The following is a 72,089-nucleotide window of genomic DNA, read 5'->3' on the forward strand; positions in this document are numbered from 1 at the left end:
TTCAGGTTATGTTAATATAGGACTCATTTTACTGTGGATATAGATACTTTTGTACCCGTTTCCTCCAGCATCATCACAAGGTCCTTTGCTGTTGTTCTGGGATTGATTTGCACTTTTCGCACCAAAGTACATTCAGCTCTAGGAGACAGAATGCGTCTCCTTCCTGAGCGGTATGACGGCTGCGTGGTCCCATGGTGTTTATACTTGCGTAATATTGTTTGTACAATAGTGGTACCTTCAAGCATTTGGAAATTGCTCCCAAGGATGAACCAGACTTGTGGAGGTCTACAGTTTTTTTTCTGGGGTCTTGGCTGATTTCTTTGGACTTTTCTATGATGTCAAGCAAAAAGGCACTGAGTTTGAAGGTAGGCCTTGAAACACATCCAAAGGTACACCTCCAATTAACTCAAATGTAATTTAGCCTATCAGAAGCTTCTAAAGCCATGACATCCTTTTCTGGAATTTTCCAAGCTGTTTAAAAGGCACAGTCAACTTAGTGTATGTAAACTTCTGACCCACTGGAATTGTAATACAGTGAATTATAAGTTAAATAATTTGTCTGTAAACAATTGTTGGAAAAATGACTTGTGTCATGCACAAAGTAGATGTCCTAACCGACTTGCCAAAACTATAGTTTGTTTACAATAAATTTGTGGACTGGTTGAAAAACGAGTTTTAATTACTCCAGCCTAAGTGTATGTAAACTTCCAACTTCAACTGTATATTGTCGGAAGTTTACATACACTTACGTTGAAGTCATTAAAACTCGTGTGTGTGTGTGTGTGTGTGTATATATATATATATATATATATATATCTCACTACAGGGTGCATTTGCTGGGTTATATCCAAGTGTCACAAATAAATACACAGTTGGAAAATCTTAGTTCATAGTCAATCAAATACGCCAATGTTGAGATGGGTTTAAATAATTAGCATTATTAGTTGTAAACCCAATCTTATGTAAGAACTCTGTAGAGGGCAGGTTTTATACTGTACTCCCAGCTATAAATACATGTTTTTCTCTCTTTGTGCAACAGTCATCTACTAACTAACCCACCAGCAGTATCTAGGCTACAGCCCTAAAATAAAAGGACTCCATGTGAGGGTCCTCTGAGGCAGGTAACATATGGACCCGCCCTAGATCTGTGCTTATCCCTCACATGACCCAAATTAAGAGCAATGCCTCCTGATTTATCAAAACACATAAAAAAAAATGTTATCTTCAAGTGCAAACATGTCAAGAGCCATTTTGGTCAGGCGGTAACCCACCCCACACACCAGAAAGTCTGTGAAACTACAAACACGGGACATTAATAATGATTATCACAACTTCACTAGTTCATTATACTCTTGTGCCTGACAGGAAACTCAATGAGGAGCCACACTATGACACAGTCCGTGGTGTCTCCCTCAGACCGTGGACCTCCACAACAATGATGAGGTTCGAGGGAGTGGCTACATCTTTGTGACATTTACATTTTTAAATCTAGTTTATTATTTACCATGTCTAAATTCTCTCTTAACATTGGTTTTAAAGTGGCCATATGTCAGTCACTGTGTATTCCATTCATGCAGTACACACACAGAGGACAGGGTTCCACTACCATTATGAACAGCCTTGGATGTCTTCAAAACCCAATGGCAGGAAACCAAGAGAAAACAACAAACGAAGTCATGACTTCAGAGGCATGTGGCTCTCCCTCCCTCCCCCCCTCTCTCCCTCCCTCTCTCTCCCCCCCCTCTCTCCCTCCCTCTCTCTCCCTCCCTCCCCCTCTCTCCCTCCCTCTCTCTCCCCCTCCCTCCCTCTCTCTCCCTCCCCTCCCTCCCTCCCTCTCTCTCTCCCTCCCTCTCTCCCTCCCTCCCTCCCTCGCCTCTCTCTATCCTCCCAGAAAAATCTATGTCTATTTTCTTTATCAGACAGAACAGAATACAAGGCAAAGTCAGCTATGTCTGCTACAAGTTGTTTTTTTTTAAGTAAAAGAAAGAAAGATGAAAGACAAGTGGTCCATTGTTTCTCTGTGGAATTAGACCAGATGTTTGTTTGGATGATAGTCCAGGGACAGTCTCTCTTCCACCCACACACACACACAGACTTGGAAGCCAAGGCCAGTTCTTGGGAGGAAACTGTTGTCTTACATACGCGTCTGTCAGATTGAGGTTATGGGTTGGAGCTAGCGCCACAATCATTATCATGCTGGAGCTGGATGGTAGGAAGGGGTCCTTCTGTTCTGACCCCCAATAAGAGCTATATGGGGACGTCCTGAGCCCGTAACATTGAACTTTGCTAAGAGCTGGCATGAGGTACAAGTAGAGGTCTTTCGCAAAGGGGGTTGAGGTGAATCCCCCCAGAAAAAAAACATGATTTCACAGGGGTTAGAAGAGAGGACACCCACTAAATCACATCCTTACAGCTCACACCCATCCTCCTCTGTTCCTCCTCCATGCCCACAGCAGAGTAGAGAGCGATGCACCATGCCACAATGTCAGCTCACTAAGAGGCAACATGCCACTGCCGGCTCACACAATGCACTTTGACCCCACAGTGAGGGATTCTGGGGGTTGAAGTTCCTTCAGGTAACCAGCCTTTGAAGAGAAGACTAGAGGCGCTGTCACGTCCTGCTTCAGAGAGCTACCAGCTTTAGGGTAGGTCCTATGACCCCACCCCAACCTGATTGGCTGGAGGGTAGATGAGGGGGCTTGGAGTCGAGGTGAGCGCTGCAGAGAAAGGAGAATGGGAGGAGTGTTCGGATACAGAGTAGGGTTGTGGTGGAGGAGGCTAGGGGTCTGCAATGCACCCCTGGGATCACTGGCTGGGGTAGGTGGGGTAGCGGACGGGGGAGTGTTGGCTGTGTGCCAGGGGCATGGTAGAGTGGCGTGGCTCTGAGGGCAGTCGGGTGGAGAGCAGGTCTGCATCAGCGCCAGTCTGAGAACCACCAAACATGTCACCTACAGGACAGGACAGGACACAAGAGACAGACGAGAAAAAGTCATGTCTACAGGTGCAGCCTACTCTATAAGCTTCTGTATGATTCGTTAAACTCCAGACCCCATGTTCATATTCAGACCAATGTTCCCACTCTAGCCCCAGTGCTGTGTGGTTGAGATTGTAGTCTAGGCTGTGGTTTACCATGGGCTGGGTCCATGCCCCCCTGAGTGCCAGTGATATGGTGCCAAAAGGCACTGCGGGGCAGGATGGCCGTGGGTGTACAGGGGTAGGAGCCCGTCTCAGAACCTTTAGACAACTGAGAGAGAAAAAATGATAAAAAAACACAGTATTATATAACCACCAGAGAGAATACTTTGTGTGTGTGTGTGTGTGTGTGTGTGTGTGTGTGTGTGTGTGTAAAACTGTGCCTTACTCTGCTGTTCTTCTCCATCTCCATCAGAACTCTCTTGTGCTGCTCAGCGATGGCCAGGGTGGAGGAGTGGACTCTCTGGTAGATCTGTTCTCCCTCCCGCGTCTGGAATGTGTACAGGCCTTCTCCACTGTCACACATCCTGGAACACACCAACACACACTGCTCAGTACAACATGCATGTGTATACAGGCCATAATATAGGTAATATCGACAATTCACCATATGTAGATATGTTTTTTAAACAGTCCTTTTGCAGGCACACTGTATTTACCACAAATTGTTCTCAAGCGATTGACAGCCAATCGTACTGCATTCTAACTACCACCAGGGTGCAGTGTGGGACTACGTTCTCCCTACTGGCAGTACACTCTTATCTTTGTCCTTTGGGGGGCACCCTGCAAGTGGACCGAATCCTTTCTTTTCAAGTTTATCAAAGCACAGGAGGAGATAAGAACGCCTCGCTCACCATTGATTTTCCTCTAATCTATTCAATCAATCTCTTTATGAGGCTCTCCTGGGCAGGGCACCTGTCTGTCTGACTGTGTGTGTGTGTGTGTGTGTGTGTGTGTGTGTGTGTGTGTGTGTGTGTGTGTGTGTGCACGCATGTGCGAGCATGAGTGTGTGTGGTCCGTATGCGTGTTTCATCAAGCGATCTATGGGCTAGGCACAGACAACTGGTTACACAGTCCTGCTTTTCTGCAGCTTTTGCATTCTTCTCCCCATTCCTCACTCTCCATACCCCTCCCTCCCTCCCTCCCTCAATGGGTGTCTCCCTCACCGTCCAGCCTCGAAGGTGAAGCGCGTGGCATCTCGTCCGTAGCGGCGCAGGGAGCAGAGAGGCCAGGTGACCAGTTTGGTGCGAGGGTTGTGGATGTCCCACAGGTAGATATTCTCATGGGTGATCTGCATCATACACTCCCCATAGATGTCCAGGTTAGGGCAGGGCAGTAGGAACACATTGAAACGCTCTGACAGGGAGACAGGAAGGGATATTAATAGTTAGTTCAGCTTAGTTCAGCATGACATACCACATATTATAAAGTGACTTGTAGAAAGCCAGGACCCGTATCCACATAGCATCTCAGAGAGGAGGAGAGATGATCCATTTAGCAATAATAATAAGAGACTGGTAGCAGCAGCTGTGTTGTGTGTGTGTAAAAAGTCAGTGCAGGTGGTCAGTCCAGTTTAAGTGTTCAGCATTCTGATGGTTTGTAGATAGAAACCGTTGGTATCAGACCCCATGTTCCAACGGTAAAGAAGTGAACGGGGTGTGTTTGAAAAATATAAACTCAGCAAAAAAAGAAACGTCCACTGACTGTCAACTGCTTTTATTTTTCAGCAAACTTAACATGTGTAAATATTTGTATGAACATAACAAGATTCAACAAATGAGACATAAACTGAACAAGACATGTGACTAACAGAAATGGAATAATGTGTCCCTGAACAAAAGGGTTGTCAAAATCAAAAGTAACAGTCAGTATCTGGTGTGGCCACCAGCTGTATTAAGTACTGCAGTGCATCTGCTCCTCATGGACTGCACCAGATGTGCCAGTTCTTGCTGTGAGATGTTACCCCACTCTTCCACCAAGGCACCTGCAAGTTCCCAGACATTTCTGGGGAGAATAGCCCTAGCCCTCACCCTCCGATCCAACAGGTCCCAGACGTGCTCAATGGGATTGAGATCTGGGCTCTTCGCTGGCCATGGCAGAACACTGACATTCCTGTCTTGCAGGAAATCATGCACAGAACGAGCAGTATGGCTGGTGGCATTGTCATGCTAGAGGGTCATGTTAGGATGAGCCTGCAGGAAGGGTACCACATGAGGGAGGAGGATGTCTTTCCTGTAACTCACAGCGCTGAGATTGTCTGCAATGACAACAAGCTCAGTCCGATGATGGTGTGACACACCGCCCCAGACCATGAGGGACCCTCCACCTTCAAATCCCGCTCCAGAGTGCAGACCTCGGTGTATCGCTCATTCCTTCGACGATAAAAGCAAATTCGACCACCACCTCCTGGTGAGACAAAACTACGACTCGTCAGTGAAGAGCACTTTTTGCCAGTCCTGTCTGGTCCAGCGACGGTGGGTTTGTGCCCATAGGCGACATTGTTGCCGGTGATGTCTGGTGAGGACCTGCAGGCCTACAAGCCCTCAGTCCAGCCTCTCTCAGCCTATTGCAGACAGTGAGCACTGATGGGCAGATGTTGTTGCCATCTTGTACCTGTCCCACAGATGTGATGCTCGGATGTACCGATCCTGTGCAGGTGTTGTTACACGTGGTCTGCCACTGCGAGGATGATCAGCTGTTTTTCAGAGTCAGTAGAAAGGCCTCTTTAGTGTCCTAAGTTTTCATAACTGTGACCTTAATTACCTACCGTCTGTAAGCTATTAGTGTCTTGAACGACCGTTCCACAGGTGCATGTTAATTCATTGTTTATGGTTCATTGAACAAGCATGGGAAACAGTGTTTAAACTCTTTACAATGAAGATCTGTGAAGTTATTTGGATTTTTACGAAATATCTTTGAAAGACAGGGTCGTTTCTTTTTTTGCTGAATTTATATATACAGTATACAGTGCCTTCGCAAAGTATTCAGACCCCTTGACTTTTTCCACATTTTGTTAGGTTACAGAGATTACTCATCAATCTACCCACAATACCCCATAATGACAAAGAGAAAACAGGTTTTTAGAAATGTTTGCAAATGTTTTCAAACTAAAGAACTGCAATACCTTATTTACATAAGTATTCAGACCCTTTGCTATGAGACTTGAAATTTAGCTCAAGTGCATCCTGTTTCCATTGATCATGCATGAGATGTTTCTACAACTTGATTGGAGTCCACCTGTGGTAAATTCAATTGGCTGGACATGATTTGGAAAGGCACACATCTGTCAATATAAGGTCCCACAGTTTACAGTGCATGTCAGAGCAAAAACCAAGCCATGAGGTCGAATGAATTGTCTGTCGAGCTCTGAGACAGGATTATGTTGAGGCACAGATCTGGAAAAATGTCCTCTGGTATGATGAAACAAAAATAGAACTGTTTGGCCATAATGACCATTGTTATGTTTGGAGGAAAAGGGGGATGCTTGCAAGCCGAAGAACACCATGCCAACCGTGAAGCACGGGGGTGGCAGCATCATGTTGTGGGGATGCTTTGCTGCAGGAGGGACTGGTGCACTTCACAAAATAGATGGCGTCATGAGGAAGGAAAATTATGTGGATATATTGAAGCAACATCTCAAGACATCAGGCAAGAAATTAAAGCTTGGTCGCAAATGGGTCAAACCTGACTCAGTTACACCAGCTCTGTCAGGTGGAATGGGCCAAAATTCAGACAACTTATTGTGGGAAGCTTGTGGAAAGCTAACCGAAACGTTTGCCCCAGGTTAAACAATTTAAAGGCAATTCTACCAAATACTAATTGAGTGCATGTAAACTTCTGACCCAATGGGAATGTGATGAAAGAAATAAAAGCTGAAATAAATCACTCTACTATTATTGTGACATTTCACATTCTTAAAATAAAAGTGGTGATCCTAACTGACCTGAAACGGGGATTTTTTTTTTTACTAGGATTAAATGTCAGGTATTGTGAAAAACAGAGTTTAAATGTATTTGGCTAAGCTTTATGTAAACTTCCGACTTCAACTGTAATTCCAATGTTGTTGTATTAGCAATATCTTTGTATCCTGCTCTCCTCCTCATTGTTGTCTCCTTACATGTCATCATAGTAACCAAACATATGTGTATTTGTGACAGAAAGGTGAGGTAACAGAAGGAGTTGTTATTTCCTCCATATTTTTAAAGCGTTGCTTTAGATCACAAAACGACACAAATAGCCTCATTTATGCATGATATATTAGACAACTAAACTGCTAGAGGCAACAAGTCAACAAAATGCATCACTGCTCCTATGAAGCAACAGAACTGAAAATGACAGCTCCCTGTGAATACATACAGAGTGGTACACCAGTACTTAGAAGTAATCATCTATGAGGATATAGTGGAGAATCCTCTGTTAGTTGCTGAGGCAGTCATGCCATTCTTAATTTTTATTCCAAACAAGCTGCAGAGCTTCATCAGCATCAGCTCCACTATCTCTTCCTCCTCTGAGGGCTTGTGATGTATTTTCTCTTGAGTAAACACCACCAGGATGACTGAGATGAACAGGTTCAGAACCACAAAGGTCATGAATATAATGCAGGATCCGATGAGGAACGCACCGGGTTGTAATCAAGAACCTCGTCATAGTTGAAGATGCCCAGTTACAAGCTAACCATGGTCAGAGCAGCATCCAAGAGAGTCCTATAAGAGTACAGCTTCCAGCCATACATCACATAAGAAGTGATAGAATAGGCCAGGGACATAATGGTGATAACTACGAGGAAGCCTGGTATGTCAGTCCAGGCTCGTTGCAGTGCGGCTGTGATCATGTGTAGCTTGGGGTTGAGCCTCAGCAGATGCCACTGTAGCCAGTAGCACCAGGAATGCGATCAGATACCCCAGCACTACATCTGCTGTGGCTGTCTCATGGAAACTGGCAAACTGGTCTTTATGGTTGTGGTAGTACTCCATGTCCCGGTTCCCTAACACGGTCCTCTTAATGAAGACAGACAATGTACTCCAGCTCAGGAGGATGATGGCGAGCTCCAGGCGGTTGCACTTTGTCTTGAATTAAGCCCACTTCTGCTGCTTCATTAGCTTGCCCTGAACATACATGTAGTAGAGGATAAAGAGGAAATAGATGACCTCAGAGGCCATGACAAAGATGTGGAGTCCACCGGTAGGCTGGTATAGTCGGACACTCTGCAGCTCACTGCGAAACTGGAACGCTCTACAGCTGTGGTCTTCAGCACGAGTGTGACAATGTGAACTCTACAAAGACTGCTCGGGTGAACATATCAAGCCAGGTGTTGTCAAACAGATACTGAAGGGTACTGCTAGCGTTCTGTGACTCACAGAACTCACTCCACCACAAACCCCCCCTCCCCTGTGGAGGACCACACTGCCCCAGATGGGTTGGGATCTGAGTCGGGCCTGGGTTTGGTACTGCCAGGGGCTGCGGAGGGTCTTTGAGATGTTTTCACTCGCAGAGCGGTTCCAGCCTGGCTCATAGGAGCTCATGTCCTCCACCTCCCATGAGTATGGACCATGACAGTCAGGTACAGCCTGGCGCATGGAGCGGGCGATGCCACAGGAGTTCTTCTGCACCCTCATCTGGCGAAGATGGGCATTACCAACCAGTTTGGAGTTCCCATCTGTGATGAAACCTGGGAACTCTCCAAAGAGGTTGCTGAGCAGAGAGGTATTTGCCCAGGTGAACACATCTTTGTGACTCATGCTGTCTGAGATCCCTTGGCTGAAGCTGCCAGATGTGCTGAGTCAGGAAGTAAGCGTTAGGGTCCCGCTGACCATATGCCACCAGGAGCAACATCCACATGAACCCCATGTAGATGAGAATCTCTTTGATGAGGGCAAAGACCTTCTGCTCCTTGATCATATTGTTCCTCATCCTCTCGATGTCTGTGGGAGGAGGGGGCTGGTAGAAGCTGCATGTGCTATCCCTCCTGACAGCCCACACTACATCAGGGTCATCTGGGTTTCGGACCTCCCCCTCAAACGTGGGATCCCCATACTCCTCCTGATCAACTTTCGTCAGAATGAGCAGGTCCCGTTTCGAGTAATTGTCCAGGATTGGTGGGAGCACGGTCTCAGTGATGTTCTGAGCCGTCTTCACCACCCACTGGAGTGCCTAGTAGTCGTGAACAGAGCAATTCGTGTACCAAGACCAGTGCTCTGAGCTTGGTGACGAGTTGAGGGAACTATAGTGTTGAATGCTGAACTGTAGTCAATGAACAGAATTATCACGTAGGTTTTCCTCTTGTCCAGATGTGTTACGGCCATGTGAATAGTAATGGAGATGGCCTCTTCCGTGGATCTGTTGGAGCGGTAGGCAGATTGTAGTGGGTCCAGTGTGTCTGGCATGCTGGTCTTGATGTGGGCCATGACCAGCCTCTCGAAGCACTTCATGATGACCGGGGTAAGAGCTACGGGCTGATAGTCATTAGGCATGTCACCTTGTTTTTCTTTGGCACTGGGATGATTGTGGTTTCCTTGAAGCAGGTGGGGAATACAGGTGGAATATGTCAGAGACGATGCCCACCAGCTGGTCAGCACACACTCTGAGGACGCGGTTTTGTGAGTATTCACTCTTTTGACAGTTCTCAAACTCAAGTCAGCCTCGGAGAGCAAAATCACCTTGCCGTCTGGAGCAGTGAGAGTCTTCCTGGATGGCTCGGTATTGTTTGCCTCAAAGCATGCATAGAATGTGTTAAGCTTGTCGGAAGGGAGGCTTTGGTGGGCACCACTCAGCTGGATTTGCCTTTCTAGTATTTGATAGTCGCTAGTCCTTGCCACATGAGTCGTGAGCCTGAGTTGTTGAACATCAATTCAAGTTTGAGTCTGTATTGTCATTTTGGGTCCCTAATGGATATGTTGAGCTCGTACGTGTTTCAACTTGTACACATCGTGCTCCACCGGGTCATCTGGGTTTGTTCTTCTGACATTGAATGCTGCAGAAATTGACTGGCCTGCACAGGGCGCTGACCTCAACCCCATCAAACACCTTTGGGATGAAATGTATAACCGACTGCTAGCCAGGCCTAATCGCCCAACATCAGTGCCCGACTTCACAAAATGCCCTTGTGGCTGAATGGAAGCAAGTCCTCGCAGCAATGTTCCAACATCTAGTAAGAAAGCATTCCCAGAAGAGTGAAGGAATTAGTTTCACACATGCTTGGTTAAAATTCCCCATGACAATAAAGACTGCTTCGGGGTGTGAGGATTCTGGATAATGTACAGTTTGCTGACTGCCGCCTTGGTGTTCGCTTGTGGCGGTATGTACACAGCTGTGATAATAACATGCGTGAATTCTCTGAGCATATAGCGGGGTTGACATTTTAGCATCATAAACTCCAGGTCAGATGAACAGGAGCTTAAGATGTTTTCAACTTCGGTACACCGGGAATTGTTGATGAGGAGGAGTACACCTCTCCCTACTCTTACCAGAAGCCGCCGTTCGATCCATACGGAAAATGGAAAAGCCGTCTGGTTAAATAGCAGAGTCGAGTGTCCATAAACCATCCCACTGGGAACAAACTGGTTGAATCAATGTTGTTTCAACGTAATTTGTCAATGTATTGTGATGTGCATTGTGACATGGAATTTTTTTCAACCAGGTTTTCCATCCAATCTTTTAATGTGAGTAAAGTACATGTCAGATAAAACATTTAATGACAGGCCTGATGGAAACAGCACATTTTTCTGTAAACTTTCCAAATGTCGACAAAACAAAATACGCTAGACAAGGTGGAATCTTATCGTGTCTGTAAAATGAATTATGCGACAGATGGCAGTGGAAATGCCTTCATGAGCAACTGGAGAGAAAGTACCAAGACCAGAGTGGGCACATTTGTTACAGCCTATAAGGCAACATTGTTTTTGGCAAACCTATCAGCAGAGTTGAAAATGCGATGAATGGAGGGGGGGTGGAGGGTACATGGGGAAATCATTTTTATGTGCGCTACATCAGACACAGCCTGATTTGATTTAGTCCTCTTCTTTAACTCTGATTCTTGGTTGAGATGACGCGAATCCAACATATGAATTATTAATTTGTAGACAAACTGGAATTTGTTGACAACCCAAAACAATACATAATCTCTTTTAACAAATGATATGTTGGATTCACCTCTAACTAAAGCAAAAATTAAAGTTAAAGAAGAGTATTAAGCCAGTGGCTCAGACGAAGCATTAGATATCCTTTAAAATGTTGATATTCATTTGCGTTGTCAACCAAACACAATTCAATATTACTTTTGTAATATAGTAAATAGCCTAAAGGTAAGGCTATTTTACAAACTTATGTGACAGTAGTTATTCAACCTTAAAACGAGTAGCACATCCACAGCCACATTTTGAGGTTAGCATACTGTAACTATAAATGTCTTCTTATGTCATCATAGAAAGGGGTCATGTTCAAGACAGCGAGGCTGCAGATCTGTAGAGATCATCACCATTGCTGTAATAATCTGCGCAGAAAACCGAACAGCGTGGATCACTTTGCACCATGTACTTTTAATGTCCTCTCAACTGCAATTCAGGTCATTTGGTCGTGCTGTAGGATGAAGCACAGTGATAACACGTTAAGATGTAGAAATACTAAATATCTGCCATTGTATTCCCATTTGAACTTTGTTGTGCTTTTTAAAAAATGGTTGAAAGCTCAGTGATAACACATTTAGATGACAACTGAACCAACAATCAGACATCATTTGGGGCGGCAGGGTAGCCTAGTGGTTAGAGCGTTGGACTAGTACCCAAAAGGTTGCAAGTTCGAATCCCCGAGCTGACAAGGTACAAATCTGTCATTCTGCCCCTGAACAGGCAGTTAACCCACTAGGCCGTCAGTGAAAATAAGAATTTGTTCTTAACTGACTTGCCTAGTAAAATAAAAGGTCAAATCAATTTTAAAAAATTGTTTATTTCCATTAGAATTTGGTTGTGTTTTTAGATGGTTGAAAGCATAGTGATAACTTCCTCTTCTTCGTTATCTTGGTCAGCAGCAACAGGTAAGCCCGCGCGGGGAAAAAAGGAGTGTAGTATCCCAGATCTGGGAGGCTGAGAGATAAGTGTGTAGCCTACGATTCATGATCCAGAGGTGTTTGTCATCGTAGGAAAATGCAAACATTCTGAGCAAACAAAGAAATAATGAATGCAAAAATAGCCATAAAGCATTGTCGAGCAGGACTGTGCCATGGTGCTGGTCAGACACTCACCTGTATGTTCACACTGAACACCTGCTGCCAGCAAGTCCGGCTCTCCTAGACTGATGTCATTGAGGCGGGTCCCCAGGCATTCGATTGACAGGGTTTTGAACCACTCCTCTGCTTCTAGCTCTAAGTTTAGACCAATGGGATGCAAAGAGAGACGTCATAAAACAGGAAACGTCAGAGATGATTGTGAGAAAACATCTATTGCAATAAGGTAGGTGTGGTGTGGAGCACCTGATTCACAGGTGAACATGCGCGAGGTGTCATCGGTAAAGACGATGGCTACTGCCTGGCGCTTGGTGTCCCTTGGGAGCCTTGTGACATTCTTCACATTGCTGATCTCGGTCACCTGGGCAACAGGAAAGTTCAAGAGATCAGACAAACACGGAGAGAGGTTGAAAGGGTCAGACAAGCTGTCTAAATACTGTATGATGTGCTGCCGGTTGACCGGATTCAGTTTTCCGAGAGAAAGGAGAGGAGAGAAAGAGGGAGTGTTGAAGCCAGGTGTAGTGGTCACCCTATGCCCAGACACTTCAGAGAGACTTGGATTCTGGCTGGGAGTGGGAGGCTGGCTTTGATCTGTGTTACTCTCATCTCCTTCAGCCTCCTCTGTGTGTGTGTGTGTGTGTGTGTGTGTGTGTGTGTGTGTGTGTGTGTGTGTGTGTGTGTGTGTGCGTTGATCCTTTCAGACACGCACGTTTGCTCCCTGCAGCTAAACAGGGGGCTCAGAGAACAGACGGACTGAATGACTGACTTTCTAATGACACACACACACACACACACACACACACACACACACACACACACACACACACACAGTGGGGCAAAAAAGTATTTAGTCAGCCACCAATTGTGCAAGTTCTCCCACTTCAAAAGATGAGAGATGCCTGTAATTTTCATCATAGGTACACTTCAACTATGACAGACAAAATGAGGGAAAAAAAATCCAGAAAATCACATTGTAGGATTTTTAATGATTTTACTTGCAAATTATGGTGGAAAATAAGTATTTGGTCACCTACAAACCTGACAGACCTGAATCTGCAATAGGTAAGCAGCTTGGTTTGAAGAAATCAACTGTGGGAGCAATTATTAGGAAATGGAAGACATATAAGACCACTGATAATCTCCCTCGATCTGGGGCTCCACGCAAGATCTCACCCCGTGGGGTCAAAATGATCACAAGAACGGTGAGCAAAAATCCCAGAACCACACGGGGGGACCTAGTGAATGACCTGCAGAGAGCTGGGACCAAAGTAACAAAGCCTACCATCAGTAACACACTACGCCGCCAGGGACTCAAATCCTGCAGTGCCAGACGTGTCCCCCTGCTTAAGCCAGTACATGTCCAGGCCCGTCTCAAGTTTGCTAGAGAGCATTTGGATCATCCAGAAGAAGATTGGGAGAAAGTCATATGGTCAGATGAAACCAAAATATAACTTTTTGGTAAAAACTCAACTCGTCGTGTTTGGAGAACAAAGAATGCTGAGTTGCATCCATAGAACACCACCCGCCCGGGCAACGAAGGAGTGGCTTCGTAAGAAGCATTTCAAGGTCCTGGAGTGGCCTAGCCAGTCTCCAGATCTCAACCCCATAGAAAATCTTTGGAGGGAGTTGAAAGTCCGTGTTGCCCAGCAACAGCCCCAAAACAGCACTGCTCTAGAGGAGATCTGCATGGAGGAATGGGCCAAAATACCAGCAACAGTGTGTGAAAACTTTGTGAAGACTTACAGAAAACATTTGACCTCTGTCATTGCCAACAAAGGGTATAATAACAAAGTAATGAGATAAACTTTTGTTATTGACCAAATACTTATTTTCCACCATAATTTGCAAATAAAAGATTATCAGTGGTCTTAAATTTCCTAATAATTGCCTACAATTTCTTCAAACCAAGCTGATTTCAGATTCAGGTCTGTCAGGTTTTTGACCAAATACATTTTCCACCATAATTTGCAAGTAAAATCATTAAAAATCCTACAATGTGATTTTCTGGATTTTTTTTCCCTCATTTTGTCTGTCATAGTTGAAGTGTACCTATGATGAAAATTACAGGCCTCTCTCATCTTTTTAAGTGGGAGAACTTGCACAATTGGTGGCTGACTAAATACTTTTTTGCCCCACTGTATATGTGTATCACCCACTCACAGTAATGCCACACACAGACATCCTCCTTCAAACTGACATTTGCCAATTGAAACGTGACTTAACATGCAGCACTCGTACCTTAGGACAAACTCTGATGTAAGCGGACTTCTCATCAGTGTACTTCTCCAGTCTGCGTGGTCCTTTACTGGACGACTTCTTAAACACCAGCCAGCAGCGGCGATAAATCTCAACACAAAAAGCAACAGTTAACATACTGCAACCAGCCACCCAACAGCAAGTTAATTTGGACCATATACACCCCATTTAAGCATAACGATTTACAATCTTTTGCTATCAAGAGCAGGCACACAATGGTTGTCTCTGGTTTACCTGATCAATTAACCAGGAAGTGTTAGAAGAAAATCAAAATAGCATTTAGTGATTAGCAATGAGTGAAAGAGAGACACAGAGAGAATGAGAGGGAACGAGACAGGTAGAAAATGAGAAGGAGCGCTCCGGGTCCTTGTCATCATTCAAACTCTGTTTATGCAAGACAATTCTATTATACATATGATATTGAGTTAAGAGGCAGACAAAGACACAAACTCTCCTGACGGAATAATGAGAAATCCATCGCAGTAATGCGAACAGGCACAGACACACACACACACACACACACACACACACACACACACACACACACACACACACCAATAAGATAGCTACTGCTTTAGTGGCATTTATCCCCCGTATCTGTTATAAAAGGCAGGGCCTTTATTTGATTGATGTTCCACTGTCCTTCTAAAGCAAACCTCCTGTTGCCAGGGCAACCTCAGGACCTGCACCGTACAGTACGGAACGGCCAGCCATCCCTAAGCCAATCCCCACATTCCGCTTTCCCTAACCCATTATCACATCCCTGTTGATTAGCTAGGGCCCACAGAGCCAGTGAAATCCCTTAGTGCACTGACTTAGTATAATGAATACAAAGACCCCGAACTGAGTGACAATGTCTCACTGCTGTAGAAAGACATACACCGGTGTCACTGTCACAGAGATAACAAGACCAATTAAATATGCAATTGTATTTATCGAGAGATTAAACAAGAGCGCCATCAACAAAGGCACACCGTAATGTGAGCGTGCTCAAATGGAGACATGGTGAAAGGAAAAAGCGTTGCTCTGAGGTGTCCTTTTTTAAATTGGTGACAATGAGTTTGAACCTTGAGGAGGGAGGGAGCCTTCAAAAAGACGGCCTCGGCTCCTCTATCGCCGTTTGCCTGTCTGATCCTGGCGTCAGCGGGATGAAAACGCTACCTTCAGTGGGATAGCTGACGGCGTGTTGAGAGCAGGTGCTCACCAGTCCATTATGTCTTAACGATATTAAGCTGTTCAATGGAGAGTTACCTCTGTGTATCTGCCATCTAGCTCCTGATTCTCCCCAATGTTATCCCAAACCAATTGGCTCAGTGCTTCATTGGACCTGTGTGCGTGTGTGTGTTGGCAATCTTGCAGTCCACTATCGTGCCCCCCCTCCGTTCTCCCCCTTCTTCTCCGCCCTCAGCTCCAGTGCTCAGAGCAATCAGGCCTTGCCAGGCAAACTGACTATGAAGCCTGGTAATTAAGCTAGTGGGTGGAGGAGCAGCGACAGAGATGACAAAAGAAAGAGAGTGAGAGTGAAACCGAGGATATAGTAGACAGGGACAGAGGGAGAGAGAGAGAGGGAGTGGGAGCTGTTAATTCTGCTCCGATACCTTGGCTCATTAAATATGAGGAAGTGATAGACGTCACATCGTTCAGAACTGAATAGTAATGTATTAGCCTACCTTGCCTCAAAAAAGAGAATTTGAAGCAATCTAAAATCTATTTCAGTGTCTCTCTGATCATACTGTGTTCAGCGGCAGGAAAAGCCCATCTACACACATACACACACACACACACACACACACACACACACACACACACACACACACACACTCCATCACCTCTGACGGAGCACAGCAAACCTAAGGTCACAGGTCAGCCACCTTATCCACCTCTGCTGTCACCAATTTCAAGGGTCTTTGTCCCCCAGAAGTGAGGAGCCATGCTCCCTGCCCTGTCGACCCAGGCCTAATGCATTTTAAACAGACTGACCCAGCCACGTCAAAAAGCACAGGTCCTGACAGCACCTCTACAGGGAGAATTACTCTGGCCACCACGGACAGAAAGACAGACAAAGAAAGAGCGAGAGAAAGACCTTTTATCTGTTGAAAGCAAAGGTGCCTGTAACAATGAGATTTGTGGAGATGGTCTCCCATTGTATTCCAAATGTCCCTGCTCCCATGCCATTTCTTAACAGTGAAAAGGAAGTATTTTATAGGTTGCCATTGATATTCCAGGCAGGTAGACATGCTTGCATGGCTCTCTCCCCTGAGGTGGAGCTAATCCCCTGTAAACAGGCCGGGAGGTGTGAGTGAGTGAGTGAGTGAGTGAGTGAGTGAGTGAGTGAGTGAGTGAGTGAGTGAGTGAGTGAGTGAGTGAGTGAGTGAGTGAGTGAGTGAGTGAGTGAGTGAGTGAGTGAGTGAGTGAGTGAGTGAGTGAGAGCGAGAGAACCTTGCATTAGTAGGGCATGAGTAAGGAACTATCGATCTCCCCAGTGGGACCGATAAGAGAATGTGAAAAGTCAAGTCACACGCTTACCGAGAGTGGGCTCAGCATTCATAAGGGTTATCAATGATCTATATCGCAGCCATTACACCCCTTTAAGAACCCTTTCAGAGAGTGATATCTGAGCTCTTCTTTAGACACATTGACAGGAACACAACAATCCACATACAGCATAGTGTGTAAATACATTACCCACATCCCCACACACGTGAACTACATCCTGCACCACTAATGCATCTTCCCTGTACAGTCGTTCTGCTAATCCACTCAGATTGCCCTCCTCAGTCTAATTGGCTCCACCCTGGTTCTCCTCCTCATCTCTGGCTCCCGACTGCCCCAGAAGGGGCCAGAGGCAGTTAGCCTACATTAATCCCCCTAGCTCCCAGGAGATCCTGCCTGTCACAGCAGCCCAATTGGGACGAGCCCCACCCCGGCCTGATCCCAGGATTAACCGGCTAATAACGGTAACAGGTTGACACCAGGCTGATGTCCAGCTTATTATACACACACACACACACACACACACACACACACACACACACACACTGTGTGGTTCAGAATATGAGAAATGTGCAGGTCTGAATAGAAAATTAATGGGTATGATTGGCACCATCTTATTCAAAACGAATTCACCTAAATTCACTTAGAAATCTGAATGGGAAACATGAATCAGCATCCAAACGTTCTAAGCTGATCCCATTGGAAGCTCACCATGACTGGCTCCTCGGGGAAGCTGGCTCAGGTAGAGAAATAAGAACGGGGGATGAAAAAGGAGAGAGAAGGGAATAGAGGAGAGAGATAGACGAGAGAGATAGATCTGTCACTGCAGTTGTGGGAACAGGCTCAGAGAGGCAGGGGGATTGTGAGGTGAAGGGAGTCTGCTTGATTCTCAAAGTGAGCCATTTGATTTCTGATGCTTGTTATTTTCAACATCATTCTCCCTCCCATCAAAACAGTAGTTTGACCTAATGCCATTAGGATTGCCTGAACTTGAGAAAACAACGTTCTGAGGTTTCGCTTGCAATTTTTCCCAACCGCTGCCAGATACAAGTGGTGAGGAAACAAAACCACAGATCCGTCATGTGTCAATGTAATATCTAGCTAGAGGCAATCTACACATCATACAGTCGGCTCTGTTTATGCAGTGGAAAGTCACAGGATCATACTGACATTCCTAGACTAGACACACGGTGGTAGGTCAAAACCAGGAGAGATCAGGACAAAGATACCGAGCTCTTATTCCAGAAGGTTCAGCCCAGTCTGAGTGAGTCGGAGTCAGTCAATCAGCCCTCTCTCTCTTCAGGTGGGATTAAACATTTAACACGTCCTCGCTGACATTGTGTTTACCTAAACCAGATCTCCTCAGACCTTCTCCATCCTCCCTGATCAACCTTGGCTCGTCTGTTGATTCACCAGTAAAGTGTCTTATGATGTTCCTCCCGGCCTGCTTATAAAACAGGACACAGTCAAGTGGGATGGCTGCGAAGCAATTAGGGCCGTTCCTCCACCGAGCCTAGAAGAGGCGAGGAGAAGCCAGCTAGTACAGCGCCAACGGAAGCAGAATGCTAAACAGCCTCTTATTAGTCTGATTGGACTGCTGCAATTTAACTGACACACAGCAGGAGGGAGAGGCTGAAAGGGAAAGGTAGAGTGAGGAGATGAGGGAGAAAGAGAGAGAGTTAATTAGCCTGCCCAGATGACTGGGGAAGTCAAGGGTCTTCTGGGGAGAGTGAAAGTGAGAGCTGGAGGGGAGGAGGAAGAGCGGATAGGGGGGAAGGAGAGAGGAGGGGGAGGACAGAGCAACAAAGAGCAGTGGTCTGGAACAGCTCTTATAGGCTATGGAGGAGAGACCGAGATGGCGAGGCCAGCTGTCCAGCCTTACTAGGCCAGCGTGGCAGTAGACTGGCAGGGTTTTGGCAGGAGAGGAAGGGGACTGTCTGGGTACACATTTGACAGGGAAAAAAGATAGTGTGTTTGAGTGCTTGTTCTGGTCTATGCAGACAGAGTGTGCTAAGTATGTGATAAAAGAAGTGGACAGGGGAACTATTATAAATGTTGTGTTTATACACAGTGTCTACAGTATGTGTGAATTCGTGCACATGGTAGCTTTTTTAGGGGGTGTGTATATATTTGCATAGCTTGAATCTGTGTAGGCATGTGGTATGCTTATATGCGTTTTGGTATGCACATACACTACCGTTCACAAGTTGGGGTCACTTAGAAATGTGTCCATTAAAATAACATCAAATTGATCGAAAATACAGTCTAGACATTGTTAATGTTGTAAATGACTATTGTAGCTGGAAACGGCAGATTTTTTAAGGAATATCTACATAGGCGTACAGAGGCCCATTATCAGCAACCATCACTCGTGTGTTCCAATGTCACATTGTGTTAGCTAATCCAAGTTTATCATTTGAAAAAGGTTACTTGATCATTAGAAAACCCTGTTGCAATTATGTTAGCACAGCTGAAAACTAATGTTCTGATTAAAGAAGCAATAAAAATGGACTTCTTTAGACTAGTTGAGTATCTGGAGCATCAGCATTTGTGGGTTCGATGACAGGCTCAAAATGGCCAGAAACAAAGACTTTCTTCTGAAACTCGTCAGTCTATTCTTGTTCTGAGAAATTAAGGCTATTCCATGCGAGAAATTGCCAAGAAACTGAAGATCTGGTACAACACTGTGTACTACTCCCTTCACAGAACAGCACAAACTGGCCTCTAACCAGAATAGAAAGAGGAGTGGGAGGCCCCGGTGCACAACTGAGCAAGAGAACAAGTACATTAGAGTGTCTAGTTTGAGAAACAGACACCTCACAAGTCCTCAACTGGCAGCTTCATTAAATAGTACCCGCAAAGCACCAGTCTCAACGTCAACAGTGAAGAGGCGACTCCGGGATGCTGGCCTAGGCTGCAGCAGACAGCTATCAGACAGCTTCTGGGTGCTATACTATCACACCCAGGTCCAGCGCTCCTCTGGGACCATCAGCTGTCAATCACAGCCCTTTACCATGCCCTCCTCTCACTGACACACAGAGGAACATTCAGCAAACACAGAGGAATGTTATCCCCAAAAACCACAGGGCTTTATAAAATTTTAACTCCAACTACAATATCAGGGAATTGTTTCAGAGATGAAAGCCAGACCACCAACTGGACCATAGTCTTTAGAAGTCTTTAAAATCAGGCTAGCTGTGGTGTCAGAGAGACATGGCCAGTTGGGCGGCTGTCCATTGAAGCTAGCGTTAAAACTTCTAACAGAACACAGGCTTGGTTTCAACTGCTAATGCGGACTCACACATTTACATAGCAGAACTGGAGGATAAGCAGGAACACGGCTGTAAATAGCATTTGTGCCACATATGCGGGAGTTTATGGCATTGTGTTGTTATTCCGCACAAATTCATAATACAGAACACCTGGGGGGAAAATCGACTTAAACAATGACAGAGTGAAGGCCTCTGATTTTACTTTGTGTGCTCACTGCAAGGAGATGCAGCGAGGAGGAGAAGAAAACAGAGGGAGATGATGAATGGCTGAAAAGAAAGAAAATAAGAGAAATAAGAGGCAGAAATGAAGGAGGAGAAAATAAGGCGTGAAAAATCATGCCGTGACAAGATTCCAGAGAGAGACAGCGAGAGAGAGACAGCGAGAGAGAGAGACAGCGAAAGAGAGACAGACAGAAAGAACTGGGCCCTGACAGTAAATCTCAGTAAGACAAAAATAATGGTGTTCCAAAAAAGGACCACAAATACAAATTTCCGGACCACAAATACAAATTCCATCTAGACACCATTGCCCTAGAGCACACAAAAAACTATTCGCACCTCGGCCTAAACATCAGCGCCACAGGTAACTTCCACAAAGCTGTGAACGAGCTGAGAGACAAGGCAAGAAGGGCTTTCTATTCCATCAAAAGGAACATAAAATTCTATATACCAATTAGGATCTGGTTAAAAATACTTGAATCAGTTATAGAACCCATTGCCCTTTATGGTTGTGAGGTCTGGGGTCCGCTCATCAAGCAAGAATTGACAAAATGGGACAAACAGCAAATTGAGACTGCATGCAAAAATATCCGATACCCGCTAACTATCGAAATCCAGAAAAAAAGCCATTCAATTCTACAACCAGGAAGTGATTCCCAAACCTTCCATAACAAAGCCATCACCTACAGAGAAATTAACCTGAAGAAGGGTCCCCTAAGCAAGCTGGTCCTGGGGCTCTGTTGACAAACACAAACAGACCCCACAGAGCCCCAGGACAGCAACACAATTAGACCCAGCAAAATCATGAGAAAACAAAAAGATAATTACTCGACACATTGGAAAGAATTAACAACAAAAAAACTGAGCAAACTAGAATGCTATTTGACCCTAAACAGAGAGTACACAGCGGAAGAATACCTTACCACTGTGACTGACCCAAACTGAAGGAAAGCTTTGACTATGTACAGACTCAGTGAGCATAGCCTTGCTATTGAGAAAGGCCGCCATAGCCTGTCTTCTCTTGAGAGCCAGGTCTGCCTATGTGCACACTGCCCAAAAATGAGGTGGAAACTGAGCTGCACTTCCTAACCTCCTGCCAAATGTATGACCATATTAGAGACGCATATTGTCCTTGGACTACACAGATCCACAAAGAATTCGAAAACTCAATTTTGATAAACTCCAATATCTACTGGGTGCCATCACAGCAACAAGATTTATGACCTGTTGCCACAAGAAAATGGCAACCAGTGAAGAACAAACACCATTGTAAATACAATCCGTACAGTATGTACAGTGGCTTGCGAAAGTATTCACCCCGCTTAGCATTTTATTGCCTTACAACCTGGAATAAAAAATAATTTTGGGGGGGTTTTGTATGATTTGATTTACACAACTTGGCTACCATTTTGAAGATGCAAAATATTTTCTTGTGAAACAAACAAAAAATAAGACAAAAAAACTGAAAACTTGAGCGTGCATAACTATTCACCCCCCCAAAGTCAATACTTTGTAGAGCCACCTTCTGCAGCAATTACAGCTGCAAGTCTCTTGGGGTATGTCTCTATAAGCTTGGCACATCTAGCCACTGGGATTTTTGCACATTCTTCAAGGCAAAACTGCTCCAACTCCTTCAAGTTGGATGGGTTCTGCTAGTGTACAGCAATCTTTTAGTCATACCACAGATTCTCAATTGGATTGAGGTGTGGGCTTTGACTAGGCTATTCCAAGACATTTAAATGTTTCCCCTTAAACCACTGGAGTGTTGCTTTAGCAGTATGCTTAGGGTTATTGTCCTGCTGGAAGGTGAACCTCCGTCCAGAGTCTCAAATCTCTTAAAGACTGAAATAGGTTTCCCTCAAGAATTTCCCTGTATTTAGCACCCTCCATCATTCCTTCAATTCTGACCAGTTTCCCAGTCCCTGCCGATGAAAAACATCCCCACAGCATGATGCTGCCACCACCATGCTTCACTGTAGAGATGGTGTTCTCGGGATGATGAGAGGTGTTGGGTTTGCACCAGACATAGCATTTGCCTTGATGGCCAAAAAGCTAAATTTTTGTCTCATCTGACCGGAGTACCTTCTTCCATATGTTTGGGGAGTCTCCCACATGCCATTTGGCGAACACCAAACGTCTTTAAGCAATAGCTTTTTCTGGCCACTCTTCCGTAAAACCCAGCTCTATGGAGTGTACAGCTTAAAACCTGTTAGGGATGATGCGAATTTTCGCAGCTTTTTGTTAAAAATCATGCAACATTTCAAAGTCCTGCTACTCATGCCAGGAATATAGTATATGCATATGATAAGTATGTGTGTATAGAAAACACTCTGAAGTCTCTAAAACTGGTTAAATCGTGTCTGTGGCTATAACAGAACGTGTTTAGGAGTAAAAATCCCTGGTAAAACTGTTTACCAAACACACAAAAAAAATATTCATCCGCCATTCAATGTATTGTCTAAGGCGAAAGAAAATAAATGAGGATGCCCTGTAAATGCCTACAGCTTCCACACGATGTCGCCAGTACTGGCATTTGAAGTCTCCTTTATCCTTGGTTAGATGACGTATTGGCCCTTCCTGTTTTAGGCTCACCACAGGATGTTGTGAAATTGAAAACATGGACGATGATTTCAAGACTTGCTGCTATCGAATACAGATCGCCCCGTGATAATTTTTATAGATTATTAACGTTTATTATTAATACCTAAAGTTGGTTTAGAAAAGTAGTTTGAAGTGATTTGTAAAAGTTTATAGGCAACTTTTGTAATTTTAAAAAGTGACGTTGCGTCTTGTAAAGCGGAATTTTCCTGGATCAGACCGGTCTTTATAAAATGACATTTTGGGTATACAATGACGGATTTAATCGGGAAAAAGACCCAATTGTGATGTTTATGGGACATATATGAGTGCCAACAGAGAAGCTCGTCAAAGGTAATTTATATTTTATTTCTGCGATTTGGGTAGCGCCGGCTACCGCAAAATCTGTTGTTTAAGTGACGTCTGCTATTCTGGGGGGTGCATGCTATCAGATAATAGCTTCTCATGCTTTCGCCGAAAAGCATTTTACAAATCTGTCTTGGTGGCTAGATTCACAACGAGTGTAGCTTTAATTCAGTATCTTGCATGTGTGTTTTAATGAAAGTTTGAGTTTTATCAAAAACTATAGGTGGCGCTCTAAATTTCCGCTGCTCTAATCCCGCCACAGGAACACTCCTCCATAAGAAGTTTAAAGTGGTCCTATGGACAGATACTCCAATCTCCGCTGAGGAGCTTTGCAGCTCCTTCAGGGTTATCTTCGGTCTCTTTGTTGCCTCTGATTAATGCCCTCCTTGCCTGGTCCATGAGTTTTGGTGGGCGGCCCTCTCTTGGCAGGTTTGTTGTGGTGCCATATTATTTCCATTTTTTAAATAAATGGATTTAAATGGTGCTCCGTGGGATGTTCAAAGTTTCTGATCTTTTTTTATAACCCAACCCTGAACTGTACTTCTCCTCAACTTTGTCCCTGACCTGTTTGGAGAGCTCCTTGGTCTTGGTGGTGCCCCTTGCTTAGTGGTGTTGCAGACTCTGGGGCCTTTCAGAACAGGTGTATATATACTGAGATCATGTGACAGATCATGTGACACTTAAATAAAGTCCACCTGTGTGCAAAATAACTAATTATGTGACTTCTGAAGGTAATTGGTTGCACCAGATCTTATTTAGGGGCTTCCTAGCTAAGGGGGTGAATACATATGCACGCACCACTTTTATGTTGGTTTATTTTTTTTTCATTTCACTTCACCAATTTGGAATATTTTGTATATGTCCATTACATGGAATCCAAATAAAAATGAAATGTAAATTACAGGTTGTAATGCAACAAAATAGGAAAAACACCAAGGGGATGAGTACTTTTGCAAGGCACTGTATGTTTATTTACTTTCCGTTTTGTACTTTAACTATTTGCAGACCGTTACAACACTGTACATAGACATAATATGACATTTGAAATGTATTTATTATTTTGGAACATCTGTGAGTGTAATGTTTATTGTTAATTTTTATTGTTTATTTCACTTTTGTTTATTATCTACTTCACTTGCTTTGGCAATGTTAACATATGCTTCCCATTCCAATTAAAGCCCTAAAATTGAATTGAAATTGAATTGAGAGACAGACAGACAGACAGACAGACAGACAGACAGACAGACAGACAGACAGACAGACAGACAGACAGACAGACAGACAGACAGACAGACAGACAGACAGACAGACAGACAGACAGACAGACAGACAACAGACAGACAGACAGACAGACAGACAGACAACAATAGAGAGAGAGAGAGAGAGAGAGAGAGACAGAGAGACAGACAGAGAGAGAGAGAGAGACAGAGACAGACAGAGAGAGAGAGAGACAGACAGACAGACAGACAGACAGACAGACAGACAGACAGACAGACAGACAGACAGACAGACAGACAGACAGACAGACAGACAGACAGACAGACAGACAGACAGACAGACAGACAGAGAGAGAGAGACAGAGAGAGACCGACAGAGAGAGAGACCGACAGAGAGACAGACCGACAGAGAGACAGACAGACAGACAGAGAAAGTGAACAGAGAGAAAGACCATGAGAGAGGAAGGTGTAAACCAAACTCAGGTAATCCACTGCTTGGCTTCCCCGGGGAGCTATGCGTCACCACGCTGAAGGAGATAGAAATGGAGTAGAGGAGGACATAGAGAGAGACAAGCCTAAACTACTGTGGTGGTGTTCTCCTCGGGTCAGAAACCCAAGACCCTGCCTCCTGTAATAATTACAGCCAGAGAAAAGAAGAGACGTCATACCATGACACAGAGATAGAAAGCGCTGCAGGAAGGTATGAGGTTGGGTGGAAGAGGTGGTAGGACAGTAGGTATGGTTAGGGGATAGAAGAGAGGGGTTAGCCTGATGGTCTCTTCGGGACTATCCAACAAGGCTCCAAGTCTTAAATGAACATGTATGTACACCGCAATAAGAGGGCCAAAACCAGCTGAGAGAGAAACCAGTGTGTGTGTGTGTGTGTGTGTGTGTGTAGTCCACTGTCTCCTCTGGGTAGGTAGAGAGATACAGACATGGGTAATCTCTCCTTAGAGCTACAGTGTCTGTAACTGAGTCTGTGCATTACAGAGGACTGCCACACCACACTGACACTAAGCCTGTATCTTTACCCCTGAGCACAGAAACACGACCGCAGGATTAAACCACTAATGCACAAACGACTTGCCTAATACTATTTTTGGATCCAAGTGAACCCTTTCGCCACTAAAAGGTTCTACCTGGAACCATAAATGGTTCTATGGGGAAAACGAAGAAAACCATGAGAGGATCACACAGAGAACAGCCCTGCCATACAAATCTAACCCTTCTTTTACCAGGCTGTGTTCTCACCAGACAGTATACCTTCCTCGTCTGATAGAGGCGTTTTCTCACAGAACAGGTTGAAGCCAGTTCATTATTCCACTGACACACGACGTGTCGCAATCCCTCCGCCTCCGTGCTATCAGTCTCCTTCTGATAACGCCTGGACTTGACCTCAGTGTGAGGACACACCTCAGTCTGGCTTCACGCCAACACAGACAAAACAATACTTCCAAATGAGGGAAACCAAAACGAGGCGTTTAAAGGAGAATTTCCTCGGAATAAATATCTGAATGAAAATCCTCTCCAGTTTCGAGGAGAATCAATACAACTAAAGCAGATCAATTGTGCTCCGTGGTCGTTATGAGGACTAGAAATACGGGAGGCTAAAATGTCAAATGTAAATCAGGCAGTCTGTGCCATACTGACTAATAGTCATAAGTGTATAATTAAAAACATTTCATTTGTGTTCATTGACATAATTCATCTGACTCATCCCCAAAAGACTAATTCCAACAACCAGATGTACGTCATTCAGCACTGACTCATATGCATTACCATACTGATATGGATACTTCATGTTCATATTCATGGCTTGAAGCAGAGGTGAAGAGAAAATCAATGAATACATCAACCAACAAACTGTCACTACACTGCGGAGCACAAGACAGGCCGTTATCGTCCATTACTTCCTTTTCTCTTTTCCCTTTCATGAGATACAGGCAGTTAAAAGACATGCAGAAGCACACACACACACACACACACACCCCTCGCTAAGGACGGAGACTCCCAAAAGACCTCCAGTTCAGTTTGGGGCTCCACTCACCCCCAGTTTCCTGCTGCGCATGCGGACGTATCCCTGCTTGACGATGTCGTTGAAGTTGGAGGCCATCTCTGTGGGAGCTGGGACCTGCTGGGGACTACGGAGGCTAGCATCCAGTCCTTCAGTCCTGCAGTCCAGCGCTGCACCTAACCCCCCCTCCTCCCCCTCCCCCCCCTCTGAAGTCCTGGGGTTACCTTCTCCCTCCTCTATATCAGCCAAGTCTTCCTTTTCAGATCCTGTTGCCCTCAGACTGCCCTCACTCCTCTAATGCAGCTCGTTGCCCCCTCGTCCCTTCCTCGCAGTCCCTAAAGAAAGAGAGGAGAGAGAGAGAGGAGAAGAAACAGGGGATCTATTATTCATTAAAGTGGCAGGAGAGAATGGTAGTGGCATGCAGACACACGGAACAGTATCCTCCATTATTCATTGCTTTGGCAGACACCATTATTGAGGGCAAGTAGGTAGCATGGCTTCTGTGACACATCATTATGTATAGTGTACAGCACCGCCTCTGTCTCGGAGCTACTGGAACTACCGCTAGAACGGGCTTGGAAACAGAGCGTCTTCTGGAGACCATCCTTCCCAGTCAAGCAGGAAGAAAACAGAGTAATGAGGAGAAACTCATTTTAAGTTCAGCCAGACAGCTGTAAACCAAACGCAGACTTTATGACTTCATCGTTGTTTCTAATGCTTTTCTGAAAAATCCTAAAGCTACTTCAATAACAACTGAAATCAAAAGAATGTTGGAGACACATCATGGAAACTTTTTGCGTAAATGAGCCAGATCTGTTTGACCCAGTATTGAGGATAGCCATATGTTATGCAGAGCTCTACAGTGAGGGGATGAGGTGAGGACGGTAGTTCTGATGGTATCATTGCCCCATACTCAGACATTCAAAGCGCACACATGCACACGCACACACAGATGAAATTTAAGCATGCACACAAGGACACACACAGATACAGAGACAGACACCCACACACAACACAAACTCCCTTGGGGGCATTGCAGAGTGAGACAGACAGGCAGACAGACAGACAGGCAGGCAGGCAGAGTGTTTCCTGTGACCACATGATGCCATCGTCAGAGTTCTGCTCTAATGGTGCGCGGGTCAGCTGTTTGTTCACCCGCACCCACCCACCCGCTAATATGTGAGAGGTTATAGACCTACAGTCAGTGTCCAGACTTGAGTTTCCATTTAACCCATCTGAACAGTGGGCTACAGTTCCCTTGACGTGCTATTTGAAGTCCCTGTCTTGTGACTGTCAAATTTGTATAGCACCTCACAATCATCACACATAACGTAGCATAACTGCTATCCTCCTCTTTTAACACTCCACCAAATCTTTCCCAAACATACCTTTTCTGGCCCTCCCTTCTCTTCATTTTCAACTGTCCCTTTCGACAGCTTTTCTCTACTGAATTAAAACTCGGACGTTGTCCTTTTTGTCTCAGTGGATCGACTTGAGCTTCTTCTGCCGTTTCCCAAATACATTTTGGAGATTGGCGTGTAGGCTATTTGGCGCTTGTACAGTTAGATCCTGTGGCTTAAGCACTAATGCCAGACAGCCTAAAATAATGAAAGAAAAACCTCAATGTGACCTATAGATATAAACTGCACAATAATTGAATGGATTTCTGAAGGTATTGTTTTCTTTATTCAACCCACCCTTCATCCACACAATATTTAATGATCCTGAACCCGCCCGCCCTGAGGATATAACCGCGGGGACTGCGGGTTATAAGTTAACCCACGCATCACTACTCTGCTCGCTGGGGCAGAACTCAGTGGGGTTCATCTTCTCCCTGAGGAACTGGCGCTAAATCTCCCCGACTACGGTGGAACAGAGACATCCAACTTTAACAAGGACCTCATTAACCAGGACAGAGCCAGGCTAATCGCTCACAGCACTGTTGGTTTAGAGAGGTGGCTCACACACACTGGGGAGGGCGCTAACACACACACACACACACACACACACACACACACACACACACACACATAGAGCTAAACATCTGCAGACTGGCTCCACTGTGACCCTCTGGGACTGCTGGTGTCACCATGGTGGGTAACCTAGCTTGCCAGGGCTATAACAACATTCTAAGAAAGTGGTAACTGGCAAAGGCCCATCGCTGGGAACAAGAAAATATGTCGACTGAGGAGAGGATCCTTATGTGGATGGGATTGGCTCAATGTTAGCATAGTGGGAGTGCTTGAGACACACTTGATGTGCCATTATATCTTGGAGCACAATTGGAAAGCGATTAAATCCCATGAAAGCTATTCAGATGAGACAAATGTGCACCCCGGTGAGATAAAAATCACTCTCAGGGCCATGCTTAGTTAAGCAGAGCTTCAATAGTATACGTATGGAGGGGATTGAAGAGTCCGTGGGGGATAGCACAACTCTACACATTACACATGCAGTATGACAGAGGTAGTCACCTATTACAAACAACCTCCATGGTCAGCAGTGAATCACCTGGAGAACAGGGATTGTTGTTTGCAGCCAGAGGTGGGCTGGTGTGTGAGGAAGAGCAATAGAGTGCAAGAGTGCCCACAATGGAGGATCAGCTTGTCAAAACCCAACGTCAAAATTGCCATCGATGCCATTGATTCTGATCCTGCACCGATTGATTCTGTGCTAGCCTCTACAGCGAAACGCCAGGGCCCCGTTCCAGACTCCCTCCTCTACGCCCTCTCCACCTCCCCATAACCATGGAGATGTGCTGATTTACCTCTTTTTTTTGTGTGTGTTCACGATCGATACACATCAGCAGCCCCCCCCCCCCCCCCCCGAGACGGATAGTAAACGGCCCGCGGGTGATGTATCACTGAGCAACACATTAGCATTAACATGTGGGGAGAACACATTGTCCCTACAGAAACAAAGCCTTATCACGCCATGTGTCATCTTTGGAAAAACAGGACACCATTCCATTGTACTCTGCTTGTTTTACACGGCAGAGCATATAGGCCCTAGGACAGCACAGAGCTGGGAGTGGGATTTTAGAAACAGACAGACAGTATAGTCAGTCGCTACTTTATAAATGTGTGCTTAGGATGGAGGGAACACAGGAGTGCCTGTCGGGACCCAGGTGCCGGGGATGGTAATAGGCGGATAATGAATTCAGAGATTAGCGAATCCCACTTCGCTCCTCTCCCAGCGAACGAGGAACAAACAGCTTGTTAAAGAAGGACGTGAGGTGAGACGGCGGGGGTAGCAGTGTTGAAATGAAGGCGAGGCAGGAACACCTGTTCTGGCTGTAAGTGTAGGTTGAGACAAAACGCTGCAGACAGGTCTGTCTCTAGGAACAGAGCGACTTGATAACAGGCTGCTTTGAGGAGGGCCTTTCGGGGGTTGTCTGTTCTCTACTTTTTTAGAGGATAACTTATATCACACAGCTGGCTGCTAAACCTCTTCTTAAAGCCCATCAGCTCCTCTCAGCCACACATTTAGGGAGGCAGTTGGAGTTGCACTGCATACAAATGACTATGAAGCACAATGTGCCAGGAGCACAAATTAAGAAGGAGAATGATACTATGGAAAATAAGCAAAATTCAGAGGGTTAAAAAAAAAAAACTTTTCAGTACATCCACTGTAACCATGGGAACCTAAATGTGTTTTCCCAAAAGGCCTGTCTGCGCTATGGGAGAAGAGAGGAGACAATGTACAGCTCCCTGACAGAGAGAACAGAGATATGCCATGCTCGGAATACCAATAGGGAACCGTGTCTGTGAGCTTGATCTCATATCTCATTCACAATCATTGAGTCATTTAAAAAGGGGCAAATCATATCAGAAGTCAGTTGCCAACTGAATACTGGTACACATCAGTCATGCACAACCTACTGTGACTCATCTGTGAATGTTATTTTACTTGATTCTTTTTTTCTCCATATTGTAATCTTTGAAAAAAAACGAGATGAGGCAACCAATGTTCACATAATTGTTTTCGCCACTGAGCAAATTTCAGGTCTGATGAGCGCAGACTTGAACGTTGTGAAAATTCTGTGCAACTTCTGGCACGTTTACTGTGAACACTGCGTTTGTACCCACTTTAAGTTACAGTTATACCAGTGGCCAAGTACGCTACCGTCGCTATTTGATCCTAATGTAGACCTACCATAAAAAACAATGGAGAAAATGCCTACATTTGTTTTTACATGAACCTGTTGCTCCTTCAGACAAGGAGGTGACTGAAAATGTTCTGTTGTTTGATGCAAGAAACCACTTCACCAAATAAATATCATTATTTTTCCCACACCATTATAACAGAGAATCAGACAAATAATGCTACCCTCTGCCTATTGGCTACTTAGCTTATCAAAGCCTGTCTCAAAATACAACACTGCCCCTTTAAGACATTAAAAAAAAGCTCTTTACCTAGCAAAGAATATGAACAAATGTGCACAGGTGGCTACATGCAGCTCTCGCTTTGATCTCAAAACAAGCGCATCTACTCGTAACCCCTCACGCTGTAAACACAGTCCAGCTCAATATGGGCCGGAGTCATGCCTGTAAATGCAATAGAATCCTACTCCAATGTGCTCTGCCTAACAGAAAATCTCTTGCATGCTTTGTTTTGCTTCAGGTTGTTGCATTGACAGTAGCTAATATTGCATTGATTCGAGCACAATTCACACAGTAGAGGGAAACGTTGATAGTGTTAACTAAAGGGGAAACCTAGAAAGTTTGTGGAGTTCAATCTCATGCTTCTCTGTGCGGGCTGAAATTTATTCTGCAAGGCAGTCCCGGGGGAGCTGCGCGACCATGTGCAGCTTTAAGGGAACATTGAGGCCTACTCTACTCTATGGATGTCTTGAAATGCACTTTCCTCTCTTCGCTTCTCGCCTGATGACTGGCCCTACCTGCTCCCTCTCTCCTCTCTGCGTTGCATTGTCGATGTCAGAGTTCGATACTGATTCCACTCGACACCTGTTGCTGGAAGATGGATTGAACCACACACACAGAGCCAGCAGCTACATGGACCTCCTGACCTGTTGAGATGAGGGAGGGAGGGGTGGTAGCTAGAGGCAGGGATGTGTGTTAAACCACATATTATCCATAATATATATATACTAGATACTCAAGTGGCTGCTCTAACAATGAAAATAAATGTCTTCAAAAATGCAAGGCAGTCGGGAGGAGGCAGGTGGGACCATTCCAGCCAATGAGACGGCAGTGAACAACAGGCTCAACTTCGATATAAAGTGTTTTTTTCTCTCAAAGTTGTCACGTGTCCTACTTCGTACACTCGTAAAAACCTAAGCATTACAAAACTTCCATTCGATCAAATAAGCCACATGTAGCAAATAAGCTATTCATTATTTTGTTAACCAAATTCAACTCTCGTTGTCACGCCCTGACCTTGGTTATCTTTTTTATCTTTATTATTTGGTTAGGTCAGGGTGTGACAAGGGTGGTTTGTTTAGTTTTTGTATTGTCTAGGGGTTTTTGTATGTCATGGGGTTTTTCTAGTCTAGGTGTTTACATGTCTATGGTTGCCTAGATTGGTTCTCAATCAGAGGCAGCTGTTTATCGTTGTCTCTGATTGGGAACCATATTTAGGTAGCCATATTCCTAGGTTATTTTGTGGGTTGTTATTCTATGTTTAGTTGCCTGTCTGCACTAGTCATATTAGCGTCACGGTTCGTTTTGTAGAGTTTGTTCAGTGTTCTCTCTTTAATTAAAGAGTTATGTATTCATTTCACGCTGCACCTTGGTCTCCTCCATATGACGACCGTGTAACGGTTCTCTTGTAGTGAAGGAGAGTCGGACCAAAATGCAGCGTGTAGATTGCGATCCATGTTTAATAAACAAACGTAAAACACGAATCAATTATAAACACTACAAAACAAAGAACGTAATGAACGTAACGAAAACGAAACAGCCTATACTTGTGTCAACTAACACAGAGACAGGAACAAGGACACTAAGGACAATCACCCACGAAACACACAAAGAATATGGCTGCCTAAATATGGTTCCCAATCAGAGACAACGATAAACACCTGCCTCTGATTGAGAACCATTTCAGACAGCCATAGACTTAACTAGAACATCCCACTAAGCTAAAATCCCAATACATACACACCACATACAAAAACCCATGTCACACCCTGGCCTGACCAAATAAATTAAGATAAACACAAAATACTTTGACCAGGGCGTGACAGAACCCCCCCCCCCCCTAAGGTGCGGACTCCCGAATGCACCTCAAAACAATAGGGAGGGTCCGGGTGGGCGTCTGTCCATGGTGGCGGCTCCGGCGCGGGACGTGGACCCCACTCAATCAATGTTTTAGTTCCTTCTCCTCGCGTCCTTGGATAGTCCACCCTCGCCGCCGACCATGGCCTAGTAGTCCTCACCCAGATCCCTACTGGACTGAGGAGCAGATCGGGACTGAGGGACAGCTCAGGACTGAGACAGCTCGGGACTGAGGGGAAGCTCGGGACTGAGGGGAAGCTCAGCACTGAGGGGAAGCTCAGGAGTGAGAGGAAGCTCAGGAGTGAGAGGAAGCTCAGGAGTGAGAGGAAGCTCAGGAGTGAGAGGACGCTCAGGCAGGTTGATGGATCTACCAGATCCTGGTTTCGGCAGATCCTGGCTGACTGGCAGATCCCGGCTGACTGGCAGATCCCGGCTGACTGGCAGATCCCGGCTGACCCCGGCTGACTGGCAGATCCTGGCTGACTGGTGGATCTGGCAGATCCTGGCTGACTGGCGGATCCTGGTTGACTGGCGGATTCTGGCCGACTGGCGGATCCTGGCCGACTGGCAGTTCTGTCAGATCCCGGCTGACTGGTGGATCTGGAAGAGTCTGGTTGACTGGCAGATCTGGAAGAGTCTGGTTGACTAGCAGATCTGGAAGAGTCTGGCTGACTGGCGGATCTGGAAGAGTCTGGCTGACTGGCGGATCTGGAAGTGTCTGGCTGACTGGCGGATCTGGAAGAGTCTGGCTGACTGGCGGATCTGGAAGAGTTTGGCTGACTGGCGGATCTGGAAGAGTTTGGCTGACTGGCGGATCTGGAAGAGTCTGGCTGACTGGCGGATCTGGAAGAGTCTGGCTGACTGGCGGATCTGGAAGAGTCTGGCTGACTGGCGGATCTGGAAGAGTCTGGCTGACTGGCGGATCTGGAAGAGTCTGGTTGACTGGCGGATCTGGAAGAGTCTGGCTGACTGGCGGATCCTGGCAGACTGAAAGATCTGGCTGCTCCATGCTGACTGGCAGCTCTGGCTGCTCCACGCTGACTGCTCCATGTAGGCTGACAGCTCTGGCGGCTTCTTACAGACTGGCAGCTCTGGCAGCTCCGTGCAGACTGGCAGCTCCTTACAGACTGACAGCTCCTTGCAGACAGACAGCTCCTTGCAGACAGACAGCTCCTTGCAGACAGACAGCTCCGTGCAGGCTGGCAGCTCCGTGCAGACTGACAGCTCCTTGCAGACTGGCAGCTCCGTGCAGACTGGCAGCTCCTTGCAGACTGGCAGCTCCTTGCAGACTGACGGCTCCTTGCAGACTGACAGCTCTGGCTGCTCCATGCAGACTGACACCTCTGGCTGCTCCATGCAGACTGGCAGCTCTGGCTGCTTCATGCAGACTGGCAGCTCTGGCTGCTTCATGCAGACTGACAGCTCTGGCTGCTCCATGCAGGCTGGCAGCTCTGGCTGCTTCATATAGGCTGGCAGCTCTGGCTGCGCTGAACAGGCAGGAGACTCCAGCAGCGCTGTAGAGGAGGAAGGCTCTGGCAGAGCTGAACAGGCGGGAGACTCCGGCAGCGCTGGGGAGGCGAAAGGCTCTGGCAGCGCTGGGCAGACTGGCGGCACTGGGCCGACTGGCGGCGCTGGGCAGACTGGCGGCACTGGCGGCGCTGGGCAGACTGGCGGCACAGGGCAGACTGGCGGCACTGGGCAGACTGGCGGTGCTGGGCAGACAGGCGGCACTTGCGGCGCTGGGCAGACTGGCGGCGCTGGGCAGACTGGCGGCACTGGCGGCGCTGGGCAGACTGGCGGCACAGGGAAGACTGGCGGCGCTGGGCAGACTGGCGGCGCTGGGCAGACTGGCGGCACTTGCGGCGCTGGGCAGACTGGCGGCACTGGCGGCGCTGGGCAGACTGGCGGAGCTGGGCAGACTGGCGGCACTAGCGGCGCTGGGCAGACTGGCGGCGCTGGGCAGACGGGAAGCTCCGGCGACGCTGGAGAGGAAGGCTCTGGCAGCGCTGAACAGGCGGGAGACTCCGGCAGAGGCGAGGCGCACTGTAGGGCTGATGCGTGGTGCTGGCACTGGTGGTACTGGACCGAGGACACGCACAGGAAGCCTGGTGCGGGGAGCTGCTACCGGAGGGCTGGGGTGTGGAGGTGGTACTGGATAGACCGGACCGTGCAGGCGCACTGGAGCTCTTGAGCACCAAGCCTGCCCAACCTTACCTGGCTCGATGCCCACTCTAGCCCGGCCGATACGAGGAGCTGGAATATACCGCACCGGGCTATGCACCCGCACTGGGGACACCGTGCGCACCACTGCATAACACGGTGCCTGCCCGGTCTCTCTAGCCCCCCGGTAAGCACAGGGAGTTTGCGCAGGTCTCCTACCTGGCGTAGCCCTACTCCCTGTGAGCCTCCCCCCAAGACATTTTTGGGGCTGACTCTCGGGCTTCCATCCGCTCTGCCGTGCTAGCTCCTCATAATGCCGCCTCTCTGCTTTTGCTGCATCCAGCTCGGCTTTGGGGCGACAATAATCTCCAGGCTGTTCCCAGGGTCCTTTCCCGTCTAGAATCTCCTCCCAAGTCCATTTCTCCAAGTAGTGCAACCTCTCCCACTGTAGTTGCTGCTGCTCCTGCTGCTGCTGCCTCTGTTGCCTCTCCTGCGGCTCCTGCCTGTTGACACGCTGCTTGGTCCTTTTGTGGTGGGTGATTCTGTAACGGTTCTCTTGTAGTGAAGGAGAGTCGGACCAAAATGCAGCGTGTAGATTGCGATCCATGTTTAATAAACAAACGTAAAACACGAATCAATTATAAACACTACAAAACAAAGAACGTAATGAACGTAACGAAAACGAAACAGCCTATACTTGTGTCAACTAACACAGAGACAGGAACAAGGACACTAAGGACAATCACCCACGAAACACACAAAGAATATGGCTGCCTAAATATGGTTCCCAATCAGAGACAACGATAAACACCTGCCTCTGATTGAGAACCACTTAAGACAGCCATAGACTTAACTAGAACACCCCACTAAGCTACAATCCCAATACATACACACCACATACAAAAACCCATGTCACACCCTGGCCTGACCAAATAAATGAAGATAAATACAAAATACTTTGACCAGGGCGTGACAGACCGTGACACTCGTTGACCTCCATACAAATACTCCTCGCTAGGTGAGCGGGAAAAAAATGATGATGGGTCCAGTTCCTCCTCTCGCTTCGCCTCTTCCTCTCTGGTTAAACACATATCAGTGCTCCTATCACCATACAATGAGCCTATCAGCACACAGTACTGAACCAATCACAGCCAATCGTTTAAAACAGGTCACACACTGGTAGAATATTATACAAGCCACTCACTGAAGTCTACAGCAATAGATATTGTACATATCTGACATCTATATTCAGAAGTCTTAGGCAGGGCAGAGAACACAGGAGAGCTGATTAGCTGGAAGGAGGTGGAGAGAATGCAGAAAGTTTGTGTTTACTGGAGGCTAAATGTGTCTAGGCAAAGAGGCCTGTGTCAGTTTGAGTCTTATGAGCGAGGGCATGTTTATTGTGATACTGCCTGAGATAGCTTGAGGCTAAGAGGCAGATTGTGCCTTGGTTAACCGGAGTCGAGAGGAATAGAGGGAGTTAGTAGCAGGACACAGAATGTAAGCGAATGTGGAAAGGGGAGGGACTACACTATCATCACGACATTGGTTGTAGTTACAAACAGACGCATCAGCATCTGTACTCTAACAGACAGACCTTCTGTGTGTGTGTGTGTGCCTCCGTGCGTGCATGCGTGTGTGTGTGTGCCTCCGTGCGTGCATGCGTGCGTGTGTGCCTCCGTGCGTGCGTGCGTGTGTGCCTCCGTGCGTGCATGCGTGCGTGTGTGCCTCCGTGCGTGCATGCGTGCGTGTGTGCCTCCGTGCGTGCATGCGTGCGTGCGTGTGTGTGTGCCTCCATGTGTACATGTCTGTGTGCGCACGTGCATCCGTGTGTATATGAGTTAACAGATGAGCTCTGCAGAGCAGCACAGCAGCTCTCCCTGCAATGTGTACCAGTTGTCTGGTGAATCCAATCCCCGTGTCCTCTCTCTCAGCTGTGCCCATCACAGCCTAATCAAATCCCCAGAGAACCAGGTGTGCCCAGGGCAGGTTAATCTAATGCCAGGTGTGCCCATCTCAGCTGAATTAGATCATGCTACATTAGGCGCAAGACAGATCCAGATATGTCATCTTCTCTCTGGGAGCGACACGGAGGGAGGGAGACGGGGACGGAGGGAGGGAGACAGGGAGGGAGGAAACGAGAACAAAAAAAGAGAGTGAGACAGAAAAAGTGGTTGATTGTGTCAGGTCAATTTCATGAGCCACTTCACTTCCATTCCTTTGGAGAGGTTAGTGAGGTGAAAAGAATGGAGCATTCTAGCCATCGATCAGATGGGGAGGGGAAGGACAGAGAGCAGATCGACTACAGTGTAATGCTGTGTGTGTGCATGTGTGTGTGTGTGTGTGTGTACACGTCTTCATAGGGTTAATAACTTCAGCTCTGTGAGTTTGACATATTTGCTCAGATTTGCTCTGTGATGGAGAAGACAGCATCCATCTAGGGGGTGACGAAAAGATACAAGAGATTCGTGTTCCCTCTCGTTCTGACTTCCTCTGTCACCCACATGTCAATGTCACCCATCTCTCTCCTTTCACCATTGATTATACACCATGTCTCTGTTTTTACCTCTGTGTCACTCAGTCTATTCTATAAATGGGACCCTTATAATAATGAGTCATCCTCACCCTCCGCAATCTGAGGGCATCATGTGACAGCCCCCCCCCCCCCCCCTCCCCCCGAAGCAGACGGCTGTCTACCCCACAGGGGGCAACAAGCAGATGGTAAACAAGATGGCAGAGGGGGTGCCAGCCAAGAGGGAGGATCAACCAGTAAAAATACCAATGACTGGTCCATTACAAGAGGGAGAAAAGATGGAAGAAAATAAGAGAGAGAGAGAGCGAGAGAGAGAGAGAGAGAGAGAGAGAGAGAGAGAGAGAGAGGGAGAATGGTAACTTCCACTTGTGAAGGTTAGTGAGTTACTGTTGTTGCTCCAGTAAGAGCCAGTGATTAAGGGCTCATCAGGCTCCGCCATCTTGATATCATTAATGGAGTCAAATGAACACCCCAGACAACTCCGTCACTAAAGTCTCACAAGAGAAACTCTTTCAACCTGACAACATCTCTGTATCTCATGAGCTTTCTTCAGACTCGATGCAGTTTCTTCAGACTACCAGTACTACTCCTTCTCCACGCACACACGCACACACACACACACATAAACACACACATATAAACACACACCAATTATTATTTGACACCAAAAACAGACCCCCTGGGAAGAGAGCTGGGAAAAGGCCCAGGGAACACTCCTTCCCTCCGTCTACTCCCTCCATCTCTCCCCTCGCTTAATGAGGACAGACAGACTGCTGTGAAGAAGGGCTGAGGTCAGGGGAGGATGTGGACAGGAAAAGGACAGAGAGAACAAAGATGGGGAGGATGAAGAGGAAGATAGGTGCTCCTTGGGGTGATAGCCATTATTGTAACGGCACTGTCTACTAACAAAATGCCACACCAAATTTCAGAGCTCCTTTCATTCTTCTTTTCCGTCTTTGAGTCTGACACACACACCGTAACCTCTTTAAAGATGGTAGCAGAAAAGGAATGGATCAGTGTGTTGATACAGGGCTGGCTGAAATGATTGACACAGAGGACATGACAGAGACTTGACATCGAATGGCTGGTCTGGACATTGTCCTGGGACCGTTAGCCCTGCTATTCTAAGAGAAACGATGGTCGATCTGAATCAGCATGGGGTCACATAACGACCCCGGCCAAAAGCAGACCACCAGATAAACTATGGACCGGGACCTGAGCTAATTAAGTTCAGCCAATCCCGGGACATTAACACGATTGATCCTCCGCCCGTGCGAGATTAGAATCATTCCATCATTGATCAAGAATCAATTGCCACAGTCTATTTGGATTTGAACGCTGCCCTGTTTTCAAACACGTGTAATAGAACTGCCCATGGCTGTGAGTCTGGGGGTCATTTTAGGATTCAGTGTCCAATTCATTCCCGAAGCCAGCCTGCCCTTCTGGGAACCAGAGAGCTAATGAAAGGTGGAAGCCAGCCTGCCCTTCTGGGAACCAGAGAGCCAATGAAAGGTGGATGTGGAAGTGAGAATCGATGAATGCACATCCGTTTATTTTACGGTCTGGTATGATATCGACAGACAAATGGGAGCATGGTATTAAGTTAGGCTGGCTGCTCATTTGAGAGGACCAGGGAATGGCAATGCAGAAATTCAAAAAAATGTTGACTCAATTTTGTGGTATCAACCAATCGGTTTGACTTAACAATAACTTGAAAATGGAGCCCAAGGAGACAAACAAGCAAGGCAAACAACAGAAAGTCAAAAAGAGACTGCTCGCTGTGCCAAAGGGTTCAGGGACAAGGACAAGGTTGCGGAGAATAGAAGTAGCCTGGGACTACGCTTCGAACGACAGTGGGGATGAGAGAAAGAGAAAAAGAGAGAGGGCAAGGTGCATTCCACTCTTTTGTTCCGCATGTCGTCCACTTGGCCATTTTGTGGTGAAGGACGTTTCATGGTTTCTAGACGGGGGGGGGGTTCTGTCGCCCTGGAGCTTTTTGTCTCCACTGTCAGCACAGAGAGAATTACCTGCAGTCGCAGCGCTGACCTGGACACACTGATCAAACACGTTGAGGATAGAGAGAAAAGGGGAACATGGAAAGGAAAGAGAATGACATCTGCTTTGTGGATAGAGGTATGCTAATGTCCAGATATGTCCTTTTGTGTGATTTGTTATGATGTTGTTCTTTCTTTCCTTTCGTTTTCATCTAGAGACGGGTGTGGAAAATTAGAGTGAGCTCGAAACACGAGCGCGATGCATCGGACGATTGTTTGTTCAACGTGTCAATGTGTTTGTACTTGTCCCCATCCAAATAAACTAAACAGGAAGAAACGGGAATCAGGCACAAAGTGAAGAAAGAGGACTCAGCTGGCCTCGTGATTGGTTGATTGAATTTCCCACATTTCTCTGGCTGGCTACAGTGAGGCAATTATGGCTCCTGCCACCACTACCGCTGAGTCAACTGATATCGTGTGGACGTGTGTAAGTGTGTTGTGTCACAGTGTATTACCGACTCATGATGTAGGGCACAGCAGACTTTACCCTGTTGCTTATACTTCACAGCTCCTCAAACCCAACTTCACGCCAGAAATCAAATACTTTGTATTTTGTCACAGTACCATTATGAAGGAGTTATGGGTGTGTGTGCGTCACCTCACATGTCCCTTCAGAGCTCCTCCTGCCCCAGAAACACCCCTTTCGCCAGCCCTCCCTTCCTCCCATCTCATCCTCCTAAACCACCTCACATTGTGCACAACCCCCCGCTCATAATCCTTGTATCATATCCCATTAAACCCCACATCATCTGCTGAAGCTATCATACAATCACACACACACACACACACACCTGCTTATCCTCCACAAAGGGAATAAAAGGAAGAGGGGATGAGAAGTGATTGTTATAGTTTCATTCCAACTCTATTCTCCGATTCTCTGACCTAATAAGTCTTTATCCCCAGTAGGAGGTAGGAGGAATCAATGCTGAGGGCTAAAGGAACCCAGCTGACTTCCGAACAAGTGAGAGGTCACTCTTAATTAATACAGCTTGGCTACTGCTAGCGGGTTTAAACCACCATGCCTGGCTCACTGGGAGAAACACAGGGAGAGAGGGGGGGTGAGAGGAGAGGGGGAGAGAGAGAGAGAGAGAGAGAGACAAAGGGAGAGGGCGAAAGAGAGGGGGAGCGGGGAAAGAGAGAGAGAGAGTGAGAGAGAGAGAGAGAGAGAGAGGGCAAAAGAGAGGGAGGGAGCGGGGAAAGGGAGAGAGAGAGAGAGGGCGAAAGAGGGGGGAGGGAGGGAGGGAGCGGGGAAAGGGAGAGAGAGAGGGCGAAAGAGAGGGAGGGATCGGGGAAAGGGAGAGAGAGAAAAGAGGGCGAAAGAGAGGGAGGGAGCGGGGAAAGGGAGAGAGAGAGAAAGAGGGCGAAAGAGAGGGAGGGAGTGGGGAAAGGGAGAGAGAGAGAGAGAGAGAGAGAGAGAGAGAGAGAGGGCGAAAGAGAGGGAGGGAGCGGGGAAAGGGAGAGAGAGAAAGAGAGAGAAAGGAAGAGAGAGAGAGAGAGAGAGAGGGCGAAAGAGAGTGAGGGAGCGGGGAAAGGGAGAGAGAGAGAGAGAGAGGGCGAAAGAGAGGGAGGGAGCGGGGAAAGGGAGAGAGAGAGAAAGAGAGGGAAAGGGAGAGAGAGAGAGGGCGAAAGAGAGGGAGGGAGGGAGGGGGAAAGGGAGAGAGAGAGAGGGCGAAAGAGAGGGAGGGAGCGGGGAAAGGGAGAGAGAGAGAAAGAGGGCGAAAGAGAGGGAGGGAGGGGGGGAAAGGGAAAGGGAGAGAGAGAGAGAGAGAGAGAGAGAGAGAGAGAGAGGGGGGCGAAAGAGAGGGAGGGAGCGGGGAAAGGGAGAGAGAGAAAGAGAGGGAAAGGAAGAGAGAGAGAGAGAGGGCGAAAGAGAGTGAGGGAGCGGGGAAAGGGAGAGAGAGAGAGAGGGCGAAAGAGAGGGAGGGAGCAGGGAAAGAGAGAGAGAGAGAGGGGAAAGAGAAAGAGAGAGAGAGCGAAAGAGAAGGAGGGAGCGGGGAAAGCGAGAGAGAGAGAGAGAGAGGGGAAAGAGAAAGAGAGAGAGAGAGGGCGAAAGAGAGGGAGTTAGCGGGAAAGAGAGAGAGAGAGGGGAGAGAGAGAGAAAGAGAGGGAAAGGGAGAGAGAGAGAGAGAGAGAGAGAGGGTGAAAGAGAGGGAGGGAGGGAGCGGGGAAAGGGAGAGAGAGAGGGAGGGAGCGGGGAAAGGGAGAGAAAGAGGGCGAAAGAGAGGGAGGGAGCGGGGAAAGGGAGAGAGAGAGAGAGAGAGAGAGAGAGAGAGAGAGAGGCGAAAGAGAGGGAGGGAGCGGGAAAGGGAGAGAGAGAAAGAGAGGGAAAGGAAGAGAGAGAGAGAGAGAGAGAAAAGAGAGGGAGGGAGCGGGGAAAGGGAGAGAGAGAAAGAGAGGGAAAGGAAGAGAGAGAGAGAGAGAGAGGGCGAAAGAGAGTGAGGGAGCGGGGAAAGGGAGAGAGAGAAAGAGGGGAAAGAGAAAGAGAGAGAGAGAGGGCGAAAGAGAGGGAGGGAGCGGGGAAAGAGAGAGAGAGAGAGGGGAAAGAGAAAGAGGGAGAGAGAGAGCGAAAGAGAGGGAGGGAGCTTTATATATTCACTTTGTATGTTGTCTACCTCACTTGCTTTGGCAATGTTAACACATGTTTCCCATGCCAATAAAGCCCTTGAATTGAATTGAATTGAATTGAATTGAGAGAGAGAGAGAGAGAGAGGGGAAAGAGAAAGAGAGAGAGAGAGAGGGCGAAAGAGAGGGAGGGAGCGGGGAAAGAGAGAGAGAGAGAGAGAGAGAGAGAGAGAGAGAGAGCGGGGAGAGAGAGAGAGAGAGAGAGGGTGAGAGAGAGAGAGAGAGAGAGAGAGAGAGCGAAAGAGAGGGAGGGAGCAGGGAAAGAGAGTGAGAGAGAAAAAGAGAGGGCGAGAGAGAGAGAGAGAGAGAGAGAGACTGTCAAGGAGAGGAGATTATTAACAATGAGCGGGCTGAAAAAATTATTCTAATGTATTCTGACCACACAGTCCACTGGGTGAGTTGTTCTTAGAGCATGTCAACTTTTCAGAGAGGAAGAGGGGAGAGGAGGAGGGGCTGGGAACAGTGAGACAGTGGAAGGCAGTATCATTCTCCCGCTTTTGAAAAGGAAGGAATAATGACCCAAAACTTTTAAGCCAGTGGAGAAGAGGCTCTCTGGAGAGGTGAGGAACTAGCAGCCCTGATAAACAGTCGTGTCCACACCCACAGTAAACACAAACACAGTGTAGGAACACACTATCTCTCCCCCTCTGCACCGTGAGCTCCTCCAGTCCGGCCCTACGGCACATCCAATACCTTCCTCTTCCCACCTCCGCACAACCCACAATGCACTGCTCTATCATCATCAAAAAGCACTCTGAGAATGAGGGCGAGAGAGAGAGAGCGAGAGAGAGAGCGGGACAAAGTGCTAAACGAGCAATAAAGCTGACAGCAGAGAGAGGCCATTCATCGTGCCGCCAGAGAAGAGGCTCCAGAGCTCAGATGCTCGCTAGCACCGTATTTACGCCATCTATCAGAGGACAACACACACTGTACGTCACTGCAACCATAACACAGCACTACGTGGTCAACAGTGGAGGCTGCTGAGGGGAGGACGGCTCATTATAATGGCCGGACCGGAGCAAATGGAAGGGCATCAAACGCATGCAAACCACTCATTCTGCTCCAGCCATTACTACGAGCCCGTCCTCCCCAACTAACGTGTCACCAACCTCCTGTGGTGGACAACAATACATGACACAGTCAGAAAGAGGGGAAATGAAGAGAGATTGAAAGAAAACAAAGAGAGAGGAAGGAGAATGGGAAAAGGGCATGACAAGAATGGAAACGGAATATGCCTAATAAAGGCCTGAGGAAAAAGGATGACAATGAAAAACAGGAAGAATGGATGACAGAGCAGAGAACCACAACCGAAAATAAGAGAAAGATGAGGCAGTGAAGTGAACTGACTGCTAATCCTGCCCCTTCAGCTTGGCAGCAGAGAGAGAGAAGTTTCTCTGTCATTGTGTCACCTGCTTGGAGGGATGGGAGGGAGGGAGAGGCAGGGTGGGAGTGATGGCAGGCAGGAGGGAGGGAGAGGCAGGGTGGGAGTGATGGCAGGCAGGAGGGAGGGAGGGATCGTGTCACTGGCAGGGCTGGGACAGGGGGGACTGGACCCAGGCAGCAGGAGATTTCCCCCAGGTCCCCCCTCACCTGTCTGTGACCCCAACCCGACAGACACACACACCCAACCTAACCTCGGCTTCAGCCTCCCCAACTGACGAAGTCCTGACAGCAGACACACATGGACAGGCATATGTGCAAGGATGGATGCTGGCACAGATGCATGAATGCACACAGACACATAGTCTTGCTCTGATTGGGTGCCACCAAAAGTGAACTCACAGAGACCACTCCTCTCTCTCTCTCTCGCTCTCTCTCTCACACACACACACACACACACACACACACACACACAGAGAGAGAGAGTGCGAGAGAGATAAATATTTTGCCTGAAGCCAGCACTAGGGAACGACAACAGACGTGATGCCCTGTCTGCTCACGTCTACTATCTGTCATAGATAACACACACACACACACGCACACCCACCCACACCCTCCTCATAGACAGACCAGACACTCTGTCTCCAAGCAGGTCCTATCAGACAATGCCCCGTAGCCAGCGAGCTCATACACACAAAATATATACACATTACACACACACACACGCACATTACATACTCACACAAACAGGGAGAAAGGGATAGGAGGACTAATTGACTAGGGAGATTGCTAGGAGCTGGCAGGCACGAACACTCCAACTAGCCTATCAGTGTATAAAACCCCACATATCCTAAACCAACAGACACACACACACACGTTACAAAAAAAACACACATTAACTTAATAATCCCATGCAAACCCATTTATGACCCGATTAAAGAGTATCATCTTTCCATCCTACTACTTCAGAGTGTTTTTGGACATGGAGTCTGGGGTGCATTGGGAGCTGATAAACATTGTTAACCCTTGCGGTGAAAGCACACACACACACACAGATCGCCATCTGACCCTTTCGGTGCCGTGAAAACACACCCTCAGGTCATTACCAGCCAAGGGGTGTGGGAAGGAAACACAGGTAGGGGCCAGGTTACAGACACTAACCCTGTGTTCTAAATGGCACGATATTCCCTGTATAGTGCACTAATTTTGACCAAGCTATTTACTTGCGTGGCCAATGCATCATCACATCATTGTTTTGTATTTCTTCGTTTTTTTTGGTGACTTGAAACTCATCATAACACAATTTTGCAGCACACAATCACATTTATATTTTACAATGTTTTCTGTTCACAAGCAATCCACAGGTGATACACACAGGTTCCAAAAGGATTCTTCGGCTGTCTCCACAGGAGAACCATGTTTGGTTCCAGGTACAGCTCCTTTTGGTTCCAGGTAGAACCGTCTGTGTAAAGGGGTCTCTTATGGGAACAGCCGAATAACCCTTTTAGGTTCTTTCATTTGACTCTCTGATGGCATTTCTATTTAAGTAATGTAACGCGACAGAACTTAGAGAATGTGATTTCCACTGCACTGGGATAGGAGAGCTCACCAAGCATCCATTGAGACAATAAGCCAGCCTTAATAAATACAGAGATGTCTATTAAAGCTGCTCAAATCTACTGCTGACCCCTCGAGATGTGGATTCTGCTGCTCCTGCAAAATGAACCGTTTGTCTTGACCTAGCCGAGAGAAGGTGGGAGGCAATGCAGGTAGAAATAGGATAGCAATAACTGGAACAGAAAGGGATGGAGAAAAGAGAGAGAGAGAAAAAAAGGGAGAGGGGTCACAGAGGGAGGTAGAGCTAACAAGAGCTTTTTCACCCTTGCTGTGCTGCCCCAGGTTGTACTCTCCCCTCAACACAGGAGGCTCATAATAACGGCCGGAACGGAGCAAATGGAATGGCATCAAACACCCGGAAAACTATGAGTTTGATGTATTTGATACCATTCCACTGATTCCTCCCAGTCATTACCACGAGCCCGTCCTCCCCAATTAAGGTGCCACCAACCTCCTGTGTCCCTCAACACCCCCACACACTGCCTGCGACACACACACATACGCTCTGCCTGCGACACAAACACAATGCCTGCGACACACACACAATGCCTGCGACACACACACTGCCTGCGAAACACACACACACACAATGCCTGCGACACACACACACACTGCCTGCGACACACACACACAAACACACACACTGCCTGCAACACACACATGCATGCATACACACACGCGTACCACCCCATTAACATAGTGGGGTAACTATGAAGTCTAGGGAACACTGCACCTCAGAGTCAGTGCCTCAGTCACTGTCAAAATATCAGCCCCTTTCTCTCCCCATTCAACTCAATGAATAACATCTGCCAAACCAGGGACAAAAAACAGAACAGCTCATAGACCTTACAGGGAGACTGGCGCCTTGAGGGTGTGGGTGTGTGTGTGCTTGTGCGTGTGTGTGTGTGTGTCTGAATTCGGACGTTTGCACACAGGGCTTAATCTCTGAAGCGGTGTCTAATTTCTAACACAACCCAGAGCCTTTTGGTCAAGCCCTCGTCCAAATTGGAGCCAGGCCAGGTCCTTCTCCCCCTCCCTCTTCACCCACATCCTCCACATACCCCCACACAGTCCATCACAAGGCTGATGGCATGACCGTCTCCACAAAAACACTCTAATCGTTCTCCTATCTCTAACAAACAAAACTTCTCATCTACAGTATGTGGTATCACTGAAGAAAAACAAAATACATATTCCTAGCAGTCTGCCTGCAATGCTTTCTGGGGACTTTAAATCATTAGGCTGCTGAGTTTTTGTGTAATTGCCTCGGTGAAGTGAGGAATCCTAACAAAGTGGTAGGCAGGCCCCAACTCCCAGGATCTCCTTAACAACACTCCTGTGAATAAACATCAAAGACAAACAGCTGCCAGCAAGAGACTGTGGGAGAGAGAGAAAGAGGGAGGAACGGTTTACACTATCTCTCTCTGTGTGTGTGTGTGTGTGTGTGTCTGTGTCTTTGTGTGTGTGTCTGTGTGTGTGTGTGTGTGTGTGTGGAATGCCTCTTAACTGTATCATCTTGTACTGGACTAAGAATAAACACAGAGGACAAGCGGAGCCACAGAGAGCTCATGGGAGGACACACAATATCCTGGACCTGACATCATCAACATGCATACTTTTTGTGTTACACACATTCTATTATGCTGTAGCTACATATCTATATCAAACACTTATTGCGGATCAGTGGGACGCTCCCATTTCGACAACTTCCAGTGAAATGGCAGAGCGCCAAATTCAAATTAGATTACTATAAATATTAAACTTTCATGAAATCACAAGTGCAATATTTGTTGTTAATCCAGCTACCATGTCAGATGTAAAAAAAAAAAGTTTAAAAAAGGCTTTGCCGCGAAAGCAAACCATGCGATTATCTGAGGACAGCGCCCAGCACACAAATGCATGACAAATCATTTTTAACCAGGGAGTTGAGACACGAAGGTCAGAAATAGCCATATAATTTATGCCTTACCTTTGAAGATCTTCATCTGTTGGCACTCCAAAAGGTCCCAGTTACATTACAAATGGTCCTTTTGTTCGATAAACTCCTTCTTTATATCTATAAAAACTCAGTTTAGCTGGTGCGCTTCAGTCAATAATCAGTCAATTCCTTTCTTCAAAATGCATACAAAATGAATCCCAAACGTTACCAATAAACTTATCCAAAAAAGTCCATCAACGTTTATAATCAAACCTTAGGTACCCTAATACGCAAATAAATTATACAATTTAAGACAGGGAATCGTTATTGTCTTTACCAGAGAAAAATACCAAAGAACACACTCTCATTCACGAGCTTGGAAACAGTACAGCCAAAATGGTAGCCACCTAGAAAAACTACAATTTCTGGCTCATATTTCCAAAAACCAGCCTGAGACTCTTTCTAAAGACTGTTGACATCTAGTGGAAGCCCTAGGAACTGCAATCGGGCACAATTTCTCCCTATTATAAAAGTGCCAGCCATTGAAATCAGTGGTAGGATTTTTATTTTTTTTTAGCTTCTGGGCCTGAGTAGCAGGCAGTTTACTCTGGGCACGCTTTTCATCCGGACGTCAAAATATCTCCCCCTATCCCAAAGAAGTGAACTAAAATGTCAACACATTGAGTGAGTGAGTGAGTGAGTGAGTGAGTGAGTGAGTGAGTGAGTGAGTGAGTGAGTGAGTGAGTGAGTGAGTGAGTGAAAGAGTGAAAGAGTGAAAGAGTGAAAGAGTGAAAGAGTGAAAGAGTGAAAGCGAGAGAAAGGTCTGTTCATGTCTGGGGGTTCGGGGCTGTCTGGGGCAACATCCCTCAGCTAGACAAGGCCAGCCAGACTGGTGAGTAATGGTGAATAGCAGGATACTGAGGGCATTACCTTCAGATGTAATGTAACGTTAGAGATACAGTATAGTTAGTGTTTTCCCAACATCTCAATCTCCATGGGCTGGTATGACACGGATATCTAACCATCACAAGGCCAATCACGCAACCAGTACCACCACGACAGGAAAACACTCAGCTACACACAGTCAGCCACGCACATCCGTGTACAGATAGACACGCACAGATAGACATGCACACACACTTCCTTGGAGACAGAACGAGAGCCCGAGAGCCAAAGAGCAGCAGAGGAAATGTAATGAGGCCAGATTAGCATCAGAACAGTAGATGCTAATCAGAGAATACGCGCCACAACACATTCACATTGGGGCGGCAGGTAGCCTAGTGGTTGGAGCGTTGGGCCAGTAACCGACAGGTTTCTAGATCGAATCCCTGAGCTGATGACAAGGTAAAAATCTGTCATTCTGGCCCTGAAAAAGGCTGTTAACCCACTGTTCCTGGGCCGTCATTGTAAATAAGAATTTGTTCTTAACTGACTTGCCTAGTTAAATAAAAGTTCAATAAAAAATAAAATCCCACAGCACATCAGCACTCATGCAGTCACACACACACGCACACACACACACACACACAGCAGGAAGGTAGAAGTCAATGTTCTAGTAACCAACAACAAGAACGTTACCTGTCAGTCCATCTCTATTCCCTAAGGTGTGCTGCTGACCGCATGGTGCAAACTCTTCAGCGACTGCTAATGAGCTGTGAGCATCTCTGACGCAAGAACTAAAAATACATTATTACAAAAATGTCTCAGTGGAAAATATTGGAAGTTGTCAAAGAAAAGAGCTGATTGGAAAGTATATGCCTCATGGGTGATCCTTGGAGGTTTGGATCTCTGGAAGTTCCACTGACTATTTCCCAGTCAAACAGAGAATGAAACATTAGCATTAGCGAGGTGAAAGAGACAGAGACAGAGACGGACAGAGAAGAAAGACATTGCCATTCCTCACCAGCGGGTGACCAGCCCCAAATCCCAGCATTGTTGGCAGACAAAGACTGTGTTAAGCGTACGGATGAGGGAGGGAGGTGACTGCTGTGCAGGCGTTGTGGGCCGTCAAATCTGTCTGGCTCATGTTTATTTTTTTAATTGAACCTTTATTTAACTAGGCAAAGTCAGTTAAAGAACTAATTCTTATTTTCAATGACGGCCTAGGAACAGTGGGTTAACTGCCTTGTTCAGGGGCAGAACGACAGATTTTCACCTTGTCAGCTCGAGGGATTCAATCTTGCAACCTTTCGGTTAAGAGTCCAACGCTCTAGCCACTAGGCTCCCTGCCGTGGACACCGTGGTGACCAGGAAGTCAATATGGAGCCACAGAACCAGCCCAGACTTCTTCCTCTCTTTTTCCCTCTCTAAAATAGAGTTGTTTAGAGGCAGGGAGCCGGGTCAGTGTGTGAGAGATCACGGGACAGGGTTGACAGAGTGATGACACTGCTATAGAGGCTAATCTGTGGTGCTCTATAGGGGGATGGCTCTCTAGATGGTCAATGGAGGCATGTTATCCGTTGTCTCTAAATGGATACTCACAGAGCGCGCCCTTGTTACAATACAATGTGTTTACACACCGCTCAGCTTTACTGCCTGAAAGTCAATATTCAATGTATTTCTGCTGATGAGACACTCAATCACTGCCAGAAATCTACTCTCTCACAGACATACAGTACACACTCTCCGATCTTGCTGGCAGTCTGACATGTGGAACAACACCGGATGGAAGTGTCTAAAAATGAGACCTTGAGAGATGTCAGGAGAGGTGTGATGTCACTGACTGCTTCTAAGTGGAGAGAGAGAGAGAGAGAGAGAGAGAGAGAGGCCGAGTACATCTTTTCCACAGGCAGTAGAACACAGGTTGTGTTTCTCTCAGCAGAGAAGCAGTGCAGAGAGGAGTGGCAGATCTGGAAAAGCAGGTTTGAGCTCCACAACAGATGATGAGGAAACCAACTCAGATATGGTGTAAATAAGGGTACATCACCTCACTTGACCTCTACAGAACCAAGACTACACTCTGCAACAATAAATACTAAGTCCAATGGAGAATTTAAGAGAAAGGGAAAGGGCACTTGTCCTCTTCGAAGGAAAAAATCTGATGTAAACAAATCAAAATATTTCAATGCACAGAACAGCATATCAAAACCTCTACTCATCACGGGTCAACACACAGCTTCCCCATTCTGCTGACATGTAAGTTTAATGTGAACACAATGTGAATTCAGTGTGAACGTCAGATAACTCACCAGACTGTAGGTCTGCTGTCACATTCTCTAACAGATGACAAGGTGGGGGCACTGAGTATGGCGCCGCCCTCGTGTTTGTGATGGAAGATACAATTTGAGGCAGACACAGACAGACACATACACGCACGCGCGCGCACACACACACACGCACACGCACACACACACACACACACACACACACACACACACACACAGCATAACTCCCTGTTAAACTCAAGGTTGAATAAACACACACACAGGCCAGAGACGGAGAGCGGGGAAGGAAAACATTTACTTTGAAGAGCCAAAATGATACAGAAAACAAAAATCTCGTAAACACAATTACCTGAAACGATGGGCTGAACTTGCCTCCTCTCAGAAAAAGGCTATAGTTAAAGACATTTAGAGAGGCGCTTGCAAAACATGACAGTCAGACAGACAAGCAGGGGGCCGTGAACCACGCAGAAAGGAATCTGGGAATACATGGCCAAGGTGAAAAGATGAGAGACGAAGTTGTAAGAAAGAAAAGCTACAACATTGTGGAGTTAAAGTGTGTGGAGTGCATTCATAGCACAAAGACACACACACACACAACCCCCCCCCCCCCCACACACAAACATATATCCCCCCCCCCACACACACACACACACACGGCTGCATCTCTGTTTTAACAGGATAAATGATTCAAGTTTAGCCTGATCCTCTGTAAATGCTTCAGAGCACTCAGGAGATCCACTCTTCAGTTGTTGAGGGAGGGAACACAGGATGTAAGAATGAACCAGGCTCAGAGTACAACTGCTGTCCCTCTGGGCTGATATGTGCTGAGAGTACCTAAAGTTTAGGTACTAAACTCTGATTCAGGAACAGTATTTGCCCTCTAGTTTACCAAAGGCTTGAGCGAGGACACAGATCCTGGATCAGCAGTTTGGGATCCGTCCATCCATCCAGATAAAGTCATGGACAGATAGAAGTGGAACAGATCATACCAGTAACATCCCCTTCAGTGCCTGTAAGAAAAAAGGAGCTGATATGTCCATATAGTTGTCATTACTCCTGATGATGACATCCTCTATGTCCATATAGTTGACATTACTCCTGATGATGACATCCTCTATGTCCATATAGTTGACATTACTCCTGATGATGACATCCTCTATGTCCACATAGTTGACATTACTCCTGATGATGACATCCTCTATGTCCATATAGTTGACATTACTCCCGATGATGACATCCTCTATGTCCATATAGTTGACATTACTCCTGATGATGACATCCTCTATGTCCACATAGTTGACATTATTCCTGATGATGACATCCTCTATGTCCATATAGTTGACATTACTCCTGATGATGACATCCTCTATGTCCACATAGTTGACATTACTCCTGATGATGACATCCTCTATGTCCATATAGTTGACATTACTCCTGATGATGACATCCTCTATGTCCACATAGTTGACATTACTCCTGATGATGACATCCTCTATGTCCATATAGTTGACATTACTCCTGATGATGACATCCTCTATGTCCATATAGTTGACATTACTCCTGATGATGACATCCTCTATGTCCATATAGTTGACATTACTCCTGATGATGACATCCTCTATGTCCATATAGTTGACATTACTCCTGATGATGACATCCTTACAGAGCAGGCGAAACTCCTGTGACTGTCACACAGTGCAGGTAGCCTGGCGGTTAGAGCGTTGAGCCAGTAACCGAAAGGTCGCTGGTTCAAACACCTGAGCAAGGCACTTAACACTAATTTGCTCCAGGGGCACGGTACTACTGTGGTTTACCCTGTAAAACAACACATTTCACTGCACCTTTCCGGTATGTGACAATACAACATTATATTTTTGTATTTTTTTTAAAGCACTGGAGGTAATCACATAACATCACTGAATCTCCAGCAACGTTCTGCTGGAAAACACTTTTCAGCACATCCACTGTCAGAGAGACTGTTGAACTGTGGGACAGTGATAGTCGCTGGGAACTGGGTACTATTCTGCAATCCATCAATGAAGATATACTAGTAGTACAGGCCAGGGTCAAATGGAGAGAGTCAGGAAGAGAGAGACAGGAAGAGAGAGAGAGAGACAGGAAGAGAGAGACAGGAAGAGAGAGAGAGAGAGAGAGAGTGTGTGTCAGGAAGAGAGAGACAGAGTGTCAGGAAGAAGAGAGAGAGAGAGAGAGAGAGAGAGTGTGTCAGGAAGAGAGAGACAGTGTCAGGAAGAGAGAGAGAGAGAGAGAGAGAGAGAGAGAGAGAGAGAATGAGTAAGGTGCCGGTGCGGAGTGGTCCCTGTGAGCTCACTTTCGGTGGCACCCAATCAGAGCAAGTGCTCCATCAGGCTGGCTGGCTCCACAGACAACCACCACAGCCCCCCGACAGGGTCACCATCTCAGCCTGGCCAGGCCTCATCCATCAGGCCAGACAGCTATCCCATTAGCACCGCCTCAGCCTCAGACACGGAGACGCACAGAGGACACATGGGGACACACTCCGGGGACGCGGCACACCGGGGGTGCACACAGGACATGCACACAGACACAAGGGACTAGGCTCTCACTCTTACTCACAGATTCACCAATCCACACACTCACAAATGTTCCTTTCCCCAGCCTAAAAAAAAACACACCCATTTAAACTACACAAATGTACTTCCTCTGCTTGCCTTTCTGAAGAGCCCTTATGCGCATTCATACTTAATTGATCCGTGATGATGTTATCCATTCATATGCTAAATGTTTTTCATTTTACAGTAGCACAATCCCTTTCCCCTTAAAAAATGCTTTACTGTGCATTCGTTAGCTGACATGAAAAGCTAGTCATACTACACATAGGAAACAGATATGCTGCTGCATGGTCGCGCCGTCCCTGGTCTTGCAGTGCGTCACGGTGCGGGCCGGCTCCGGACCTACCAGCGTGGAGAACTGAAGTTGCTGAAATCAAAACAAATCAATGAAGCCCAGACTCAGGGGAGGCGAGTGGAGGAGGGGAGCCTTCCACTCCGAATCACAGCATGAAAAAGGCTGTGGAAGTGATGTGGAAAAAAAACAAGAGGCAACGCAGCCATGCCTGCCAGTAGGCCTGACCACACAGTAGCAGACACGAGAGAGAGCTAGTGGGGGGGGGGGGGGGGGGCAGAGATGGAGACAGGAAGAGAGGGTAGAGAGAAGAGAATGAGAAGAGGGAAATGCTGGAAGCATTGAGAGGAATCTCGTGCACACAGAGAAGGAGTCACAAATGGATATAGCAAGACGAACACACACGCAGAGAGAGAGACATTTCCTATGCCAATTAAGTCCCTTAAATTGAACTGAGAGAGAGAGAGAGAGAGAGAGAGAGGCATAGAGAGAGAGAGAGGGTCTGGATATGCTCAGCCAGTGGAGGGAAGGGAAGACAAGGTATTGTGGCAGAGAGCTGAACGCTCTATCGGCTCAGCAGACAGACAGGCAAGCAGGCAGGCAGGCAGGTAGGCAGGCAGGTAGGTAGGCAGGCAGGCAGGCCACTACACTCTGTAATTTACAGATGTGAAATGCGGCAGACAGACCCTGGTGCTAATTACAGGCCCTCTCTTTCTCCTTCCCTCTCTCTCTTTCTGCTGTCAGAGCGTGGCTGGGCCCTGGCTGCCTGCTGGAGCCAGAGCCAACCAACTAGAACCAGACTACTCCCACAATGCCCTGCTCTCTCCCAGCTCCAGTCCCCAGATGCAGCAGCAGCAACAGTGAACAGCAAGTCAGCTAGTCTCCACTGGAAACATACTGCACAAACACTGTCTGTCTACAGTACATGTCTGTATGTCCGTCCGTCTGTTCAATCTATAGGCTAAATCACTTGCACCACTCAAACGGCTGGCAGTCTATTTTATAACGTTGATCATATCTGCGCATGCATGTGGAAGGGTTGGTATGGTAGCTCATATTGTTGTTGAAGGGGCATTGTATTCAAACAGATGACTTCCACATCAGGAGCATGTGGAAGGTTGGGCACTTTATGGCAGAAACATTCCTCCGCGTCCATCTATCATCCTACTCTATGCATCCCCATCGTTCTCAACTGCCGTCCATCTATCATCCTACACTACTGCATCCCTATCGTTCTCAACCGCCGTCCATCTATCATCCTACTCTAATGCATCCCCATCGTTCTCAACCGCCGTCCATCTATCATCCTACTCTATGCATCCCCATCGTTCTCAACCGCCGTCCATCTATCATCCTACTCTATGTATCCCCATCGTTCTCAACCTCCGTCCATCTATCATCCTACTCTATGCATCCCCATCGTTCTCAACCTCCGTCCATCTATCATCCTACTCTACGCATCCCCATCGTTCTCAACCTCCGCATCCCCATCTATGCATCCCCATCTCAACCGCCGTCCATCTATCATCCTACTCTATGCATCCCCATCGTTCTCAACCGCCGTCCATCTATCATCCTACTCTATGCATCCCCATCGTTCTCAACCTCTGTCTATCTATCATCCTACTCTACGCATCCCCATCGTTCTCAACCGCCGTCCATCTATCATCCTACTCTATGCATCCCCATCGTTCTCAACCGCCGTCCATCTATCATCCTACTCTATGCATCCCCATCGTTCTCAACCTCCACCCATCTATCATCCTACTCTATGCATCCCCATCGTTCTCAACCGCCGTCCATCTATCATCCTACTCTATGCATCCCCATCGTTCTCAACCTCCACCCATCTATCATCCTACTCTATGCATCCCCATCGTTCTCAACCTCCACCCATCTATCATCCTACTCTATGCATCCCCATCGTTCTCAACCTCCACCCATCTATCATCCTACTCTATGCATCCCCATCGTTCTCAACCTCCACCCATCTATCATCCTACTCTATGCATCCCCATCGTTCTCAACCGCCGTCCATCTATCATCCTACTCTATGCATCCCCATCGTTCTCAACCTCCACCCATCTATCATCCTACTCTATGCATCCCCATCGTTCTCAACCTCCGTCCATCTATCATCCTACTCTATGCATCCCCATCGTTCTCAACCGCCGTCCATCTATCATCCTACTCTATGCATCCCCATCGTTCTCAACCGCCGTCCATCTATCATCCTACTCTATATATCCCCATCGTTCTCAACTGCCGTCCATCTATCATCCTACTCTACGCATCCCCATCGTTCTCAACCTCCGTCCATCTATCATCCTACTCTATGTATCCCCATCGTTCTCAACCTCCGTCCATCTCCCTCTGTCTCCAGGTGCTGGTTACTGCCACACATACAGTACCCCCCCCCCCCCCCCCTCCCGGCTAGTATGAACGTATAGCATGCACCCCTCTCAGAGAACACACAAAATGGTAATATGGTGTGTACTGTATAGTATGCCATGCACTTGCACTCTAACTTACAGTAAAGCACATAGCTTAGCTCCTGCACCGCCCTCATCGCACAGCACATAATGTTCTGAATGATTTATGTGGTCCTTTACAGTATATTCTCTCTCTCGCACACATGCCTTCTCTCTCAGACACATACCACGTCTACACACAAAGAGCTTCTCAAAACTACACAAAGAGGAACAGAAAAATAATATATTTTTCTTTCTCTTCCATACCCACACGCATGTCCACACAAACATATTACACAGATAATGTATGTGGATACAAATCAGCCCAAAGCTCCCAGAAAACAGCACAGGCATGGTGACATTGACACACAAGTCATTGTTTCCCTAGATAGCAACTGTGTACTCTTCTTCCCGCCATAGCAACAGCAGCCGTCCGGCTCCACATTGCCCTTTCTGACTCATTTCACAGTAAGACAGGAGCATATCGATCATACAGAACGCTACTAAACCCACTGCAGCATAGCACAGCACAGTCAGCCCTCACCCCCAGGGGAACATCTCTGCCAGCATACACACCAACACAGACACACAACATGACCATCTCTGCCAGCATACACACCAACACAGACACACAACATGACCACCTCTGCCAAAAGACCACGGGGGGGTGGGGGCAAACAGGACCGTTGGAGTGGGAGGACAGATGTGCCTCCCCATTACTCCTGTAATCTCCCAGAACCCAATCCAGTGTGTGTGTGTGTGTGTGTGTGTGTGTTAACTGCCTATACCCAGAGCCCACACTGTCTGAGTTTAATTGCACGTTTGGCTGTCTGTAATAACAGCAGACAGTTGGAAACAAAGTGATGAAATTTCACTGTAAAATACCATAGACACCACTGTAAAATACCCCTCTGAACCACTGACCCTGGACCTGCCATACTCTAATATACACACACCCAGCTCTGCTAAACACCAATGAGCGGTCCATGACGGTAGCACCGGCAGAGAGAGACAGACAGAGAGAGAGGGGGGTGAGTCAGAGAGACCGTATCATGTGAAGGGTTGCTGTTACATAAATCAATGAACACAGACGGACCTGTCCATTCTGTAGTCGTTAAGAACCCTGAGTTAAAGAGCGAATGCAGGCAGATCCACAGTCATAGATGTATCCTAAGAAGATTCATGAGTGCCGTGCCATACTCCTAATGTTCAGTATGGCAGGGAGGAGATAATGGTGGTGATGTGGGTGAGGCTATTGGCTAAAATAGTGTGATATCCACTGGCCTGCCTGTCATCCCAACTCTTACTTTTTGGAGCAGAACAAAGTATTGATGCCCACATGAAGACATCACCGGTTGGCATGCAAGTTGTGCCAGGCAGCCAAGGCCTGGAATTGATGGAATGATTCAGTGTGCAGCAGCCGGGAGAGAAAGTGCTAGAAAGTGCTCTTTGTCTCTGCGGTAGCTAGCGCTGCTCCAGATGAATTGCATTGACTTCTCTCCTCATTGTTGATCTTCTCGAAATTGAACTATTGTTTAGTGTGGCTCCAATAGATCTGATGTCCCACCGGGTTAGCGTTGGAAAAAACAGCGCTGGAAAAAACAGTCTGTCTCTATACCTGACAGCTGAGCCACGCGTACGCACGCACACATACATCAGAAGCATAACAGTAGGATATACAAACATTGTAATATAATCATGTCTCTGCATCATTCATAACACATCAATAATCACTCTCCCAGCGGGAGTTCAGCTATGACGCAAACAAACCCCGACAGCGGGTCGTGTGTTACAACAAACAGCTGTGTGTGCACAGAGACAAGGCACGATCCCTGGAACTTCACGTAGGACGCAAGGCAACTCTGCAAGGCCATGTCTGACATGTTGCCCCTCATCTCCTCAAGTCCTCTTAGAAATCTACTGCATGATTTCTACTTTCCTATCAAATAAATGGTCATTGTTCATTAGGCCACATACCTCATCCCCTGCGCACGCCACACGCAGTCGCAATACAATGTTTACGCCCACTATGCCTATAGAATAATTTATATAGAATAATTTGATTTCCCGGCTACAGGTTAATAAGTTCTTGTACTGTCATCTATATCTCAAAGCGGTTTACTAAAGATAACTACTGCAGAAAACATCCACTGTGGACCTCACTCGCGCCAGAAATGTAGCATTCTGTTGAACATACTTATCAAGCTAATTTATTGTCCGCTCTTGAGGACTTTATTTATGGCCAGAGAGATAAGAGGAGACACGGTTTCATTAGCCGGGTGAAACATGCCCGTTTATCTGCAAGAGAAAAATACTAAAAAGGTACAATTTGACTTTAATTAGGCTAATTGTCTTGGGATTTACAAGGTGCCGGGAAACTCCACATTATTGGGTTGTTATTACACCGTCAGTGGAATTTGCTAAATGTCACCAAATTACATAGGCCTACTTTAAATCTTGGTTTATCTATTAATCCAAAATGTTATAACAGGTCTCAGCATTTTGTTAATTTAACATGAATTAAATCTGAATTATTTAGCTCTATTATGAATGAATTCAATCATTATTTGATATAAATACCAACCTCTAACATGTTTGTAAAACATGAATGTTAAATATCTCTTTATCTCCACACACACAACGCGGGCACGCGCTTTTTTGTGCACATTGCTTACCGCCAATCGCCCACTCTCAATCAATAGGTCTTATCCAATGTAGAGAAGATACACTATCAGCCCAAAGCCATACCCGTCAACTATTTATGCTATACATGTATATAGCCAATAGTTAAACATAGCCATTTAATGTTAAATAGGCTAAGAGGAAAATAGAGTTAGTCTTATTACGTGTAGCATTTGGAGTTTATGCAGCCTACAATTGGCGATTGGAGATGCATAATGGTAAAGAAAAAAACAAATAATAATATATATATATATATATATATATATACACACTACAAATACATTTACAATAACAAGCATACCTTCCCAAAATATATTCCTTCCATATGCATAATTAATTCAAACAAGCTGACATAGTTGCAGTAGGCTTTTAAACAAAATAGCATTATAGAATCATCTAATAACATCCATGTTGCAAGCAATGCAACTTGGTAAAAGCAACACCTCAAACAATTGCTCAATATACACATAATGTGCACCATGTTATACACACAATGTACACCATGTTAAACGATTTAACGTTCCAAAACATTTACCTGGGTGACGAAGTCCTGAAGGGGCGCGGCGGTCGGTGCTGAGCAGCTCCGCTTGTGACCTTCAGGCAGGATGGGTGGAAGCCACAACTATCAAACTGAATTGGTAATAAATGCAACCTACGCCACCTGACAATAATTCCATGAATCGACGGAGAATAGGCTGCCTTTTGGCTGTGTGGTTTTATTTGTGGCGAACGCGCCGAGGTGATTCGCTCTTCACGGAGAACTGTATGTTCTGTCCAGTCCGGCTGGCGCTGCTCAGAGCTGTACCAATGACTGTATAGGGCTGTACGGAGCGGATCAGAGCTGCAAACAAAATAGACACAAATTCAACCAGCCACGTTTCAGTAGCCAACCTCTTACCGTAAAACTCCAAGAGCTGCGCACATATCATTTATTCATCATTTCCAATTGGGTACTCATTCACGGTGAGAGCAGCATTTTACCATATTGATACATTTCTACCGAAAATGCTAAGGTTTTAAGCATCTTAAAATATTGAACATGTAACCTGCTCTACGTGTTTCGATATAGGCCTACCAAATTCGTTCTCTTTACTCTCTGCAAATTTAGTAAAAACATATATCATATAGTTTACAGGGTATAACGTGGGAATATAAACTGTCACTAAGTGGTGAGATAAAACCCGAATATAAAAAATGAATATGATGACTCAGAAAACCCGTTTCAGTCAGGAGTATTTGCAATGACGCACTATAACTTTACGCGCCAATGATATCACCGCCAGAGTCCTCTATTTACGTGTATGCCTATGTCGTTTCAGGGCTGACTGTTTCATCGTCTATCACACGTCGTATCCTTACTCAAATATCATCACAGAGGAATATGTGGGTGAGAGCGCCGCTAGTGTGTAATTGTGACCGGCAGCCTTTAACTCACACTTCATGGGGCCACTACTAGAGAGTTTTGAAGGGGTCAACCGGGGGAGACCCAGGGGGGGGGGGGGGGGGCTTGCTACTGTACTGGAAATGTTCATGCTGATGGGGTGTTCTGCAGCGGAGGTGATCCTCATCAGTCACTATGAAGGGTAATCAATCTCTTGGTGAATCAGGTGAGAATATTAGCATAGAAATGCAAAATAATTATAGAATACTGACAGGTCAAGACAGGTACATGTGAGCTGTTTCACTGGGCATAGTCCTTTGTGGGCAGCAGGGATATTTCAGGTCAATTACATGTAGGCTACATACCCAAACAAACCATAGCGATTCACATACTTGTATGCACGCTAAGGAAGGTCAAGCTGCACAGAACGGGTCTTTCTGCTCTTGCAGGAGACTGACAGGGGTGATTAGAGCTGAACAGCTGCAGTCGGATGGACAGAATGAAAGTAGAGATAGGCAGAGACAAATGAGAGAGGAGCAGAGTGCTGATAAACACAGGAAGATGGTGGTGATTCATATCCATTACAGACAGTAAGGATAAACAGATATAGATGATACCCCTCCAGTCAAAGACAAACATCTGACTCACTAGAACACACAGTTAAACAAAGAAACCAGGCTTGGGGTGTAGGCAATTTAACCCTTGTGTCTGTTCATCAATCATACTGTATCAGACCACAGTTGATCTGTTAAAGGTCTGTTTCTGTAATACATACATAGAGGTATGGGGAAATACTGCAGGAGGAGGAAGAGGGGGGTAGAAATAGTTTGGTTGGTTTGAGGAGAGGGTTCCTGACTTTTTGTAAGGGTTAAGGGATCCAGGGTTAGAGCGGAACAGAACAGTGATGTCACAGTGGAAACTTCAATCCCACCGCCCCTCCTCTCCTCCTCCTCCCGCCTGGCGTTCATCCTGACAACAGAGAGGCGCAGGAAGTGATGTGCAACAGAGCAGCAGAGTCTCACGAGGTCAGAGGAAACGGGCCTCGCTGCTAGGGATGGAATGATCCCTCCATCCCCATGCTGTCCTGTCCCAAGCACACTGAACGGTGTCCTCTGGTGACCTATTGTCTCATTGAACAATTTTCCATTGTGGATCCCCCTTCTTCGTCTCCCCCTGTTGAGTGTCTTACATAATGGTGGTTTCTCTTACTAGTTGGGTCTCAACAGTTTTAAGTGGCTCCTCTGCATTGATTTTAAGAGGCCTAAATGCAGTCAGGGAAGTTTTCAATAGAACAAAAAAAAAGTGGTATATATGTGCATATTTCTGTGCCAAACTGACAACACCGTGCCTATTAGAGATCAGGGCTCGTTCATCCAGAACTACAACAAAACAGATCCATGCAATATTGCTTGATCCAACAGTCCAAGTCGGTTGTTCCCCCTGAGTGCTATCGCTTGATGGCACTGGAGGAGGCAGAGGACGGAAGGGGAGGCCCGGAGAAGGGTTGGACGGAGGATGGGGGGGGGGGGGGGGTGTTCAGAGAGGAATCTGTCCAGAGAGAGACTGGTGCCGCTGAGTTGATAAGCATCTGTGATAATGCTGACATGGGATGGAAGACAGACACCAGGGCATGCACTGACAGGCCTCTGTCTGCTCACTCACACAGGCATGCAGGTAGGCAGACACGTGCATACACACGCGAACGCACACACACATACACACATCACACAGGCACACAGACAGTGCTGATAGTACACATAACCACATATAGTTCAGCTAATCACAAACTCACACCGTTTGCTGCAGTATTGTACACATACTCACGTCCATGCAGATCTACCCCATATTATTGTATTTGCACATTCAGACAAACAAGCTTTTTTACGCCAGCCTTTAAAATGGGCCTTGATGTGCACCTCATGTGAAGCATTATTTTCTGTTTCTGTTTGTGTCCACTCATCTTTATCTCAGTCTGTTAAATGAAGCCTTCAGCTATGTCTGATACTGACAGAACCACAGCTGGTTCTGCCTTCTCCTTCTAGTGGTCTAGAGAGGACAGCTCAGGCTCTGTTTAAAGAGAGTGAGTGGGATGGCCCATTCTTTCATCTATATTAGCAACAGCAACCTCATAGACAACCTCAGGGTAATAGTACATGTGTATCCCTCTGTAACCTTTAAAGTGGAAAACGTGCACGCACACACACACACACATACACTCTTCTAATTGAGTGCAGAGGACAAACACTTTGGAGACGCAGCAGCAGACTACGCATCCAGTGTGGTGGTGGTGGTGGAGGGGGGGGGACTTTCATAAATTAGTTTAATCGGGGCCATATGGCAGCATTTGAGAGCTAGTGCTGAGTGTCTGGGAGAAATATGACTCGCTGTTCCACATTTCACACGCCACTGCATTATCGGGCCCTCATCCACCCCCAACCCCTTCACCAACTCCATCCCCCTACGGGGTTAAAGACGCTATTTTCCCGACAGAGGCTGTGTGCGTGGTGTTTATGTTAATTTAAACATTCAAGCTACAGCCAGGCAAGTGAAACGCACAACTGTTTATTTCACACAGAGAGGGGGGGGGGGTGAGAGAGAGAGAGAAAAAGACGTAGATCTGATATTATAGAGAACAACACCATGGCTGCAAATCTCTTTCTCTCGTCATGTCATTTGTTTTTTTCTCCACTGTGTCTGGGAACCTTATCAGGTTATTGCGTTTATGCATTTGTTATGGAATATGAGAAGGCTGCTCCTTGATTCGGCAGTATGGTGTGCGGGATTGTGTAGGTGGTGTAGCAAGGATAGGACCAAAATGTGGCGTAGTTGGTGTTCATGTTCTTTAATAAAGAAAAAACTCGAACATGAACATAATACAAAACAATAAACGTGAAAAAACGAAACAGTCCTCTCTGGTGCAACAAACACAAAGACAGGAACAATCACCCACAAGAGACCTAAAGAATATGGCTGCCTAAATATGGTTCCCAATCAGAGACAACGATAAACACCTGTCTCTGATTGAGAACCACTCTAGGCAAATATAGACTTACCTAGAGTACTACTCTAAACACAATCCCATAACTACAAACAACAACCACACAAATCACATAAATCCCCATGTCACACCCTGGCCTAACCAAAATAATAACGAAAACCTCCTTCGCGTCCCTTGATTGGCGACCCTCGCCGCCGACCCAGGCCTACTAACCCCAACAAAGGGCCCACCTGGACTGAGGGGCAGCTCCGGACTGAGGGACCGCTCGGGACTGAGGTAGCTCGGGACTGAGGGGTAGCTCGGGACTGAGAGTGTAGCTCGGGACTGAGAGGGTAGCTCGGGACTGAGAGGGTAGCTCTGGACTGAGGGGAAACTGGGGACTGAGGGGAAGCTGGGGACTGAGGGGAAGCTCAGGACTGAGAGGAAGCTCAGGCAGGTTGATGGCTCTGGCAGATCCTGGCTGGCTGGTGGTTCTGGCAGATCCTGGCTGACTGGTGGTTCCGGCAGATCCTGGCTGACTGGCAGATCCTGGCTGAATGGCGGATCTGGAAGATCCTGGCTGACTGGCGGATCCTGGCAGACTGACGGCTCTGGCTGCTCCATGCTGACTGGCGGCTCTGGCTGCTCCATGCTGACTGGCGGCTCTGGCTGCTCCATGCTGACTGGCGGCTCTGGCTGCTCCATGCTGAATGGCGGCTCTGGCTGCTCCATGCTGACTGGCGGCTCTGGCTGCTCCATGCTGACTGGCGGCTCTGGCTGCTCCATGCTGACTGGCGGCTCTGGCTGCTCCATGCTGACTGGCGGCTCTGGCGGTTCCATGCAGACTGGCAGCTCTGGCAGCTCCATGCAGACTGGCGGCTCCTTGCAGACTGGCGGCTCCTTGCAGACTGGTGGCTCCTTGCAGACTGGCCCTCCCAGACAAAACAAACCACATAAATCCCCATGTCACACCCTATAACGAAAACACAGAATACTAAGGCCAGGGCGTGACAGGGAGCAAATGTCACTTGTATTGATGACTGGATAATTAGACAGAGTAGAGTATAAACATGTCAGCAAAATACAGAAACAACATCCCCAGATATATTGTACAAATTCTTTTGTCTGTTACAGTATCAAAAAATACCCCACCCAGTGCCCTCTCCACAGACCACGCGGCTGATATTGCAATGTCTCTCTCTGTGTGTGTGTGTATGTGTGTGTGTGTGCGTGCGTGCGTGCGTGTAATCATTCATTGTGTTCTCCCTCCGACGTTCAACTCTACCAAGAGGAAAATAAAAGCAAATTGAATGCACACACAAAATGTAAATAATAACGACCATAAACCAAAATGGCAGACTATTTGTGACCTCATTAAAATCCGCCATCTCAGTAGGAAGGCTATTTTCACAAAATAATGATTTATTTAATGAACAAAAGCACCCATTCAGCACGAAGCCCTACAACACCAGCAGGGTAATGTCATGTCATCTGAGTGTAACTCTGGAACGTTCCTCTCTCTTCTCTCTCAGAATCACACCGCTCCTGCAAAGGCTCAGAGGGGGCCAGTGTCTGGAGTGTTCAAGATCTGCTCTTTCACACCTCTATGCTTCAAAATACATATTGGATTTCAATGCAGGTCAAAAACACTGTGTTACACTTAATGAATACAAAATCTTTATTATTTTCTATTGTATTCTATTCTTGTCACGCCCTGACCTTAGTTCCTTTTTTATGTCTCTGTTTTAGTTTGGTCAGGGCGTGAGTTGGGGTGGGCATTCTATGTTTTTGTTCTATGTTTTGTATTTCTGTGTTTGGCCTGGTATGGTTCCCAATCAGAGGCAGCTGTCGATCGGTGTCTCTGATTGAGAACCATACTTAGGTAGCCTGTTTTCCCACTATGATTTGTGGGTAGTTATTTTCTGGTTAGTGTTTGTTGCACCTGTCAGTACTGTTGGTTTATCGGTTTGTTGTTTTTGTCCGTGTATTCATTCTGGATGAAAAGTATTATGGATACGTACCACGCTGCACTTTGGTCCTCTTCTCCTTACACCAACGACAAACGTTACCATTCTAGTGCCTCTACTACATGTTTTATGTCCAGGACTATTCCAGCATGACTCGGGGAGGAATGGGAGGTGGGCTCTTCTTGGAACTATAAATCAAACAGTCCCTTGCCCTCCATATTGTCACATTAAATGCTACAGCTTACATAAAGGGGCTGCCTTCATTTTCCAGTAGGCCATAGAATAACGTTTTGTAAGTGTAATGGAGAAAAGTATCGATTCCAGACTCGCTGTCGGATATTAATGCTGTGTACTCCAACAGTGCAGTGCGTATTTTGTCTAAAAAGATTGTATTATATATCTGATATTTGTTCACATGATCAATTCCTACTCCCACACACTCAACCATCCGTTGCATCCTTTTCCTCTTTTAACTGTCCCTCTCTCCATCCCTCCCTCTCTCCCTCTCCATCTGGTTGTGTGTGTATCTCTCCTGGGCTCCCTAGACCAACAGCAGTTAATCACCTCTGGAGAAGAACGTTCCCACGAGAGACAGTGCTCCAAAAGTCTTTATTTTACCACCACTTCTCCCAGTTATTCCTTAAGCCATCTCTCCTCCTCCATCCCTCCTCCTTCTCTCCTCCTCCATCCCTCCTCCTCCATCCCTCCCCCTTCTCTCCTCCTCCATCTCTCCTCCTCCATCTCTCCTCCTTCTCTCCTCCTCCATCTCTCCTCCTTCTCTCCTCCTCCTTCTCTCCTCCTCCATCCCTCCTCCTCCATCCCTCCCCCTTCTCTCCTCCTCCATCTCTCCTCCTCCATCCCTCCTCCATCTCTCCTCCTTCTCTCCTCCTCCATCCCTCCTCCTTCTCTCCTCCTCCATCCCTCCTCCATCCCTCCTCCTCCATCTCTCCTCCTACATCCCTCCTCCTCCATCTCTCCTCCTCCATCCCTCCTCCTCCATCTCTCCTCCTCCCCTTTTTTACATACTGATTAACAACCTGCAGTAAAGCAAGAGAGAACATCAACCAAGTGTTTTATCTATATACTGTATTCTATTCTATTCTGCTGTATCTTAGAATATGCCACTCTGACATTGCTCATCCAAATATTTATATATTCTTTATTCTATTCCTTTACTTTAGATTTGTTTGTATTTCGTGTATTGTTGTGAAATTGTTAGTTATTACCTGTTAGATATTACTGCACTGTTGGAGCTAGAATCACAAGCATTTCGCTACACCCGCAATAACCTGCTAAACACGTGTATGTGACAAATCAAATGTGATTTGATTAGCCCAGAAGTACTATAGTGACCCAGTCTTCTACTCTGCTTCCTTAGCAAGCCATCACCATCTTACTGGTGGCTCTGAAAACACAAATGACAAATTCAAGGCTGGCTTTAAACATACATATGAGATGAGTAATGCAAAAGATGTAAACATTATTAAAGTGACTAGTGTTCTATTATTAAGGTGGCCAGTGATTTCAGGTCTATGTTCTGTATATAGTGCAGTAGACTCTAATGTGCTAGTGATGGCTATTTAACAGTCTGATGGCCTTGAGATAGACGCTGTCTTTCAGTCTCTCGATCACAGCTTTGATGCGCCTGAACTGACCTCTCCTTCTGGATGATAGTGGAGTGAACAGGCAGTGGCTCGGGTGATTGTTGTCCTTGATGATCTGTTTGGCTTTCCTGTGACATCGGGCACTGTAGGTGTCCTGGAGGGTAGGTAGTTTGCCCCCGGTGATGCGTTGGGCAGACCGCACCACCCTCTGGAGAGCCCTGCGCTTGCGGGCGGTGCAGTTGCCGTACCAGGCGGTGATATAGTCTGACAGGATGCTCTCAATTGTGCATCTGTAAAAGTTTGTGGTTTTTAGGTGCCAAGCCACATTTCTTCAGCCTCCTGAGGTTGAAGAGGCGCTGTTTGTGCCTTCTTCACCACACTGTCTGTGTAGGTGGACCATTTCAGTTTGTTAGTGATGTGTACACCGAGGAACGTGAAGCTTTCCACGTCGGTGTCTGCGACATGGCTGGTTTTCCCTTTGTAGTTCGTGATTGTCTCTGCCACATACGTCTCGTGTCTGAGCCGTTGAATTGCGACTCCACTTTGTCTCTATACTGACATTTTGCCTGTTTGATTGCCTTACAGAGGGAATAACTACACTGTTTGTATCCGGCCATATTCCCAGTCACCTTGACATGGTTAAATGCGATGGACTGTGTGTTTGGATGAAGGACTGAATCATTGGTTTTAAGTGGTTGGTGGTGTGTGGAATTGGAGAAGTGGTTGGTTATGGATCTATGTTATAAGAGTGGGTGTCTGGGTGAGAGAGACTTGTCAACAAAGTCCAAATCAAGTCTCAATAGGATGTGTCTCAAGTGAGTTTCAGTCAAGTCATCAGTGACTGGTGTCTCAGGTCTCTCTCTCCTCCCTTAGCTCGTTCTGGTGCAGCGCCAAAGCTGCATGTCATGTTGCCATGACAATGCAGCTTGATGTGAAAGGACTAAACTACCCCGGAATGGCAGATTTAACTCTTCAAAAAAGGAGTCATTCATAACGGAAACATTCGAGTCCATGTCCAAGTTGTTAATGCATTTCCCCATTTCTGGGTTGAAGGACTATGAAATTGGCAATATGTTCTATGTTTAGCCTGGTAGAATTTGTAGTACGCTACGTGCTGTATGGAAGCTTGTGTGTTAGAGAGATGTTGTAGAATGCCAGAGAGTAGAAACAGTGGACCGTGAGAGTGGTGTGAATGAATTGCAAATAGACACAAATAAACAGACAATCGCTCAGGCAGAAAAGCAGTAGACAGCCTGCACGCATGTACGCACACACGCACCCACGCACACACACACACACACAGAACAAAGTGCAATGTGAGGTATTCATGATTCACTACCCTAGATATCATCTCATCATTTCTTTTCGTTCTTCTCATCTTTCATTACCAACAGTCCTCATCTTCACAGACTACTCTCAGCGTGGGAAATGAGTGTCCTAGATGTTTTCATGTACAGTGGGGCAAAAAAGTATTTAGTCAGCCAACAATTGTGCAAGTTCTCCCACTTAAAAAGATGAGAGAGGCCTGTAATTGTCATCATAGGTACACTTCAACTATGACAGACTTAAGAACTTGCGCAACTCCACGCAAGAACTTGCGCAATTGGTGGCTGACTAAATACTTTTTTGCCCCACTGTATTTATGCGAGTGTGTGGCGGGGGGGGGGGGGGGGGGGGTGATTAACATCTACAGCAGGACGTACTGGTATGTTCATGTCTGTGTTTTAGTGCCTAAAAACAGTGACTGCAGACAGTGTGCAGTATAAAACACTTTTTATTTACTGAGGAAGTAAATTGCCATTTTTTCCACTACACAGATAGTCTCATAAGTGATGTAGACACATCCATTAAAATCTATAAAGCATGGATTCCTATGGCACCGCTCTGTAATAAATGTAGTATTCTCCTGTCACTATCCTGGCTAAGTGGAATAAGTAGTTCCACAATCCTCCATTAACTTAATTATATGAAGACATTTACTACAAAACTGTAAAACACATCATGTGATTGCCACTCATGACCAGTCTACCACATGTACACGGTTTAGTGAAGGACTGTGCAACATGCTTTAGGTTCACAAACACTAACTGGAATTGTTATTACCATTTGGTTTACTGTCCAAGTAGAGAAAGGTGTGTACAATTCTGTGAGATTGGCCGAGAGGGAGAATCCCAATATCACCCACTCACTGACGCTGCATCACTGCAAATGGGCGTAGGGATCTGATCAATAGTGAGAAAATGGATCTCTCTCGCCTCGCTGCCATGTTTTCTTAATGGTCTGGTTTCTCCTCTTGGCCAGATGGTAAATGCTGCCATTGTACTTATCAGGTCACTTCATAAACAATACAAATGGAAACCTGCTCGCCAAAAAAAGTATTAGGTATTTTTCTTACCTTTGTTTGAATGCCGTTATCTTTTTTGGGAAACTTGTATCAGCAATGAGAGTCTTGTTTTGTGATAATAACCACATCTATTATCCGTGTGGCATGATGGATGGCAGAGAGGAGGAAAGCAACTCATGCAGCATTATGAATTAAAGGGCTTTTGGCTGCAGAGCAGTGCCTTTCTGGCACTGACTCCCTCTCTCTTTCTCTCGCTCTCTCTCTCTCCCCCATCACCTCTCTGAAAAGCGAACTGCTATTCTGCACAGTTAGAAAAACGATCACGCAGAGATACATTCACACATCCTAATAGTTATTGGCTTTGAGCAGTGTGTGCAGTCCGTGGCTGATGGCAATAACACTGTGAATAATACCCCTGTCACTAAAACAGGTTGTGGGAAATTGTCGTTTTAATTATCAACAACTATTCTCACACTGGCGCCTTTAATCCCAGGCAGCCCTGAGGCTAACTGTGGAGTGTGTGTTCAAACTTCATGTTTAAACCTGCAGCAAAACATTTGATCCATAGGTTTGAAATGCAAAGGGCACGACAGTCAAGTACATAAGTGAGCATATGGTGTGCTAAAATCTATTGCAGGTCGGGTAACATAATATAACCCACTCAAACAATCATGTTTGTGTTATTATATAGCTTCTATGAGAAGCTGAAAAGCCAACAGCACAGCAGGCGTCCGAGCTTTCATTAGCTGTGATAACAGTAAGAGGGTCGGTGACCCAGTCTGTTCTGAGATCAGGGCCATGACCACAACACGGCAGATAAACATCTAAGAAATCAGCATACGCCCCAAAACAACACACATGGTGAGGGGTCAATACACACCCAGAGAGAGAAAGAGACAGAAGGGGGAGAAACAGAGAGAGAGAGAACAAAATAGCAGAAGATAGGGACTTTTTTGTAACCCAGCTGGATGTCCCCACAGCCAAACAGAGCAGCTTCAGTTTGTCATCCTCTCTACCTGAGATGAAAGCCTGCTCCAATCATATCTCCTCCTCTCCTCTCTGCTCCTCTTACCCCCGCTGTGTCCCTGTTTGACACCCCCTAAAGCTTCTTCTAGCTCTGCACCCTTCTTTTCCTCTCTGAAAACAGCCCAACTGACTTCTACCCATCTTGATGTTCTGTGTTGCCTCCCTTCTCTTTTCAGCAGAGAAAAGAGAACTTTGTGATACCATTCACGCCCTCACTGGCCTGTTCCACTGCCCATCTTCTGACCTTCACTACTGTGTTAGGCTATATGACAGTTACTCGTTATTTCTTATGATCATTCGGGCTAACCCTTTGTCCTGTTAGCCAGGAGAGGGAGTCAGGGAGTGCAATAGTTCATCCTCCATTCCTCCTCCGCTGCCTCTCTCGCTCATCTCTTCTGTGGGGTGAGAAATTATGTTCTGATTGACAAGCAAGAGTCAGTGACATATGAAAGTCTGGTCGTGAGCAGCAGGAGCGTGTGTGTGTGTGTGTGTGTGTGTCAAACGGCAGCGCCCCAGGCACAGGGGAAGTGATTAATCTGAATCAGGAGAAGCTATTTTGGCCTTCCCAAACATCAGTCTACAATTTGGGCTAGCTAACAGGTCCCACAGGGTCCAGAACGCCGAAACACAAACCCAGCGCTGAGGCCACGGTGACAGTCATCAGGGGCAACCACAGACTGACAGCGACATCATTAGAGTTGATGTACTGATGTCGCTGTATCTATTAGTACTTTTATTATTATGTGTATTACTACGTTTTACTTTCCTACCATTTCTCTCTGCATTGTGGGAATGTAATGTAAGCATTTCACTGTGATTCCACACCTGTTGTTTACGCATGACGAAGCATGACGAATAACATTTGATTTGATTTAGAGGTGGTTTCATTTGTCTGTCACATGCGCGTGACTGCACACACACACACACACACACACACACACACACACACACACACACACATACACACAAAGAACTGCACTGACACACACAGCAGTGTGTGAATGGACCTTCTCACAACAAGGAAAAATTAAAACAGACGCCAAGCTCAGAAACATAGAGGCCACAGAGGACAAAAACATTACGGTGAATGTTCTCTGTGATGTTCAGCTTGCCTCAGGCTGGTTTGGGTGTACGGTATGTAAGCAGATTACTCTCTGAAATCCTCTCGGTTGACATGAAGATTTATAGGAAGGAAGGGAGACCATGAAATCCCCGAATGTTTTGGCAAGTGGTGCGTTGCAATTTTTAAACTCCCTGTCACATGCCATTCTACTATATGACTCAACTGGCCACTGCCTGCTCATCCACTCCTGGCTGTCAGCGCCTGCACCCAGCCACTGCTGGTAAGCATTCAGATGCTGCAAGTCACATGAGATGTCAACTATCCCTCCTTTCCTCCTCAACCATAGAATAAAAATGGAATCAAAGTGTGCTTCATCTCTGCGTCCCAGAAACGGTCTGAGGTGGGATTGGTTTCCTCGTTTTCGATTAGAGGGAGTTTTAGCATGAAGGAGGCATTGAATATCTCATGGGCTCAACTCTGCAACGGTCATACTACTCTCTTCTCACTGTTAATGATCACTCTGAGCTGGTCTAGCTGGGGGGGGGGGGGAGAGGAGAGGAGAGGAGAGGAGAGGAGAGGAGAGGAGAGGAGAGGAGAGGAGAGGAGAGGAGAGGAGAATAAGAGAGAGAATACCGTTGTGAGAGAGAAAGAGTGACATATTGCGAGAGTTAACTCCAGCACTTGTTGAAGGCAAGATGGTACAGACCTTTTTCTTTGACATATATTGTCTGTTCATATTATAGTCACAGGAAGAGAGGTGTTAAGAAATATATATTAGTAATATGTACCATTTAGCAGACACTTTTATCCAAAGCTACTAACAGACATGTCTGCATTAATTTTTCTTACTAGTGGGCCCCAGCGGGATTCAAACCCACGTTACTTGGCATTGTAAAGTCCAAGCACTACCAACTGAAAATTACACAGGACCACAAGCATCGCATTAGCAGTGACAGAACATGTTGGTCCTCCTTTGAGATGCTATAGTACCAGAGTGTGTATTTGAGTCTGTATGAATCTTTAACCAGAAGAAACATCAAATCCTCTCCCAGCGCTGGAACAAACACCTTGATCGATACACCACGTTTCATATTGCAGAAGCGTTCCGTTTATCATAGGGAGAGAAAAAGAAGGAAGCGAAATGAGATTTCAGTGCACTGCTCAGAGGCACACTGAATTCATGCAACAGTGGCGGTCTGGCAATGTTGTTGTTGTTGTTGTAATTTGAGAAGACAAGTCAGAGAAACAACAGATAACGGACAGACCAGACTGAGGGATCACAAATGTCCAGGCTCTGGGGCAGGCGAGGACCATGACTGGAAAGCCTGACACCACAGAGAAATCACAGAGGAGGACAGGAGGGAGGAGAAGGAAAGGCAGAGAGAGGAAAAGAAAACAGA

The 72,089-nt window shown here is 46.5% G+C and overlaps 1 protein-coding gene across 2 annotated transcripts; it reads right to left on the reverse strand.

Moving 5' to 3' along the window:
* Positions 1 to 1,873: 1,873 nt before the first annotated feature.
* LOC115113553 (docking protein 4-like) lies at positions 1,874 to 59,162 on the reverse strand. 2 transcript variants are annotated; one of them, XM_029641333.2, is made up of 9 exons: positions 58,863 to 59,162; positions 26,638 to 26,939; positions 14,429 to 14,536; positions 12,437 to 12,551; positions 12,209 to 12,328; positions 4,140 to 4,329; positions 3,362 to 3,500; positions 3,130 to 3,244; positions 1,874 to 2,948 (listed from the first exon to the last, which is right to left on the reverse strand). In XM_029641333.2, the coding sequence occupies exons 2-9, from the start codon at positions 26,701 to 26,703 to the stop codon at positions 2,806 to 2,808; spliced, it is 996 nt and encodes a 331-aa protein (XP_029497193.1). In that variant the 5' UTR covers positions 26,704 to 26,939; positions 58,863 to 59,162; the 3' UTR covers positions 1,874 to 2,805. The 2 variants fall into 2 exon arrangements, with proteins under 2 accessions (XP_029497193.1, XP_029497191.1); XM_029641331.2 differs by lacking the exons at positions 26,638 to 26,939; positions 58,863 to 59,162 and having other exon boundaries at positions 14,429 to 17,437.
* Between the last annotated feature and the right edge of the window lie 12,927 nt (positions 59,163 to 72,089).

The sequence above is a fragment of the Oncorhynchus nerka genome, linkage group LG28 (assembly GCF_034236695.1).
Source record: "Oncorhynchus nerka isolate Pitt River linkage group LG28, Oner_Uvic_2.0, whole genome shotgun sequence".
In the NCBI taxonomy this organism is placed as follows: Eukaryota; Metazoa; Chordata; class Actinopteri; order Salmoniformes; family Salmonidae; genus Oncorhynchus; species Oncorhynchus nerka.

What these genes read in the sequence shown, in the direction of transcription:
- LOC115113553 (XM_029641331.2), bottom strand. Translation starts at nt 14,614, where the DNA reads ATGGGGTGTATATGGTCCAAATTAACTTGCTGTTGGGTGGCTGGTTGC. An exon ending in TGTTCAGTGTGAACATACAG is followed by an intron (nt 4,330 to 12,208) that starts GTGAGTGTCTGA and finishes TCTCCCTGTCAG; the next exon opens with AGCGTTTCAATGTGTTCCTA. An exon ending in TTCACCTTCGAGGCTGGACG is followed by an intron (nt 3,501 to 4,139) that starts GTGAGGGAGACA and finishes GGTGTGTTCCAG; the next exon opens with GATGTGTGACAGTGGAGAAG.